General features: G+C 33.1%; 3 protein-coding genes, 1 long non-coding RNA gene and 1 pseudogene across 4 annotated transcripts; 4 read left to right on the forward strand and 1 right to left on the reverse strand.

Moving 5' to 3' along the window:
* The first annotated feature begins 17525 nt into the window (after positions 1-17525).
* LOC140003982 (probable aldo-keto reductase 2) lies at positions 17526-21713 on the forward strand. Its single transcript, XM_027261286.2, has 5 exons — positions 17526-17916; positions 18747-18947; positions 19905-20077; positions 20160-20262; positions 21084-21713. Exons 1-5 carry the CDS (start codon positions 17695-17697, stop codon positions 21414-21416), a joined length of 1032 nt encoding a protein of 343 aa, XP_027117087.1. The 5' UTR covers positions 17526-17694; the 3' UTR covers positions 21417-21713.
* Positions 21714-22754: 1041 nt separating this feature from the next.
* Positions 22755-25808, forward strand: LOC113734658 (uncharacterized). Its single transcript, XR_003459337.2, has 2 exons — positions 22755-22969; positions 25567-25808. It is a non-coding gene; the product is annotated as an uncharacterized lncRNA (long non-coding RNA).
* A 675-nt stretch (positions 25809-26483) lies between these two features.
* On the reverse strand, positions 26484-30050 carry LOC140037810 (glutamate dehydrogenase B-like; annotated as a pseudogene).
* On the forward strand, positions 29988-41331 carry LOC113736486 (auxin-induced protein PCNT115-like). Its single transcript, XM_027263502.2, has 5 exons — positions 29988-30360; positions 38242-38442; positions 39450-39622; positions 39707-39809; positions 40690-41331. Exons 1-5 carry the CDS (start codon positions 30133-30135, stop codon positions 41023-41025), a joined length of 1041 nt encoding a protein of 346 aa, XP_027119303.1. The 5' UTR covers positions 29988-30132; the 3' UTR covers positions 41026-41331.
* A 4455-nt stretch (positions 41332-45786) lies between these two features.
* Positions 45787-51241, forward strand: LOC113737362 (auxin-induced protein PCNT115-like). The gene is made up of 5 exons (XM_027264606.2): positions 45787-46135; positions 48012-48212; positions 49195-49367; positions 49452-49554; positions 50651-51241. The coding sequence occupies exons 1-5, from the start codon at positions 45908-45910 to the stop codon at positions 50987-50989; spliced, it is 1044 nt and encodes a 347-aa protein (XP_027120407.2). The 5' UTR covers positions 45787-45907; the 3' UTR covers positions 50990-51241.
* The last annotated feature ends 20848 nt before the right edge of the window (positions 51242-72089 follow it).

The raw sequence follows: 72089 nt of genomic DNA on the forward strand, positions 1-72089 counted from the left end.
CATCATTATGGCCTTTTGAGCAATGAGAGACAGATATTATTGGACGCTTCTCGAGCCGTTGACAATTATGCTTATGTGGTGGCGGCTGTTGATTATTTCACGAAATGGGTTATGGCCTGACCATCCAGAAATTCTTTTGGAAGTGTGTAGTTTGTCGCTTTGGTTTGCCTCGGATAATCATCTCTGACAACGGGAAGCAGTTTGCGGATAACCCTTTCAAGGCATGGTACGAAAATCTTGGGATCAAACAACACTTTACCTCGGTGGGCCACCCCCAAGCCAACGGTTGGGTCGAGAATTTTAATCGAACACTTCTCCACAACCTCAAAACTAGGCTACATCAGCTCGGATCTTTCTGGGTTGACGAACTCCTGAGCATGCTGTGGTCTTATCGAACCACGCCAAGATCCGCTATTTAGGAAACTCCATTTTCCTTAACTTATGGGTCCAAGGCAGTGGTTCCTGCCGAATTTCTCACTCCAAGTTCTCGAATGGCGGCTTTCACTGTCGTGGCTAATGGAGAAGAGCGAAAAATGAATCTCGACCTCGCTAAGGAGAAGCGAGATGCCGCAGCAGCTCGAGTTGCCTTGTACAAGAATATACTGACTAGCTACTATAATGTCCGTGTTAGATATCTTCGGTTCAGCCCAAGAGACCTTGTCCTGCGAAAGAACTTAGTCAGCCAATCTGAATCCCAAGGCAAGTTGTCTCCGAGGTGAGAGGAGCCGTATCGCATAATTGAGGTTAGTCAGAATGGGTATTGTAAGTTGACTTACCGAGATGGTACTTTAGTATTCAGAACTTGGCATGCTGAGAATTTCAAATTGTATTATCCATAAATCATTTACATTCCACTCAAGATTACTTGTAGTATGTCTTTTATTTATTTAATTACTTTTCTAGCATCACTATCTCGTGTTGTTAAAGAAAATAAGGGGACAAGACAAGTAGAAATGGAATAAGTGACTGACAATGAAGTAAAACAAGTCATTGATATTAAATGAGATAGTTACAAAAATTGTGAAGTACAAAATGCCGAGACCAAAGGCTCTTCTAAGAGCCCCTGCCTCGGCTGAGCCCTCACCCTCCCCCGCACTGGCCTCTTCTTCAGCAACCTTGTCGGGCCCATCACCCTCAGGTGTCAGCTCGAACTCTGCCATTTCATAATTGAGCTCCTCTCGGACCTCAGTTAGGTTTTTCTCCGCCTGGATGCCCTCAGCCATGCGATCGCAAAGCTCTTTAGCATCATCATTGTAGCTGGCCTTGTTTTTGAAGGAGTCCATCTATTCTAAGGTGAGAAAGGGGGCTACGTCTTGGATAGCCGATGTATAACCAAACATGAAACTCAGCAGAGTCAACTCGCCGAACTCATGAGTGAAGGCCTTGGAAGAGCAAAAGGCCTCTACTACCGAGCTGCCAGTCTTCTTAATGGCCTCCCTTGAAGACTGCTCCTTTTCAAGTCATCGCTTCTTCTCCTTTTCTAAAGCAGTCTTCAAGGAGTTCATGGTGGTCTCGGACTGCTCCATCTCGGCCACCATGGTATCACGCTGCTTGAGGAATTGGGCGACGCCATACTGGGGGAAACTAGGATTGTTAAGAAGGGACTTGTAGGCTTAAACTTTCGGGCGCGGCTTACAAGCGCTTGGGCCTCTCACCCTTCTCTTCCTCAGCCAACTTCAGTTTCTTCTCCAGGAGGGAGATCTTATCCAGGAGCTCGGCTGAGAGCTGATTTTCGACCATGTTGATGTGTCTTTGCATCAACTCGGAGAGAAAGGCCGAGGTAGAGGCCCACGCCACTGAAGTGCTTTGCATTTCGTCAGTAGTGAGCTTATTGGCGTAGGAGTGGTCTCTTGGCAAGTTGGAGTGGACCAAAAGATGGTGGGCCACTCTAGGGTCCTTGCAGCGGTCGTTGATGCTCACATCCCACTCTGGACATCAGTGCTAGTCGGGGTGCTTCTTGTCCTCTCCGACAGATTGCGACTGCACGTAGTGTCGGTTCTAAAGAGATGACCTCGTGATCGGAGTCTCGGTCGTTTGAAGTTGCTTGCCCCGGCCGAAGGTGGAGCAGTCACGGTCACACCTCGGGTGGCCACTCCTTCTGAAATGGCCGAAACTCGGGAGGTGTTCTCGAGGACGACCGTTAGCAGGGTGCTGGCCGAGGCACTAGGAGTGTCCTTCTTCTTCTTCTGTATTCTTGAGGTCTCACTAAGAGCCTTTCATTTTTATTGCTTCTTGGCTACTACGGCTGTGCCTGAGGTGATCAGATCTGACACTCTCACAACTGTATAAGAAGAAGATATTACTACTTAGAATCAATGGAAAAAAGAACAAAACAAGACAATGAATTGAAAAATATAATATTTTTCAAGCCGAGTAAAGAAGTAAGGAGGGCGATCCGGGCTGATTAAAACTTGACTTATCCCGCCGTTTACAAAGACCACCTCAGGATAATTCTAACTGTTGATCTTGAGACCCGACCCGAGGAGTTTACAAAAGTTCTCCTCTTTATGTTGACCCAGGAAAGGATCTTTAGCCGAAGTAGAGGCCTTCACCAAAATCCCCGGGGGAACTTCTCGGCAGGGACGAAAATGAAATTGCGCTTCCACTCTTTTATTGATGAAGGAGCGTCCACCATTAATTTTCAGACGTTCTTGTTTCGGTTCTCGAAATAGAACCATCCTTTCTCGTTTCCATTATTCTTGATGGTGTAGTAACGGCGAAAAAGGTTCACTATGGGATTCAGGCCTTGCTCTCGGTAGAGCATCTCGAATCCGATGAGTATCCGAACTACGTTCGGGACCAATTGAGCGTTCTTGATGCCCCAGTACCTTAGGCTATTTCAGAAGAATCTTGTTGTGGGCATTCTCAACCCTACTTTCAGTTGGTCAACGTAGATGGCCACCGTATCATCTGGGGGCATCTCGGCTGTTTTGGTCGCCCGGGGTGGATAGATGTTATAGTGTTGACGGAAAGGCTACTTTTGAATCACCTCGTTCGCTGCGGTCTGACCAATGACGCTGCTGAAGAAGGGAGTTGGCCAAAATCTACGATCAAGAGATCTGGAGGGGTGGCTGGCTCCTGCACTCCCTCGTCTTGGGGCATCTCGGATCCGAGTTTATTGTTGTACAACACCTCAGATCCTTCTTGGCTCTGGTCTTGTGATGCTTCATTCCCAACGGATGCCTCGGCTGCTTCTTTCCCCGGGGTCGATGAAGCATTTTCTTCTTCTTCAATCAGGTCGGGCCTTTCCGTTGTATCATAGTTCGGCCTGACCATCTCCTTGTGTGTACGGGCTATCCGAATCATATTGCAGAAAGTAAAAGGGGTGGTGAACTTACTGTTTATAGAAGAAAAGGGCTGGGGTGAGCAGTTGAAACACTTCGAGTATTCTCCCTGACCTCGGATATTCAGACGTTCACGCAGGGGATTGCTGTAAATTTTTGAGGTAAAAGGTTAATAGCGAGGAAGGACCCCCTATTTATACTGGTATTGCGGGAGATGAAAGGTCCGCGTCTGTTGAGTTCCCCCAAGACGCACCCTCTCTTCTCATTTATGACCAGCCGTCGTTCTGACTGCCTGTCACGTGTCCTTTCACGCCCTGTCATAATGACTGACGGCCGTCTCATCGCCCCTTGCTTTATCCCATTTGCTGATGATTGATGTGTTATCACCCAGACACGTTGATGACCTGTTGTACCCTCACGAAAGCCCCAGAAGGCAACAAATAACCTGTTCCTTCTCGAGGCTAGGGAGGCCTATTGAGGGTGGTCATTTCATCCCAATTTCGCTGAGTCGAGCTCCCTCTTCCCTGAATAAAGATCTGTTAATCCTCACCTCGGCCTCCTTGTACCGAGGTGAGGATTACACACCTGAGGTTCAACCACCCGTCCCGATTACTCCGGCTGTCGCGGTCACTACCCTGAAGTTTCACTGTGCCTGATGGGACGGGGCGAAGTTAGGTCACAGACTGACACCTGCAGGGACAGGATGTCTGATAAGACCTGTCCCCGACACCGACCTGTCAAGATAGACTGACATGCTCAGTCTGTCAGGTCCTAGGAAGTTGAATCCTACCATCATTTTCTCCCAATTGTCCCCTATAAATACAGAGATCTCACTCAAAAGGGGACCCGAGAAAAAAATACACTCTGTAAGAACTACTCTCTAAAGAAAACTTCACTACTTTCCATTCCAAAAAGAAGACTAACTAGATCATCGAAGGAAAATCGGGGGATTCAACCCCACCTTTGATAATTTGAGCAGGTGACTTCCGCAAGGCAGTACCCACTTCAGGAGATCACTCCCGCACTTTGGTACAGCCTGTCAACTCCGAAAATCACCTCTTGATTGCTCAAGTTGGCAATTCTTTGACTACATGACTAACGCTTATGGTAAATCCAAGTTTTTGTAGCTTCTTGTCATGCTTCTCTGTCGAGGCTGGAACAGTGGCTTTGTTATATTGTAATCTGTTAAGAAAAAAACAAAATAAAATAGCGTGTGTGCTTTTTATGAGAAGAGGGTGTGGGGCGGGGGAATCCTCTTCAGTGGCAAAATTGTTTCATTGCCATCTCTATTTTTGTTTGAGCCCTCACGTCCTTAGATTAAGATATGGTTTTGAATCTTGGAACTAGTTCAAATAACTTCTTACATAAGTTATTTAATGACTCGTAGGGCAAAACTTGTAAACCTTTCTTGTCCTTTCTTTCATCTAATGTGGGATTTTTTTTTTGTCGGGATTTAGGTCTCTCATTTATCAACATAATAATCAAATCAAACGCGGGCAATATTTTAAACTCAATGTGGAGTCAAATCAAAATTAAATAATATAACGTTCGACTCTTTTGAACTCATGTACAACTATATTTTTCAAAATTTTGTACTATTCAGGGTTTGTTTTAGTTTCTTTAGGAAAATTAGACATCCAATAAATGAGTGCTTGAAAAATGAAACCAAAGGACAAAGAAAATTGCTTACTTTGCACTTGCATTATCCAAGTTCGTGTCTCATGATAGAGACTTAGCTGTCAATTATCATCCACAATTACATGGTTGCTTGTAATGGAGTTATTTTTGATTGATGGATCGTTGTCAATCATGATACCTCAGCAGGTATTGGATGGGTGCTCCAAGATCCACTTCATAATATAATCCATAAACTAAGCAAGAAGGTCTATTCTCTCTCTCTTTTTTTTTTTTGGGCCTGACGTAATAGATCTACACTACTCTCTACTAAGAGAAGGGGGATCTGAAGAATTTTAAGGACAATTTGGAGAGGACTGAACCATCACCAGTCCAAACGGGTGCCTACACACCCACTGACAACATTTCTAGAAAACCTAGATTTTTAGAATATAGGTCAAGGGATTTAATCTCTTGATTTACATTCAAGTAAAGTTTTAAAACTCTCTTGATGGCCGATTAGCAAGAAGGTCTATTCGTCATCTCCAATTTGCATCGAAGCTCTAGCTTGTTTGGATGCTTTAATATGGGTTAAACAACTAAATAATGCCACTATTCTGGTCAAGACAGATTCCCTTCTGCCCCTAAAATACATTATGGATCCATGAATTTCGGAAGTGTATGTTAGGTCCATTTCCGAGATATAATTTGTATGTCTCAATCGTTTGATAGAATTATATTTATCAAGGTTTGCAGGTCATCTGTCAATTTAGCCCATAACTTTACTATTAAAGCTAGACCTCTGTAATTATGTGTAAATATTATTAAATGCTTTCATTTTCAAGAAAAAAAAAAGATGCCAATTACTTCTCTTTATTGAATTTGTCCACTTGTTTCCATTAATAAATATATGTTTGGATAGAGTATTATTTAAAATAATTACTGTAGCACTTTTGTGATAAATGTGAGATAAAAAGATGGTCGGGAATATAAAACATGAATTAAAAAATATATTTATAATGCAAGCGAAATATTATTTGCAATAATATGGTATCAAAACAAACTTCTAGTTCGAAAATCGGTAGCATGTTGAATCAATCAAAGACATTTGTATCTTGTTTATGAATTGGATTGGTATACTTGGTACTCTAAGGTTATTAAATAACAAGTGGGCTTGGTATTATTATTCTTTTCACAAGAAGCTAATTTCATCGTGAAAGTGTTGTAACTCAGGACTTGGATAGTAATTTTAAAACTTTAATAGTGCACCTAACTTTCAACTTTTCATGTGCTTTCAGGGTACCAAATGGAAAAAAAAAAACCCATGTAACTTCAAGTCTAAGATGGTATGCAATTCATTAAGTTAATAAGTATTCATAATTTCATATGTAGATGTTAATATACATTAATATATAAAAAGTGCATGATTGATCACAAACATATTTATCCTAATATTAGAGTCTTTTTTTTTTTTTTTGAGAATTCAACTTTTCGTGCAAACATGTAATCAACATGCATAAATGAGATAACATTAGATGAGTTAAACAAGTAGCCTTCAAATATAAAATTTTGATTTCATAAATGTGCATTGGCAATTTAGAAGAGATACTTTTCAAATGACAAATCTAGAGAGCAACAACTACTCCTACTTTATTTTGATTTCTAATCTTCTTTTGACGTATCAAAAAGGTGAAAACATGAAATTAATAATGGATCAGATAGAGAAGAGTACACTGTGAGTAAAAATAAAATGAATAATTTATTTTCAATTTCTTCGTGTATAAATTTTTCCTTAACATTAATCGTTGACGTATCATTTATTATAGACTCTTTCAAGGCACCAATCAAAAGTTCTAAGTGCTCGAAACAATATAAAACCTAACACTGAATATGAACAATAGAACATGTAATTACCCAAATGCAAAATCATATTATACATGCACTATTCACCCACGACGTAAAGCACAATTTTAAAGTTTATTCAAATTTCGAGCTTTGTTTGGTTAGGTGTTTTAGAGATATTATATTATAGGTTTTTTTCTTTTGTCTTTTCAAAAAAAAAATATACTTGTAAGATAAAAAAATAGTTGAAAAACTAGTTTAGAGTTTTATTAGAAATTTATCAGGAGAGCAGTAATCCCTCATCAGCCATCCCCTCATTCTTCCATGTATCTTTTTCATGAATTGGGTTGATCTATTTGGCGTTCAAAGATCACATTTAAAAAGTTTTTTTTTTTTTTTTGCGAAAGTATTATAATTCAGAATATGGATGTAATTTTAAAACTTTAGTAATGCACCTACCTTCCATATTTTCGTATGACTATTGAGTGCTCTTAGAGTATTAATGGGAAAAAAAAAACCTTGTAAATTTTACATTCGAGCATATCCACTTTCTGAAGAGCAGGAAAAAAAAACACCACATAATTTCAATTCCAAAATTTTATTTTTTTTTTGAACAAACTTCAAGCCCAAAATTGTTTTCTTTTTTTGCTAATTAAAAGTTTGAATAAATTCGATTCCAATCATCATTAAAAATTAAAAAATACCCTCTAAACCATAAGTTACTTACAGAGGTTCTTACATATTACATACTAGCACAAAGTTAAACAAAGAGTATAACGATCTTTTCCTTGTAGCTCTTTTCTTCTTTTTCTATTCTTGATAGGATAATATACGTAGGAGAGTCTATTTTGTCTTATTTCTATGCTCTTTATAGCCTTCCTTTGGTCGTATATTCCCAGTGCCTCGTGGCTGCATGGTAATATAGGGCTCCTGCTCACTAAGTATACTTCCAATTCCAGCTTTCAAGGGACGAGGGCCAAATCTCTATTTTGTCTCACCACTAAACATGTCCATGAATCGAGTTTTATCTAGATTCAACCCAGATCCAATGTACTTAAATTAGATTTGAATTTAATTCTCAAATTCGGACCTTATCCAGACCAAAACCCTATAAAAGAGTTGTGGGTTTAGAGAGGGTTTGATTTTCTATAATCCATATTGAAATCCAAATTTATACAAAACCCTACTCAAACCCATATATATATATATTAGTAAATTTATAAAATATTCAAATATTCTATGGTCATTGGATCGAACATAGTAAGACTTCGTGATTGTTTTCTTTTTTCAATCTAATCCTAATTATCATTGTAATTAGTACAAACTTTTTCAGAAAAAAGTAAAGGCAAATAAATAAAAGATTAGACGTAAATATAGTTGAAATTTTAAAAATAAATCAAAGTAGTCAATAATAGTTTTTTTTGAGTTTATAATATTGCATTCAACTTCTTGAATATTAATTTTATTATTTGAAAATAAAAATTGGATGGTGTTTATACTTTTTGAAATTTACATATTTTTAATAGATTTTTACTTTAGGGTATTTAGAAAAATACAGCGGGTACCCATTGGGTATCCCAAATTCGAGAGTGTCTAGGTTTGAACTTATTTTTTAAAAATCATAAAGATCTGAGTTTGGGTCCAACCGAATTTAATGGATCTAGATCAAAGGGACATACCTACAAAGATATACTTATTTGTCTCACTATTATAACCTTTTTTTTAATATAATCCAATATTTCATGAAGTACGTAATCAATGACATAACATTAGACAAATTTAGTCCTCCCTGACAAATCTTTTCAAGAAAAAAAAGACATATCTTTTTATGAGTAATCTTTGACAAACCTTTCCACGAGTCTTCTTTTCAAAACTTCAATTACGGCATACACTTTTGACCAGAGGCGGAGCCGACAATAATTATCAGTAGGGACAAAAATAATATTAAAAATTCTTCATTGTCTTTCTTAATAGTAGTACATAATAACAACGGCCCACTTGATAAATGAGTTTTTCATGTGTTTGTTCAAAATTTTACTGTAACTTATCGTAGAATTTGTAAAATTTTTTTTTGAGATTGTATCTATTTATTGGAGGTTCTTGTATATTCACTTCGAACTTTTTCATTGGTCTTGGAGCAACTACTAAGCTTCTCAAGTAGTTGTTCCAAAACCAATATAAAATTTTCTTTGAATGAGCGATATAACACAAAATCACATAATAACACAATAATTTTCTTTGAAAAAAATATAAGAAACATTTTAAAATAACCATAGACCTATAGTTTTGTAAGGCACAAGGACATAATATTTATTGTTTTATTAAAAAAAATGACGTTCACCATAGTAGAAGAAAATTATGTTTAACTAAGCCAACATAATTACTCTATATTTTTACTTTTGTTGCAAAAATTCACAAAATTCATTTTACTGATGTAGAAGGCTATTGTTTTGAATTTTGTAAAATTTCATTTCCATTAAGTTACAAAACTAATGATATTTACATTTACTTCTAAACAACAAAATGGGAGCACAATCGAAAATTTCTCAGAATTGCAGGAGTCACAATAGGGGCATAATTGAAAAATTCACAAAATTACTTGAGTAACAACAGAATTCTGTGCGGGGCAGTAGGGGCCCGTGCCTACAGTTCCCCCATTGTCGACCCACTTCTGCTTTTGACAATATGCCCCCTTTCTGATCCCCTTGCGAAGCTATGGATCAATTATTCCCATTTGTGAATGTCAATATCATGAAATGGAGCTTGGAAGGATGTATTTCTGTATTAAAAAACTTCTTCAATCTCCTGTTTCTTTCAAGCCAGAACTATTAATGATTTTGAAGCTATAATTGCTCTTGCATGATGATGAGGAAGCTATGATTGAGAACACTAGCGGATTTAAGGTGGGGTCACTGGGGGCACGGCCCCACTGCTTCCCTTAAATTCCTACAATATGCATAGAATTTTGATATTATTTTAAGTGTGCCTTCAAAGTTTTTTTTATGAAATAAGTGAAATAATTACGTGATCTTTTAAATTGATCCATGAACTAATATTCTAAAAGGATATGTGGGTCACAAAATTTCATTTGAAATAAGTTCAAAAAATCTTTTTCATTTTAACTTGTTGGTGAATATTTTTTTACTTAAAAAACTAACAAAATAGTAGGAAAAAAATTTTAATGCTGCTTTTGCCCCCACTGAAAATTTTTTCAAGCTCCGCCACTGATTGAGAATATCTGACTGTCCATGATAGAAGCAAATATTGTTGATGTAAAATACATTACTAAATGTGCCAATAATGTAGCACATGAATTAGGTTTTCATACTAACACTTCTAACATTATGGAATTCCTATGAAATTCTCCACCTAACTTTGTTAAAAAATTCATGCTGGACCAATTCCAACGATTTAGTTAATAATATTTTCTCTTTTTATCAAAAAAAAAAAAAAAAAAAAAAAGCTCATAGGCATCAATTGCTTTTTCAATACAGCTTGCTTTTACAGTCCTACGACCACAATCTTTTGTCAGAGGAAATAAGGCTGAAAATATATATATATATATATATAATTTTTTGCATCATCATTGTGATACAATGAAGTACAGAAACTGCTTATGAGAAAATTTAAGATATTTTTACACTCAACTTTTTTTTTTTTTTTGTTTCTTTCTCCTTTGTATACAGGTTAAGTATATGGGATAAAAAAGATAAGTATGTACCACATAATTACTAGCTGCTCTCATTGAAACCTGTTGCTGCGTGAATACTTCACTAGATTATGTCAAATTATCACTTCAAAATAAAAATAAAAGGAATTCAAAAGAAAAATTACTAACAATTAAGAGCTAATTCCTCAAAATATTTCCCCAAAAAAATCCAGCTAATGTGGTTCTGATAGAGTCCATTTCAAAAACTATGGTTTTTTTTTTTATTCTTGGTAGCCGCTTTTAAAGGAAAAAAAAATTCAAGGGCTGCCATCTCTTTTTAAAGGCAACAATGTTTTTTTTTTTTTAATTCCTGGCGGCCACTTTGAAATAAAAAAAAAATTGAAGGGATGCTGTATTGAATCAGCATGACAGCCCTCTTCTTTTTTTTTTCTTTTGAAAAAGATGCTGAGCCTGCATGTTATCTTACAAATAGGCAGTTGCTTTATTTTTTGTGTTTCACGGCAGCCCGGTGACTTCTACAATTGTTTATGTTTCACACAAAACATATTGAATACTTGATGGGGTATTATTCATAGAACCTAAAAAATCCTGTGAATGATACTCCATCAAATATTCAATGTTTTGTGTGAAAGATAAACAAATATAGAAGTCAATGGGCTGCCGTGAAACACAAAAAACAAAGCAACTGGCTATTTGTAAGACAACATGCAGGCTCAGGCATCCTTTTTAAAAAAAAACATGGCAGCCCTTGAATTTTTATTTTAAAAAAAAATTGGCTGCTAGGATTTTTAAAAAAAGAAAATTGTTTCCTGCCATGCTAACACAGCGAATTTTTATTTAAAAAAAAAAGTGGCTGCCAGGAATATTTTTTTTTAAAAAAAAAATCTCATGGCTGGCATAATTTTGGAAATGGACTCTATCAAAGTCACATTTGCCAGTTTTTTTTTTTTTTTGGGCAATATTCTGAGAAATTAGCCACAATTAGCGGTATATTCTTTCTCTTTTTTTTGACTACTTTTATAAGAACAAAATGTATAACAGGAAAGTCTCAATAGACTCCCTTATTTGACAAGTGACAAATAGGACTCAAGTACTACGAACACTAAATTTTAGGGGGTTTAATATAATTACATTTTAGAATTGATTAAACATGAGAAAAACTGGAATGTGCTCTTTGTCTGTCACATTAGTGGCCGTTTTGGAGATGTAATGATTTATTAAAAAATATTTCACCCATTAGAGCTTTTGATGATAACACTTGAAAGTGTGTTATTTCGACGCATACATTGATGAGTGATTGTTATGTATGGATTGTTAACCCACGGATTTTATCAAAATTTTAAAGATTATTCGATTTTTAGGCTATGTTTGGTTAGGTGTTTTCCAAGGTGATTTAGGGGTAAATTGACTATAAAGATGCGACGAAAATATACTTTGAACCTAAAGTTCAAGTTGTGATTAGTAAGTTAATTTCCTATTTTCTATTCTTTTTATGATGCTATATTCAGGTTAGAAAATCTTTGATTAAATGACTGAAGCTTGTGGTGAATCGAGTTTTTGCAACTTCTTGTCATGCTTCTTTATCGAGGTTGGAACATTAGCTTAGTTATGTTGTAATGTGTTAAAGAAAAATAATTACAGGTGCCCCTGTGGTGGTAGCATGCAGGGCAGGAAAGTTATATGACAACGGCGTTGAGATTGGAGTTGCTCACTCTATCTTTGCATCCTCCCTCGCACTTGTAGATGGAAGTAAGGATATTTAGCCTGAAGTTTTGAGTTTTAGAACTGATCCAAATGACTTTTAAGTGAAATCACAGATTCAAATTGATTTATTTTTTATTATATATATTCCGAGAATGGAAAAATTTTACAAGTATACGAGAAATGAAAACCAAAATAAAAATGGAAAATGCTTACCTTTGTGCTTTTACCTCATCCAAGTCAGAGTCGAATGTTGCATCCCTCTATAAGTGGCAAATAAATTTATTTAACTAAATTTATCCATACCCGTCCATGAATAGATGAATATAAATATCTTAAATTTTTGCATATGGGTATAAATGGTTATCCAATAATGCTCATTTATTAAATGAGCATTATTGGATAATCTATCAAACTCAATTAACCCATTTAAAATTATCTTCATCCAAGCCTCCTCTCTTCCCCCACTCATTTTTTTTTCAGATTCTTTATTTTGTCATGATGTTAACTACTTTTGATTCATTATTATTATTATTATTTGTTGGTTTTAGCTTATCATTTTATTTTCCCTTAATTTGTTAACTTGTTCATTTTTCAGCATTATTAATTTATAACAAGTTTTAGTCTCTTTTCCTACTTTCTCAAAATGAAATTTTAAATTTACATATGAAAAAAATGCTAGGGGTTCAAAATTTTTGGATTAAGTTTTTATGTTAACTTTTATAGTACTTAATTCAAAATTTTATATTCTTGTTGTTTAATTATTAAATAATATGTAATTTTGCGACATAAAGTATTGATAGGAAAAAAATTGGTAATTAGATTTATGAGCATTATAAGTAAATATTTAAAATTAATGATGGATGCAAATTATGGTATAAATTGATAATTTAGTTTGTAAAAATGAATTTAAATGAGTTCACAAAAAATTAAAATAAATGGGTTATAGATAGGTAATTAGGTTATTCAATTCATTTTTTAACTTACTCATTAGATGAATATAAATGAGTTGACTCACCTATTCCCATTATCCATTTTAACTGATTCAAACCCGTCCAAATCACTGATTTTGGACACATCTACATCCCTCCAAAGTCTACCTCAGACTTTAAGGTTCCCATTTTGTCCTGCCTTGGGAAGCGGGATGGAAGAAGGACATGTGTGAGTGTGATAGTCATAGATGGATGCATGGCACACGCTCGTTAATTCGGAGAGGGAAGGCCGACGCGCATGTACATGGAAGCAAAATGCTACGCGTCGGGTTAGAAGGAAACATGAATAAAAAAGAAAATGTGTTAAGTGAGGGACCAGAGGGGCAAATACCAACGAATACCGTATGTGATCGGTTAGATATATGTATATAAAGGGATAATTGCATATTCCCACCCTGAGGTATGTACCATTAAAAATAAAGACTAAAGCCAGAGAGCGTCGATGTAAGTCTCGCAAATTGTAACATTAGCATGAGCGTATTAGAATTTAGTAACATCAGCAACCATCCATAAAACTGCAGAAAATGCAAAAATCAATAAAGTGGAGAGAAAATTTTTTTTAATTTGGAATCGATATTTACATGTAAAGTTGTTATAGTGTTGGTAATGGAATTTCAAAAACTTTGAACAGGAATTGGACAAGAGGTGAAAAAAAACACATATACACAATACATTCCCAAGGTGAAAAAAAAAATAAAATACACTGCAAAAGTTAATACGTTTGGAATCGTTTTGTTCACTCATGGAGTCCATCCTTTTACATGATTAACAAGAGATGTTCATCTTTGTAAAGAAAAAGTAACAATTTTGAGGTGATGTTGTAATTAAATTTTAAAGAAAAAACAAGTAAAGCAAAGTAGAGAAAATCTTTCTAACCATCTTGTTCAGATTACGTATACAAAAAAAAAAAAAAAAAAAAAAACACTAAACATCATTGAAAAGAGCGAAAATAATAGATTATTTGCAATTACATTTTATCTACCTAATGAAATCTAACTGTATTAAGTCCCTCACAAGTACATTAACTTACTAAGACCATGTAAAAGATTTGATTGTTCTATATTAATAGTAAAACTTATATTAATTTGATCGTGCTGAGTGTGCAATAATAGTTGGACTCACAGAAAAGACCAAAAATAAAATACGAAATTGAAACATCCGCTCACATGAATGATTTGGTAAAACATCATACTTGCAAATATAGGTAAACATAACGCCTTCTTCAGAGGACTAAGAGTGGAGTGACGAAAAAAAGGGTATGATACTCCTCTACATTTTGGTGATCAAAATGTATAATACCAAAATGTATAATACCAAAATGTATAATGAACAGTATAAACTAGAATAGTAACAAATAAAAATGGTTGCGAAAGTGTAAAAAATTAAATCCTTCTTCAATATATTGCCATATTCCCCTCCATTTATTTCTTTTCTTATGCGTCCCACATTCGCTTTGCCAGGCGCGTTTTGAGTGCTTGCTCGGCCAATTCATTTCGGACCACAAACAAGTGGCACTTTGGATCGCGTAAGACGTGTCCATTTATTGCTTCGTTCCTCCCATAAAGCCATAAAGGGGTCCCGTCATTTTTTTTTGTCTACTTTTTTTTTCTTTTTTTTTTTTTACACACGAGATATCCGGACCTTCGATCCAACTAATCTCATTTGTCTATATGTATATATATTTTTTGTCTACTTGTTTCTATTTTTTTTTCTTCCAACTTCTAGGGAAATCCCAAGAATTCGCTAACTAAACTGAGCCCAAGAGCAATCGTAAAAAACCGGCAACTTTTGACGACGCCCCAGGAGCTTAACTACCCAACCCTTAACACCCCCATAGCCGATGTGGGATAGAAACCCCAACAGGGGCCAAGCCTGCGCTGGAAACTGCTACCAGGCCTTAACTAAGAACCCATCCCCAACCGCCGACCCCTTGCTGTTGTTTTTTTTCTTCCAACTTCTAGGGAAATCCCAAGAATTCGCTAACTAAACTGAGCCCAAGAGCAATCGTCAAAAGCCGGCAACTTTTGACGACGCCCCAGGAGCTTAACTACCCAACCCTTAACACCCCCAACCGATGTGGGATAGAAACCCCAACAAGGGTCATCTACTTGTTTCTATTGATAACATCTTTTGACCGATATGCAGCACAAAAAGTAACTCGCCCATGAGTACAAAATAGGCGTTACAAAAAAATCGTTCCTACCAAACTCGTGGAGTTATTTGCCTAAATAACTCACTTCACAACAAATATATTCCTAAAATGATTCAATTTCATACTTTATTCTCGTAAGAGACTTTTCTCTCATAACAGAGTTTTCTGTTATCCGTCCGATCAAATTAAAACGAAAATGAAAAATATCTTCCCATTTCTAGCTATACCTTTGTTTGTTACTTTATTATACAAAAAGTCTTGAATACTTAACATGAATTTAACAATATTTTTAAATATGAGAGCAAAAGTCTCGAATACTTAACATAAATTTGACGAGATTTCTAAACATGAGAGCAAAATCTACAATTTGACTATTTATTTTTGTTTCAGTTACGACAATTTTCTCTTTAAGATACTTGTAATAAAATTTGAAATCGAATCATTGTAGGAATATTTTTTGAAAAAAAATGTTATTTTGGTAGAAGACTCTGAGTGTGTTTGACAGTATTTTATTTGGAAAATTTTTTAAAAAAAATTATGAAATTTTTTTAATATAATAAATATAAAAAAATATATTAATGATACAAATAAATTTTGATAAATAATCCACCATCCAAACACACTCAACAGGCAATGCCAGAAACAAAGGTTCGCGACTCAATGTGTTAACCACCCAAAACCTTCTAGGCAGTGCCATAAAGAATGGTCATTGCTCTACGTGTTAACCACCTAGAAGCTTCTAGGCAGTGCCAGAAAGAAAGATCCACAACTCTACGTGTCAACCGCTTAAAACCCTGGAAGAACGGTAAAGATGCTTTTAATAAAATTAAAGTTTAAAAATTAATATCTGAACTCTGAATCCGTCAAATTATTAAATCTTATATATCATACATTTGAATGTATGTCACGTTATATTAAGTGACAAGTAAATAGTTTATTATTTATTTATTAAAATAAATTTTATTTAAAAAATTTAATATTATTTAATTAATTTATATATTTTATTTTTTATTATCAAACGCGTCTGAATATATTAAAATATGAATCTATATAATTACAAAGTTAATTGTGATATTAGGGACAAATATAAATAATTAAGGTGTGCTGTGCTGTGCTGTGTGACAAAGTCCCGTGAGTCTGGTCCATCAATTAAATTACTTGATCCATCCAATTGAGATGAATTTTTTTTTTTTTTTGTCGGAACAATAAGTCCAATCGAGATCAGCTTGAGTGTGAATTACTATTCCTTGTTTTATTTGTCCACTTGTTTCAATTGACAACTCTTTAAGATACCAAAAAATCAACTGAAATCAGTGGGATCTCCGCAATTAATTGCGGAATATAATCCTGTTTTTATATATTCTTTGTACGTCTAATTAGTTTCGTCTCAGGAAAGGAAAAATATACGCACAAAACACAAGTCTAGCTCAGAATTTAGCGGTGACCGATTCTACCTTCCTTTTTGGTATCATACCTTGATCCTGAATTCACGGTTGAATGGTCAAATATTACTATTTTTGACATTTAGATGGTTACAGTTTCAATCGTTTAAATTATGGGTTACTATCATCGTTGAAAGATACGCATTGAGGGAACGGTATCCTAAGAAGACTATAGAATTTTCCTAATGGATTATACAACATATTAATATTTGGAAAAAAAAAAATACTTCTCACACAGTTGTGTTTGATCTCAACGAATCTTCACTATTTTAAATTGGTGTGGATCACAATCAATGTCATGACTTTACATGAATATCAAATAAGGGTGCACGAATATTATAATATGAAAAGTACATGATATGAAAAAAAAAATAATTGTGTTTGGTTAGAAAATTATTTGAAATAATTATTGTAACATTTTTTATGATTTGAGATATATAAGATAAAAAAAATTTAAAAATATATTTATGATGTAATTAAATAAATTTTTTTGACAAATAATGCCCATCCAACCGCACTTGTATGTACTCCTTTTCAATTTCTTTATGTAGAATATTTTTTTTGATTAATCGTCAATTATATCTATATAATACTTTATTCTAATTTAATTAAGAGAGGATCAACTGGACCTACAAAAAGTTGATGGGAACAGAATCACCATCAGATCGGACAGGTGCATCAAGCATCCATTTGAATTTTTTTGAAGAAATAATTAATGTGGCAATTAGTGGATGGTAAAATTTGCTACTTTAATAGAATATTTTCTTGAATATTGATTTTTGACATGTCTTTTGTCAAGGCCATAAATCAACCCGGGCCTACTCCACAGTTCACACCGATTCCCGCCGACGATGGATATCTTATCCACAAAAGCATGTTCCTACCGCACTATTATATATTATTCCGTCATCCCCACCTCCTTCCTCCTCACTCCTCCCTCGCAAAACAGTAAACTCTGATCCATTCCACTCTTTCCTCTGTGCTTTTTTGTCTGAAAATGGCAGCACCAGTGACAGTGCCAAGAATCAAGCTGGGCTCGCAAGGTCTTGAAGTTTCAGCTCAAGGGCTGGGCTGCATGGGCATGTCAGCCTTCTACGGGCCACCAAAGCCCGAGCCCGACATGATCAAACTTATTCACCATGCTATTAGCAGAGGCATCACCCTGCTTGATACCTCTGATGCTTATGGACCCCATACCAACGAAATCCTCATCGGCAAGGTGACTTTAATCATATTTATTTGCATTTTTCTGCAGTTGTGCGGTATGCATGAGCTCTTGTACTTTTAGTTTTGACTTTGTTCTTGGTTGCTTTAGATTTTGCAAAATTTGATTATGGGAAGTGTTTATAAAAAATAATTAGAATCAGCAAAAATTGTGCTTTGGCCAATTATGAATTTCAGATTTTTTGGTTATTAAAAAAATTGTAATCTGAAGCGTCATAAAAATTGATTATTCAAAATTAGAATATATAATCAATTAAAATAACAAACCTGTAGTTAGTGAATGCGTAGGAACTCTCACTATCTGGGAAGTCTTTCTGAAAACTACCAGTATTAGATAATTTACTTTCCAAACAGGGCAATAGGAAAACTGTACTCCTCTAGTCTCCTATTCTTTCTTTTTCACTTGGATGTTTTCATTTGGATCCTAATAGGGCACTATTTACTGCACCTTAATAATTTGATTTGAGTTTCCTTTTTTTTTTTTCTTTTTTATTCAGGTTCATGTGTACGACTCTCTGTCTATGTTCATGTTTTGCATCAAATCTTATCAATGGTAAAGATAGACTGAAAGAAACAGAAAGAAGAACAGAAAAAAGAAAAGGGATTGGCTCCTTTAACTGAATCAAACTTCTAAAGTCCATGGTTTACATAATCTTCATTCTGCATGCTACCATATTCAATGGGAAGAAGTAGAATAGTCTTAAAAATGAAAAGGATGGAAAATCTCTGACAGTTTGTGCCATGCATGGATCACAAATCAACTTGCTATAACATGCAATAATATGTATGTCCTCGGTGATTGATGTTATGAAAGCATGGTTGTAGGCCTTGAAGGGAGGAAACAGAGAGAAAGTGGAGCTAGCAACAAAATTTGCATTCACTTATGAGGGTGGGCAGTTTGGTATACGTGGTGATCCAGACTATGTGAGAGCTGCATGTGAAGGCAGCTTGAAGCGGCTTGGTTTGGATTGCATTGATCTCTATTATCAGCATCGCATTGATACAAATGTGCCCATTGAAGTCACGGTTTGCTCTATTTTTCCTTTCTTGTTTTTAAGTTCCACATTCTTAATTAAATAAAAGTTTGATCAACTTCAAATATAGGCATACAACTGAGTTTCGTGTCCTTTGCAATTGCTTCAAAAATACAAAAATAAAAAAAAAATTCTTAAAAAATGCAATTGGTGTACTATGCATGTTAGTCTGCATTAATGTAAAGCTCATTTAGCACCAGCATCTCAAAATTAAAAAGAACCATAGTGTTAGTCTTGTAGGCACAAAAATTGTAGCTTGACGGCCCTGCTGAGGGAGTTACCAATGGATATGACATGCTATAGATTCTATGGCTTTCCTTTAGGACGAGAAGGCCTGTGTATTCTCTTTCATTTGAAATATGTAATCTGGTTGAGTATTCATATGCTAATTTATCCACCTTGTCAGTTCTCAGTTGCCACTTCTTTTAATTCAGTGCATAAAGCAGCAGATTGGTACTCAGTTTTTATCAAATTGAAGTTTTTATGGAACGATTTATGTAAGTTCTTTTCCTGGTGTAGCCAGCAAAATATATTTTGCTTTTCCTGAGTAGTAGGAAGAAATTTTCATATCGTACAATCACTCAAAATACAGGTAAGTTTGAATGAGATCAAGCAAAATTGATGACTGACAATTGATGTGTGCAGCCATTAGTCTGTTTAAAAGAAGTCAAGAAAGTTGTATAATGTTGTATAATGTGGTATAATGATATCAGAGCTAAGTCAACCTGTGAGTTAACATCATCATCATCTAGAGAAGTATATTGGCTGCTTGTTGCCATTTTTGTCAAGTAGTGCTTTCAGTTTGATGTATACTTTGTCAAAGTTGTGCCACTGCACTGAACTAGTTCTTCTTTTCGTTTATGCATGTATAATTTCAATTATCTACCTTAGTATGGAAAAAATCAGCTGGGAAATTTCTCGTCCATTACAAAAATTCTATTTTGCCCAGGTAGGAGAACTTAAGAAATTGGTTGAAGAGGGTAAAATAAAGTATATAGGTCTATCCGAGGCCTCAGCTTCAACAATTAGAAGAGCACATGCTGTTCATCCAATAACAGCTGTACAGTTGGAGTGGTCATTGTGGACCAGAGATATCGAGGAAGAGATTATTCCCACTTGCAGGTAGTGCATTTATCCTGCTTCATTTTCTACATGGTCTGGAAGAAATATGAAGTTCTAAGTTCATTTTGGTGTAATCTTGTAGAGAGCTTGGAATAGGGATTGTTGCATACAGTCCACTTGGAAGAGGATTCTTCTCTTCAGGTCCAAAGCTGGTTGAGAATTTGACTGATGATGACTACCGAAAGGTTTGTGAATATCCAAAAAGATTAGTAGTTTCTAGTGTAGCATAGTCAGTAGCAATCTTGCTCAATATCCCTTTGATGTCCAATAATTTGGTGGAGCTTTTCTGAAACTATCTAATTTAATTAACTTCTGTCCAACAAAGCGGCACAACAAGCTTTTTTCTATCCACCAAGTCTTCTAGCGTTGGATTCCAATAAATGCAGTTTTTGGCATTGTTAGAAACTGAACCTTTTGTACAGACAGGATTGAAAGTGTGTGCTCTGTATTTAGTTTGAATTTGAAGATAGCAATAGCATTGTCAAATATCACAAGCAGTGGGAGTGTTCTATTTTATGGTGGAAGAACATCCTAGACATGAGAAAAGGAAGAAACTATGGCATTTTTTAGTAATATTCTCTTCACAATTTTGAGGGGAAATGGACTTACATTGCAATGGCATCATCTGGTGTTAGGCACAAAAGTTATACATTGTCCTCTGAAATTGTTTTTTTTCCCTTTTCATATACATCCTCTACAGTTTGGTTGGTCACAAGTTCACTTGATAATACTGTCCAGATGGTATGAAACTGTATTGGATTTCTATTTCGAGTTTCCTCTCTGATGGGATATGTTTCTCAGGATCTACCTTCTACAATTGATGTTTCTTAGCGTACTCAGTCCACCTTACTGGATTGTTCTTTCCCCTGAACTTTGTACGCCTCAAGCAATAGTATCGATCATCTTGAAGTTATTCGTAATGTTTTCATTTGTAGACAACACGTGTTGCTCCCTTTTGAATTTCTGGCATTACAGTTGCTTAAATTTCGAAATTCGTACAATGCAGTATATGCCAAGGTTTCAAGCAGAGAATTTGGAGCACAACAAGAACTTGTACGAGCAGGTCAATGCCATTGCTTCAAGGAAGGGTTGTACCCCATCACAGCTAGCTTTGGCCTGGGTCCATCACCAAGGCAAAGATGTTTGCCCCATACCTGGCACTACCAAGATTGAGAACCTCGATCAGAATATAGGAGCTTTGTCTGTGAAACTGTCGGCAGAGGAAATGGCGGAACTTGAATCTATTGCTTCGGCTATCAAGGGTGAGAGATACGAGTCTGACGCTGGCACTTGGAAAACTTCTGAAACTCCACCTTTGTCAACCTGGAAGAGGACATGAAGGCGTACCTTTGTGATGGCAATAATCCCTTCTAGCTGTGTGCCTGTTGGTGGATTTCACTATATTGGGAGTTGAGTAGCATGTATTTGTTCCAAGAAATTTCGTCATATTATTGTCTCGGGGGTTAAGGCATGTAAAGTTATAATAAGAAGAATGGAGTTTTAAGAGTGATTGTAATGAATGAAGATTTGGTCATGTAAAAGCATATAGTAATTTTCCTTGCAGTATGCATTAAAAATTATCTATTGTACTTCTGAATATTATAGTTTGGAAAAAAAAAAGGAATACTTGTTATCATTTGGGGGAAAAAAAATAGTGTAGCTGTCACGCCTCATTGCTCTGTTATATTTCTCGCACGTGCTAGTAACGAGACATCTGTTATATTTCTCAAGGACAAGACAATATTAAACTAGAAATACTTACTTAAAAAGTAATAGCATTAATGGAACTAATTATAGTGCGGTATAACTTTGTATTCGAAATAACCTATAAATATTTGAGGATTTCATATGCTAAACATCAAGTAGAGATAACATGTGCGAGTATCAACTATTATAGTATAGCGAAGTACAACTATACTACTAATTCCTATCTCCTAAAGATTTAGTAGAAATCATTTTTTGGGTTTTGGACATAGACTAACTCATAATATCCAAAATCTACAAAAGTAATAAAAATGGGTTGAGCGATGATTGCTCGGTAGGTAGCAGCTACTGTGATGTCTCGCAAAAATTTATTATTTTTAAAATCCATTCCGAGCATATTTAAATATTTAATTGTCCATTTACTCTGATTATTATTTTCTAACCTCTTTAAATCTAATTACATGGATTTATAGTTTCGTTATATTTTTTTTAAAGTGTCTCGTTTCAAAATTTAATTTTTGGAAGCTCATTAAGTGAATATGGTGAATACGCGATTAGGGATTTTAGCTGATTTGGAAATACCATAAGTTGGGAAAATTGGAGACTTGTACAATGGTTCTAAAATAAGTATTTCTATGTTTAAATATTCAAGTGATAGTTATTAGTACTATCGTTATAAGAATTTCTTGGAAGTTTCGTTTTATCGCGCTTAAGTTGGAGATACGCGTTTTTACACGCGCGATTTAATTGGGGGACTTTAGACCCTTATTCTGGGACAATTAAGAGTAAATAATATTAATATGATTATAAGTATATTGGAGGTTTAGGGCACTAGTGAAATGAACGCGAGAGAAATCGAGCACAAAACGCACGCGTACGCGCACTATTGAAGAGTTGACTTTTGCACCAATTCTAGCCACACAAATAAAGCTTTCTTAGGAAGCTAAATCAGATCAAAACACTCTCTCTCTTCCTCACAAAGTGGCCGGCCATCAGCTGCAAAAATAACCCAAGGAGTTCATCATTTTTCATCTCAAAATCTTGCACAAATCATCTCCAATTCCTTCCAAATTTCACACACACTTAGCTTAATACTTGGAGATCATATTAAGCTGCAAAAAGGGGGAGCTTTTCACGGTTTTCTTGAGCTAAGAGAGGGCCAAAATTCTGCCTTGTTTACCAACACAAGTAAGTGACGATCAATTCTCAAATTCTTGGTCTATGGAAGTTGATTTACACTTATGAGCTTAGATATTCATGTGGGTGGCTTGTTATTGTTGGAAAATTTTGAATGTGGGCTCTATGAACTCCCACTCTTGGGTTGATGGCTGATATGATGCTTGATGATGGATTTAATGTTGGTTTAGTGCTCAAATTGGTAGATTAATGGTGCATAGCTAGTATAAACTTCAAGGAGTGCATGGATGTAAAGCTTCCAATTCTGCCCCTGTTATGATTGTGCCTCTTTTTGCAGAATTTTGAGGTTTTAATGGTTTGTATATGATGTTTATCTGTTGTATAGATGTTGTATAAAGTTTCATCGAAAAATATTGAGGTTTGGTTGGTCAAATGGATTAATCTCGCACAGCTAGCAAACCTGGAAAAATTTTCCCGTAATGCTCAGACAGCTTTCTTGTTTCGTCCATAACTCTGTGCTTCGATGTCAAAATCAAGTGCCGTCAGTGGCATTTGAAACTAGACATTCCCAGATTTCCAATGGTATAAAATATAACTCCTAATTCCACCCGAGTATTCCGTACCAACCGTTTAAAGATGACTGTCATGTTTCTCTATTTTCCTGGAACGAAGTTCAGAAGCTACAACTTGAGGCTTGAATTTGAGCTAGTTGTGTGCTGAATTTCAGAACGATTTCTTCTGTGAAATTATAGTTTCATGAATGCATTTTCCAACGCCACCACCCATGCTCAATTCCGAGTTGAATTGAGTGATTTGTGATCAAAATACGAAACCTGCCTTGTTCTTGAAAACCCTAAATTTTGGGCAGAATTGATGCTAGACTTGGTGTAGACTTGCCAATTGAATTTCTTGGAATTGAAACACTTACCAAATGTACCATGAATGTTCCTTAGGTTTTTCCCACACAAATGAACCATGTTTGAAGGATTTTCCTTGGTCAAATGTTTTGGAATGGAAAACAAAAAAAAAAGCTCAAGGCAGTTTTGCCTTAGGATTTTTCGAAACTTTGGATGTTTGGTTGACTACTTTCCCGAAGGTATTTTTCCATGAAATTTGATAGAGGGATACCCTTTATATAGGAGTATTATATTGCCAAACTTGGTGTTAATCCGAGTCCATTTCACTGCTCGACTAAATTACCAAGATTCATGACTCGAGTTTGGAAAACCCTTGTTTCACAAGGGAATTTTGGTAACTTTGAATTGCCATATCTTAGTGCTCAAAACTCCGTTTCTCGTTCCGCTTATTTTGTTGTAAACTTAGATTGCGACTCTAATAGAGTTCCTAATTTCAAAGGCTAGTTCCAATTAAGTGAATTTTGCCGAATTTTCAAAGTTGGCCAAAAACCAACTTAAATCTGCCTTATGAAACAAAACAGCGACTTTGAGCTTATTTTTGAATATTTTTCATTTGGAATCTTAGAAAAATGTATTTTAGGAACTTTTAGTACCTTGGAAGAGGTTTCCAACGGTACCAAGTTTTCCAATTTTTGACTTGTAAAGCGTGAGATACGATTTTTCTAATGTATCGTATCAAAACTGAAATTTTCCGAATTCCAAGGAAATGGAGTTTTTTCAAGTACTCCTTATTCCTTCGATATTACTTGAACATTTTATACTTGATTTCCAAGATGAAAACTAAATTTCTCCTGTACTTTGAAACCCCACTTGAGAGCCTTGATTTAGAATAATTTGGGCTCGTTTCACGAGACTTTCTAAGATTGTACTGTGGTATGATCTTCTTTAATAGTAGGGGGTTTGTGAATGATAGTCTATTATTATTTGCTCAGGCGCACACGAGAACCTTCAAGAGGATCCCACAGTGAACGCCTAAAGCTCTGAGGGACATTTCTTCCTCATTACTTATATTGATGAGTGTCAAGTGTATGAATACTTGATACATGCTTAATTGTTATGATTGTTTGGAGATTTTGAAAATAGAGGCGAGTGTGTATTTTACCGCACTCATTCTTATTTGAAATAAATGACTCATGATTCAAATGTACTAAATGAATTATGAATGGCTTAATTGAATGAAATGAGATGATTGAATGATTGAATGAAATGAAATGGTATGCTATGGCTGCATACGTCGTTGGAGTGAATCTCCTTGACTCTCAAATAAAAATGGGGGACGCCCAAACTCATAGGCCGAACTTGGACTCGAGCCGGCATGGGATTGGTCGGGAACCTTGGCAAGCCATGAGATAAATAAGCTCGACCTAATGAGAGGTCTTGCTTGGCATACTCGTGGAGTATCGCCTTATAAATGTCTTGCGGGCCCGGGAGGTGCACGGTGGACGGAGGGAAGTAAGTGGTGATCTACGGAATGGAAATACCGACCCGGTTGACGGAGTGTCATCGCGGGAAGGTATACGAATGATATTGGCAAAGTAAGTGGAAATTAGCTTCTGAGAGCTCCGATATCCTTGAATTGTTTCTGTTTACTTTTCCACTCGAATTGTTATTTATTGCAATATTGTCGCTTTACTTGTTAAATTGGGGTTGTTACTTGAACAATGTGCTTACATGTGTGTTCTTGGCCTCACGAGCGTTTTGCTCACCCTGTAGATTTGTTTTCCTTAACAGGATTTGGGCTTGGAGTGAGATTCGGAGGAATTTCTCTTTTGTGTACTCTTGTAATAGGGTTCCAACTCTTTTGTCTAGACTTTTGGGATATTATATATTTTGGGTTGTATTATGGAAACCCGCTATAAGAATTTGATGATTGTTATATCTCATTAAGCTTGAACGCTTCCGCGTTAATTGTATTTATCTTTTCTGGTTGTTGATTTCTAGCACCGCTATAAGCTTGAATGGTGATTGCTTGAGTCCTGACGAGAGTTGGGCAGGCGTTCCGCGGATACCCTTTGGTTCGCCTTAGGGAGAAGTGGGGGCGTCACAGCTACTCTACTGTTGTACCATGTAATTGTAGTATTACATATATCAAAGCATTTTCACACACTTTACATGCACTAGGAGGATTCGCACGGTGTAATTTTCAACCTTGCCCAAAAATGACCAATTATTCAAATTTAGATATTAAGTATGAAAAATTATATAAAAATGAACTTAAATCTTTGTGGTTATATTTTTGTAGTTTTATTAAACAATGAAAATAAGTAATTTGTTAAGGTAATGCATGATAATATAATCAATAGATTACTGAGATTATTAAGATGTCCCTTGTTTTGGATACAATGAAAAGAAAATAAAAAAAAGAAAGATATATTTGAGGAGAAACTGATAGTTTTGTTCGTAAACTTTTGCATGATTGAGTTGGATAATCATTTACTTGTCCTAGAAATAAAAGAAATTAGAGGAGAAAAAATGAAGATAGATGATCATGCACTTTAGCTTGACAAAGTCCTCATATTGGCTCCTATAACATGGAATAGCAAATTTATAACATAATTGAAGGGAAAAAAAAAAAAGAAAAGAAAAGTCGAGAAATTTTCATTGTTTGCTCCGACCTCAACAAAAAGCAACCAGTACTCAAGTTTCGCTTAATCTGCAAAACAAATAAGATGGAACATGTAAACTTAAACATTTATTTAATTTTAATTTTATTTTATTGTGTAAGGTAAGCTAAATTTATAATAAAAAGGAAACAAAAATTACATTTCTTTGTACATGCGGAAAGAAATAGGATAAGTGTAAGGAAGAATCATTCTCAATCTAGAAAAATTGGTGACTTTTGAGCAAATAAAAAAAATCATGGCCAAAGTTTCTTACCAATATGAGAGTAACTATCACAAATTCGGTGAGTTCAAAGCAAAAGCCCAAATAAGAAAATGAAAAGAAAAGAAAGTCAATGTCAAAAACCAGAATTTGAGGGGAGATCTCTTCGTGATGGCAATAGTTTCTTTTGTTCCTTTTTAATAAGAGGAAAAGAGCAAATTAGCAATGCAAACAAAGCAAATATTAAAATAACTAATCTCTAAAGCAGAAAATGGAGAGAAAAACGTCAAAATTATGGAAACTTAGTAAATACTAAAACTTCTGGGCACTTAAGCGCTATGGAGATAAACAAACATTTAGATTTTTTAGATTCCTAAATTTCTATCACATAAAACATTAGACATCAAAGAAGTAAACAAAATTTAGCCCAGGCAATCATCAACAAACAAAAACCTCTACATTATATCTGTAAATCAGAATTCGACCATATTAAACTGTATCAAAAAAAAAAAGAGAAATTCCACCCGGCATGATATGAAAACAACATATTTAAAAAACTCTTATTATTGCACATTAAATTTTTTCCCAAAAATAATTTAAAAAATGCCTACAAATGTCCTACATCATGCAACAAAGCACAAACCACATATATATGTATGTGTGTATGGAAAAAGCTAAAAAATTAAAGGTCAGTAATATAAAAAAGAATAGTCGAAGCAACTCATGACAGGATCCAAACAGAACAAACAGCTACGAACAAATACAAAAAAGGTATAGTGATGCAAATTTGGTATAAATTTATCTTTAATATCTGCATTATCCCTTTAATCAATTCAAATGTCCATTTGTATTGTAAGTAAGAAAATCACATAAAAGCAAGATACCAAGTGTCGGACAAAATCTATGTTAAGGCTAGAAGAACCACCTATTGATAACACCTTCGAGGGCTGCTGGAATAAGAATATCACAGTCTTCAAGCAAAATAGAATTGGGATCAACACTGTCAGCACCCCTCCATGGTTTTCCCTGACATGCTTCCATAGGTTTGGTACGTCAATTCCCTTACCGTGCTGCTTTATGGCTCCTGTTATATCACTTGCGCGAATTACCTTTTCCCCTTGTTCACTGATAAGTTGAGCAGCCCAGGATCCGACATTACCAAATCCCTGAAATCAAGAAGAAAATTCTATGATCATATGACATTCGATAATTTTTGACTTTTTAACTCGCTCTCTCTTCTCACGAGTCATGAGACATTTTGTGATGTAACTTCTAAGTCCTCAAGGAAGGCTCTTTGAATGAGCTTGTAGTTTCAACAAAATGCATCCCACAGTATTTGAGCATATCAGAAACTAAAGGTACACTTGAAACTACAAATGCATCCCACAGTATTCGAACATATTATAAACTGAAGGTACACTTCCCAGTAGTGCTACTTGTACAACAAATCATTGCCTAGCGATACTCTTTCCATATTCATTAAGCAGCGCTTTAGTTGCAAAGAGTACTCCCCTCCCTGTTGGTGCATCTCTGCCGAGGGATCCACCAAGATCATGTCACCCAAGAATTTGAATATCTTGCGATAAATAAAAGTTGAAATTTTTTGAGGTTCAAAATCTTAGAAATCAAAGAAGCACATTGATCCTTATACATTTGGAATTGGATAATTTACTACAGGTTTTCCAGTTACTATTGCAGGTGAATAGCCATGAAATTTATAGTACTCATCCAAGCCATTGTCCGCTCAAATGCGAGACATTTCCAATCCAGTTAATTGGATGAGCTTCATAGACAATGTTGTGTTTATCACTATATTTTTCTCCAAAAACAAAAATGTCACCTAGATATGTACTCCAATCATATCATACTGTTGAAAACCAGTTTTGCACTGACCTGTGCATTTGTTCCCATATCAGGCGCAGGAACATCAGTGTGAACTCTAATCAAATTATTCTTAGTGCTGCTAGTGTAACTCAAAATTTTGGTCAATGACTAACTTGGCATGGAAGTTCTAGATTCCCAGAGGAGAAATGTATTAATTCATCAAGTGCTGAAAACCAATGAAGAAAAGGGAACTGGAAGAACTAAAGCAAATAGAAAGACATTTTAAAGATGAAAAAATCTATTTTAAACAACTGATCTTTTTAGTTAGCATATGGATTGCTTTTTCTGAGCAGGAGATCAACAAAACACCTGCATGAAAGACACCAAAAAAATGACTAAAACGAAAACTCGAAAAGAGAAAATGCCAAAGAAAATGGCTAAAAAGAAAAGCATAACATAATAAAGATAACATAATAATAATTAATACAGCTAGAGCATAGCATAAGCAATTATTACAATAAATAAAAAATAATAATTAATAATTGTGATTTATTTGGCAACCAAAAAAAGCATTGATAATTGTGAATAATTGGGATACCAATTTTTTGTTAACACAATTTATTGTTGGGAAAGGGAAAAAAAAGGCTAAATTTTAGCACAATCCTACATGCAATTAGAAAACTACCACCTCCCATCCAATCAAAACTCGCCACATCACCATCTTCATAAACAATTGGGAGGACTACCACCAATGAACGAATCAGAGGGCAACAACTCATCAAATTAGAATCAATTGGAGGACTACCACCAATCAGCCAATGAGAGAATGCCAAGTCAGCAATTGAGTTCAATTAGAGACAATTGCATTCACACATAGACTATGTATGTTAATAACTATTCAATATAACATTTAACCGGTAACATATAATATTAATGTGTGGCAATGGCAACTTGTAGTTCATGACATTTATTATCATACATAAGGAGTTGCAAGAATATAAATCATTTCATAGATATTCATAATTCATAATTTCATATACAATCACAATCCAATTATATTGATCTGTTCAAACCCGTTTACTAATAACCCGTTCAAATTCACCCATTAAAATTTAAACGGGTCTAAGTGAGTACGTAATTAAATTCATTTGATTGGTGGATAGTTGATTGATTGGACTGACCCATTTATACTCATTTAAAAATAAATATACATTTAAACTCCATTTTTACTAAATGTTAAAAAGATAAATTTGAATTTTCTATTAATCTAATAATAATAATAAAATATTATTTTTTTCTTGTTAAACGACATGCGAAAAATTAAAAAAATAAGTAGAATTTCAAATCAATGATAAATGGGAATATTAACTATTCCCGAAATCATTTCCTCCCTACGCTTAATTCATGCGCGTGTGGCCTCCAGTGTCCATTTTCCCTTACGGTTCACTACATTAATCATCAGTGTACGTGCACGTGCCTATTTCTGAGCACGTTCCTATGGTAGGCACGGTCAAACCGTGCCTGCCATAGAATGATCCCCACACGCATCCCTCATCAGTCCCGTCCATACTTCTTCTTCAGGTCTCAGCTACTAAACAATAAACTCTGCTCCACTCAACTCTTTCCTCTGTCTTGTGTTTTTGTCGGAAAATGGCGGCGTCAGATGAAGTGAAAGTGCCAAGAATCAAGCTGGGCTCGCAAGGTCTTGAAGTTTCAGCTCAAGGGCTGGGCTGCATGGGCATGTCAGGCTCCTACGGGCCGTCAAAGCCCGAGCCTGATATGATCAAACTCATCCACCATGCTATTAGCAGAGGTATCACCCATCTTGACACCTCCGATATCTATGGACCTCACACCAACGAAATACTCATTGGCAAGGTACCATATTTGCAAATTTTCTGCTGTTGTGCGCTATGCATAAACTCTTGTACTTTTAATTTCTTAAAGAGCATATTTGTAAATATTTTATTTATACTTAACCCCCTGCACTTCAAAACTTGTCTCCCTTTGTGCCCCCTTAATTTTGCTTGTCAGCACTTAAACTCCATTTGTTTAAATTGTAAGTATTATTAGTCAAATAGGACATTGTTCTTCTTTTCTGCTTCTTCATTTTTTCATGTTACTGCTTTTTCAGTTTGTCCTCCTTTATAAACATGGAATGAATTACTTTGACTTTGATTTTGGTGCAATTTTGTATCAAATGATTTTTGCTATGAAGTTATTGATTTATTATGAACTATGCGTTGTATATTTACACAAATTCTGCTAGTTAAACATTCATTTGAGCAGGCAACATGAGTAATATAATTCTCTATGGGTGCATTTGGTAAATTTGAAGTTTGAAAACTGAAATTTAATCTAAAGTTTGAATCCATAAAGTTATTAAATTGTTAAATACTAAATCTGATACGTTTGAGTGCATGTCACACTAAATGATAAGTGAACAACTCTATCACTTATTTTTGGAGTAAGTGTTGCTTAAGAAATTCAGTGTCATTTAATTAATTCAAATATTCAAATTTGATTTTAAATGCTTCTGAACATATTAAGATCTGAATTCATTAACTTTAAGTGCTAAATTAGTTGTCAAGCAGGGCCTATAATTATTAGGTAACCAAGCAAACGTGTTTAGGGTATAATAGTAATTAACTTTCAATTCGTCTCGTTGTTCTTTGGTAAGGAATTCTTTGATTCATTTAATAATATTTTTCTCGTACACAGGAATCAAAATAATTGAAGTTTTATCTCTACCATTGAGATATGTTACCTTCTAAAAGAAAGGAAAGGGAAGCAAACAAGGGCGGAAAATAGGAAAGGGCAAAGTGATGATAAATAAAATTGGAAGTAGCAAAATGAGACAAGTGAATTATTACAAGGGGTTAAGTGTAAATTATATTTATTTTATTAGACTATTTAACCAAAAAGACTAGACTCTTTTAAGGCACCAATCAAAAGTCCCAACTGCTGGAAATAACATAAAAACGACTTTGTTTGGTTTGGCGTTTTTGGAGGTGGTTCATGAAAATTTTATTGTAGTTTTTTTTTCTTTCTTGAAAAAATATACTTGTAAGAGAAAAAAAAAGTGGTTGAAAAATATTGAGAGTTTTTTTTTATAAATAGTTTTCTATATAGCTCAGTCACCCAAATTTTTCAATATTCCGACAATGGCATCCATGTGGTGTCAATTGTCAAACGTGCAACAAAGTTGAGAAGAGAAGGATTTCAAAATCTTGTAGCTACACGCGTATATGTTGAATAGCTCTATCCCATTAGAAGTAGCCACGTGACATGAAGGATTTAGAACTTTTCTACCATCTCTTTATTTTCTCTTTTTTTTCCCTTCAAAATTCGACGTCATAATGAAATTGGTATTTTTGTCCTTGAAGTTAAAACTTTCATCAATTAATGGAAAGTTTACTATTTCTCTGATAAGAGAGAGTAAGTTTTAAAGATTATGAAAAGAGAATTGTATGAAGGAATAGAAGGGAAAAGAAAGGTAAGAAAATGGACGGATTGTGTTTGGATTGATTTTGAGAGGGGAAAGGAGATGAAACGGAAAGAAAAGGAAATGGATGGATTTTGTTTTGCTCAGACATCATTTCCATACAAAAGTAGACGGAAACAGAGGGAAAGAAAATCTATTGACAGGTGCCGAACCTGTACAATAATAAATACCTACTCGAGAAAAATACAGATTTTGTATATAGCGGTGAGTAGGGTCGAATCCACGGGGACTGGGGATAATTCGTTTCTTCTAGAGTCCAAAGTATGGGGGGTTTTGGATTGAATGCTAACTAAATAAATTAACTGCAGAAAATAATTGATTAAGAGAAATAATTAAGGGAAAACTCTAGCCAAGGGTACACTTCAGACATGGTTCAGACACTGATCATTGATTCACACATAATTCCACATTTATTAATAGACCAGTTATAGTTGTCATGCACGCGATAAACAACCAACCTTTCCTTAATTTCTCGATAGTTAAGGTACGACCGTTAACTATTTCTCTAACCCAAAAACAACCCTAGGTACGACCGTAGGATTTAATTTCTAGATTGCATTAATAATTAGAAAGGCCCAATCCTAACTAACAAACACGCTACGGGGGTTTGTTTAAGTTAGATCGTATGCTCCCCTGACATAAACCCAATTACGCCAGTTGCTACTGAGATAAAGATAACGAACAATTACGGATTCAATTATCCCTATTTAGCAAAATAGCCTATGTGAATAATTAAATATTGCGCATCTATTCAATCACTCACACGAGCTATAGCAATTAAAAGCAGGAAACATATAAATATAAATAAATTAAGGAAGCAATTAAAATAAATTAGATCTCACAGTAATTGTTGAACCAAATCTTCAGTTGTCCCCTTGACTTGAATTAAGAGGTTAGTTCTCCATTAATGGAGAACAACCATGCGAAAGAGCTAAGAAAAGAAAACTCAAAACTCAACTAAAAACCTCAAACTAGTGATTCATTCCTCCCCGTTCTCTTGTACGTTTCTCCCTTTTTAAAGCCAAAAGGAAGTCTAATGCTATCTCTAGTGGTCCCCACACCAAATTCAAAGTCTTGTACGTTTCTTTTCCTAGAGTCCAAATGATTCATGCTTCTTATCCGTGGTCCCCGCACATGTGGACAAAGCCTTCCAAGTACTTCTTGTTCCAAGTCTCTTTCCGTAGCTTTCTTTGAAGAGCCCAAATGACTTATTAGCTTTTCACTAGCTTGTGGTCCCCACCACTCCAAGGGCCCAAGAATTGAAGTCCTTAGAAGTCTCCCTATTTTCCATAAAGTCCTTCCTTTTTGGTAGTTTCCTGCATCATTCCTGAAATTAAGTCCAGATACCAAATATGAGTAAATATTAGCAATTAACACAATATTTATCAGGGATGAAAGGGGAAATTAATAATAAAATTACTAACAAATTATACCCTATCAATTCCCCCCACACCTGAATCATGCTTGCCCTCAAGCATGGGAAAAATTCAACTCAACAATGGCTAGCTTTCACATTATCATAGCCAGCTGTGCTTATACCCAAAATCAAGATCTAGTAACAAAGTGTCAAGACATGTCTCTCCCGGTTAGCTCCTAAGTTCATAGACTTGTCCAATTCATGGCTAATTCGCTTAGGAAATCCAAATACTAACTAGCAACAGTCAATAACTAAGTCAACTGGCAACCAAAATCTCAACAATACGAACCAAGGATCGGCAGGCTAACATGATCATAAACTCACATATTCTCCACATCTGATTTTCTCTTCTTTTTTTTTTCTTCTTTTTTGTTTGATTTCCCTTTTTTTTCTTTTCTCTTTTTTTTTTTTTCCTTTTTCTTCCCTTTTTTTTTTTTGGATTGCTTAGTCCCGAGCTGTTTAAATCTTTTGACGTGAACTCTAACATTTTTAGATGAAAGAGCCCAGTTACTTAACTTTTCACTGCTCCAGGACCACTTACTCATAGATATCGCCACTTTTTGACGCGAGAGCCGACACTTGTGGTGAAGACTCCCGGTTACTGGGTGGCGACACTAGCGGAGTATAGCCATACGTTATTCACCAATAAACACCAAAATATCAAGTAATTAAAGATCATAGCCTGCGTCATGTCCTAAATATGGAGAACTAAGGTAGACAGGAGACCAATCCACACAACAATGCCAGCCAAATATTTACATTGCCTAAACAAGTTAGCCATAAATTGCACCAAGTCGTTAAACTCAAAAAAAAATTCACCAAGACAGCATGCTCTTACTTGCCATCGAAACTCAATTCATAGTGTAAACTACAACTAGCAATAAATAAATGAGCTGCCAAAATATTCACCAAGATAACAGCAAGGGAAAAATACCCAAAAGGGATAAAGGAACAACACCTAAACAGAAAACAAGAGGAAAACAATAATAAAAAAATGAAAAACTGAAAATATCCAGCACCCAAACTGACCCCCCCACACCTAAAATGACGCATTGACCTCAATGCGAAAAGATAATAGCAGAAAAAGGGAAGGGGCAACGGTACTTCCCTGAAGTCGTCCAGACAAGGGAGGGTTAGGCGGAAACGGCGGAGGGAAACCGGCTTGCTGCATAAATGCCGCTATACTCTGTGCCATGCCGGCGACATTAGTGTCAACAGTGACCATCCGAGCCTTCAAAGCCTACGTTTCTGAAGCCTTTATTGGGCCACATAAAACGCGATTGAAAACGCGCCTTCAACTCGCGTTTTCTAAGTCGCGTTTCCTTCACAAAACTTGCAGGACTTAAAACGCGATTGAAAACGCGCCTCTAACTCGCGTTTTCTGAGTCGCGTTTCCTGCACAAAACTTGCAGAAATGAAAACGTGACTGCAAAAAGCGCCTCCCACTCGCGTTTTCTGAGTCGCGTTTCCTGCACAAAACTTGCAGAAATGGAAACGCGACTGTGCAGGTAAACGCGACTTCAAGTCGCGTTTTTGAATCTTGACCCCTTCCTGCACTTTATCACGCGGGCGCGTCAAGAGGAAATGCCACCTACATATTAGCAACAACGAAAACTGAAACCCAAAATCAGTCGAATTCAAGGGAAATATATTTAAACTATCACACGAAATCAAACAAACAATTAAAAGAAACAATTGGGTTGCCTCCCAAGTAGCGCCTTTCTTTAATGTCTTTGGCTAGACATGCTATGCTTGTTCACGGGGGATAAAATCTTGTGGCTCGTTTCAATGCTTCATCTTCAATATGATCCTGGTAACCCTCATAGATGGAGTAATCTTTGAGCACACGAGTTACGGGCTTCCATGGACTAGTAAATGGCGTTAAACAAGTCAACAATGATCTGCATTCTCCACTCACTCCTCCACCACACGCATTCATCGGTTCAAGATATTTTTTCATTGCCACTCTTAACTTATTCCTGTCATGAAATTTCAGATTTTCTGGTATAATAAAATCAATTTCAGTAACAGGAATTGAAGAGGAGGAATTAGGAAAATATTGATTAAGGAGTGGAGAAGATGTCACCGCATTTGGAAATTGTTCACTGGATTCATTCACTTGAATAATTTGATGTTGGAGTCTCATGTCTTCCGCTTCAACTTCCTTTTCAACTGTATCTTTGGATCCTCCTTCTTGAGACTCTTGCAGTTCCATATCACTTGTCAGGATAATTGCACTCTCACCTTTCTTAGAGTCATTGATGGTCTGTGAGGGCAAGTCTGACATGAATGACGATTGTTGAGACTCTTGCAGCTGAAAACTCATTGGCCCCTCTTCATAATTAACGTTGGAGTTATCCCACCATCCTTGATCATACCGGTTTGAATAAGGGTCATACCACGTTTGAGATCGAGGTGAAGAATCTCCAAATTTTTTTTTGAGATAGTCACTCAGGTAGTCTTGATATTCGGGGCACATACCGGTTGAATGATCCCTGGCATAACAAATTTCACAGGTTGCAGCAGCCATTCTTTCTCTAACAGAGTTTAGTGCCTCTGCATATGCAGACCTCACAAAAAAACTAGCCTCATTACCTTCCCCGGAAATAAAATCCAGTATATCACCAAAATACGGAGTGTAAGAAACCATAAACTAAATAAAAAAAAAGAATGTAAACAAGATGAATTGAAAAAGAAACAAATAACTAGCGCCAGTCCCCGGCAACGGCGCCAAAAATTGACAGGTGCCGAACCTGTACAATAATAAATACCTACTCGAGAAAAATACAGATTTTGTATATAGCGGTGAGTAGGGTCGAATCCACGGGGACTGGGGATAATTCGTTTCTTCTAGAGTCCAAAGTATGGGGGGTTTTGGATTGAATGCTAACTAAATAAATTAACTGCAGAAAATAATTGATTAAGAGAAATAATTAAGGGAAAACTCTAGCCAAGGGTACACTTCAGACATGGTTCAGACACTGATCATTGATTCACACATAATTCCACATTTATTAATAGACCAGTTATAGTTGTCATGCACGCGATAAACAACCAACCTTTCCTTAATTTCTCGATAGTTAAGGTACGACCGTTAACTATTTCTCTAACCCAAAAACAACCCTAGGTACGACCGTAGGATTTAATTTCTAGATTGCATTAATAATTAGAAAGGCCCAATCCTAACTAACAAACACGCTACGGGGGTTTGTTTAAGTTAGATCGTATGCTCCCCTGACATAAACTCAATTACGCCAGTTGCTACTGAGATAAAGATAACGAACAATTACGGATTCAATTATCCCTATTTAGCAAAATAGCCTATGTGAATAATTAAATATTGCGCATCTATTCAATCACTCACACGAGCTATAGCAATTAAAAGCAGGAAACATATAAATATAAATAAATTAAGGAAGCAATTAAAATAAATTAGATCTCACAGTAATTGTTGAACCAAATCTTCAGTTGTCCCCTTGACTTGAATTAAGAGGTTAGTTCTCCATTAATGGAGAACAACCATGCGAAAGAGCTAAGAAAAGAAAACTCAAAACTCAACTAAAAACCTCAAACTAGTGATTCATTCCTCCCCGTTCTCTTGTACGTTTCTCCCTTTTTAAAGCCAAAAGGAAGTCTAATGCTATCTCTAGTGGTCCCCACACCAAATTCAAAGTCTTGTACGTTTCTTTTCCTAGAGTCCAAATGATTCATGCTTCTTATCCGTGGTCCCCGCACATGTGGACAAAGCTTTCCAAGTACTTCTTGTTCCAAGTCTCTTTCCGTAGCTTTCTTTGAAGAGCCCAAATGACTTATTAGCTTTTCACTAGCTTGTGGTCCCCACCACTCCAAGGGCCCAAGAATTGAAGTCCTTAGAAGTCTCCCTATTTTCCATAAAGTCCTTCCTTTTTGGTAGTTTCCTGCTTCATTCCTGAAATTAAGTCCAGATACCAAATATGAGTAAATATTAGCAATTAACACAATATTTATCAGGGATGAAAGGGGAAATTAATAATAAAATTACTAACAAATTATACCCTATCAATCTAGTTCATGATTTTCTAGTAAAATGCCTCAAGCACCCAAAATTTTACGTAAACTTGAGTAAGCATGTATTTCATATCTGTAGAACTTGCCATTTGTGAAACCTGCTTTAGATATGAATTGTGGTATGCAACAGCACGCTAGGAATGTTTGGCTAAGCAACTTATGTAAATATTTTATCGTTAAGCAAAGTTCCTCCTTTCATGTCTGTCATTCTATGCAAACCTCCTTTTATCGTTAAGCAACTTATGTAAATATTTTATGTAAATATTTTGGTTTTCTTACTTTCCCATCCATATCTAATCCAAATATGACAAATGAGAACTATTTTCCTCTACTCTCCTTTCCTTTCTTTTTTACTAGGATGTTTTATTTATTTATTTATCCTTTCCTTTGATCCAAATGGTTCCTAAAAGGGCACTAATTAATCTACATTGATCAGTTCCCTATATTTGTATTAATGTGCATGTACACGATTCTGTGAATGACAATTAGGCTAGATTGCTTCAAATCTTGTGAATGACAGAGCTAGATTGTAAATTTAAGTTGAAGAAATATAAAACAAAAAGAAAAAGAAAATGGATTGGCTCCTTTAAGAGTATCAGACTTCTAAACCCCAAGGATTACATAATTTTCATATCCTTTGCCACACAAAGAAGTGGCATAGCCTTAACAATGAAGTGTTGGAAAAACTCCAGAAGGACTGTGCAATCCATGAAATCACAAAATCCGCTTGCTATACCATGCATTAATGTGTATGTCCTTGATGATTAACATAATGAAATCATGGTTCTAGGCCTTGAAGGAAGGAATAAGAGCGAAAGTGGAGCTAGCAACAAAATTTGCAATCAGTTATCAGGATGGGAAATTTGATGTATGTGGTGATCCAGCCTATGTGAGGGCTTGTTGTGAAGCGAGTTTGAAGCGGCTTGATGTGGACTGCATTGATCTCTATTATCAACATCGCATCGATACACGTGTGCCCATTGAAGTCACGGTTTGCTCCATTTTGCCTTTCTTGTTTTTTAGCTCCACCTCATTCTTGATGAAACAAAAGTTTGATCAACTCCAAATTTAGAATAATTCAGTTTCATGTCCGTTTCAATTCTTCAAAAATTGCACAGAAAAGTTAGTCAACCTTATGGTCTAGGCTAATCTGCAGTATGGTATTGCTGAATTAGCACAAGGCATCCTGAAAAGTGAAAACAATGAAAATGTCTTATATTAGCTTGACAGTCCTGCTGAGGGATATACAGGTTGATATCATGCTATACATTATACAGCTTTCGTTTAGAACCAAGAGACCTGAGCATTCTTTTTCATTTGAGATAGGCTATCCAGTTGAGATATACTATTTACTTACCTTGTCAATCGTTTTCAGTCGGTGCCAAAAGCACTGCAGATAGACGTTTTTTAGTCAATATCTAAAAACATGGTACTCATTTTGTTCAGAGTATAGCTTTTTGTCTAATTGTGAAAGCCAACTGCAACTGCCTCATTGACCTCTCCAAGCAATTCAAAGATTTCAGCAGCTTGCTTACATTAAGCTTTTATGAAACGATTTCTCTGTCTTCTTTTTCTCATGTAGTCAGCAAAGAATTGTCTTGTTTTCCCTGAGTATTAGGAAGAAACTTTCTTGCAGTTTAATCACTCAAAATACAGGCAAGTATAAAGGAAATCAAGCAAAATTGGCAACTGATAATTGCTGCGTACAGCCATTATTATATATATAAGTCAACAATGTCATGTAATCATATTGGAGGAGCATTATGTTGGCATGGTCCAGTAGAACTAAGTCATCCGTTGGGCTGTACATAGAGAACTATCACTGGATGCTTATTGCCATTTTCATCAACTAGGGATTTCAGTTTGACGTATACTTTGTCCAAGACTTCGTTGAACTAGTGCAACTTTTACTTGTTCCACGTAATATTTCGATTATCTGCCTAAGTATTGAATGTAATAAATCAGCTTCGCATCTTCTTGTCCATTGAAATTCTCTAGATTGGAGAGCTCAAGAAACTGGTTGAAGAGGGTAAAATAAAGTATATAGGTCTGTCTGAGGCCTCAGCTTCAACAATTCGAAGAGCACATGCTGTTCATCCAATAACAGCTGTACAGTTGGAGTGGTCATTGTGGACCAGAGATGTCGAGGAAGAGATTATTCCCGCTTGCAGGTAGTGCGTATATTCTGCTGCATTTTCTACATGGTCTAGAAGAAATATGAAGTTCTCAATTCAGTTTTTGGTATAATCTTTCAGAGATCTTGGCATAGGGATTGTTGCATATAGTCCACTTGGACGAGGTTTCTTCTCATCAGGTCCAAAGCTGATCGAGAATTTGGCTGAAGGTGACTTCCGAAAGGTTTGTGCATAGCCAAAAAGATTGTTTATAGTTCGAATAAGTTTCTCACTCAGTGGCAATCTTGCTTGATCACATTTAATCAAATTTCTATTAAGCATAGCAATTCAACGGGTTTTTTTTTTGTTTTCTTCTTGAACAAGTCTTGAACTCTTTAGTTTGATTCAATGAATGCAGATTTTGGTGTCCTCGGTACTTAGTTCAAATTAAAAGATATAGCACTAGCTTTGTCAAATTTTAGATCTTATATGAATTGAAGGTTGTTATTGCATGCTGGAAATTTATATAGAGGACAACAATCGCAAGCAATGGATGGTATTGAATTTTAAAGTGCAAAGACGTCCTAAGATGTCAAAACAGGAAGAAACTATGCCAGTTTTTAAGTAAAAGTCTCTTTACTGTTTTGAGGGGAAATGGGCCTTAGACTTCAATTTCATCATTTAGTCTCAGGCACAGAACTTATGTTGTCTTGTGAAACTATCATTTTTCTTTTACCATTAATCCTAAAACTGAGTTTCATTGGTCAGAACTCAGAAGTATACTTCATAGTTGATTTGTATTTTAAGTTTCCTCTTTGATGGGAAATATATCTCAGAACTTAACTCCAACAGTTGATGATTCCTACTTGGGAGTATTCAGTCCACCTTGATGCATTGTTCTTTCCCCTGAACTTGTGCCCTTCAAACAATATTTCTGATCATCTTGAAGTAATTAGTACCGTCTGTTCATTACTCCCTTCTGATTTCTTGCATTATAGTTTCCTCTTTAATGGGAAATGTATCGCAGGATCTACCTTCTACAATTGATGTTTCTTTCCCCTGAAGTTATTCGTAACGTCTTCTGGCATTATAGTTGCTTAAATTTTGAAATTCATACAATGCAGTATATGCCAAGGTTTCAAGCAGAGAATTTGGAGCACAACAAGAACTTGTACGAGCAGGTCAATGCCATTGCTTCAAGGAAGGGTTGTACTCCATCACAGCTAGCACTGGCCTGGGTCCATCACCAAGGCAATGATGTTTGCCCCATACCGGGCACTACCAAGATTGAGAACCTCAATCAGAATATAGGAGCTTTGTCTGTAAAACTGTCTGCAGAGGAAATGGCGGAACTTGAATCCATCGCTTCTGCAGGAGTCAAGGGTGATAGGTATGGGCCTGGCCTTGTTACTTGGCAAACTTCTGAAACTCCACCTTTGTCAACCTGGAAGAGGACATGAAGACATATCTTTGTTATGGCAATAATTCCTTCTAGCTATGTGCCTGAGGGTGGATTTCAGTATATTGACAGTTGAGTGACGTATTTGTTCCAATAAATTTCGTCATACTATTGTCTCGAGGTTTTAGGCAAGTAAAGTTATAAGAAGAATGCGTTAAAGGTTTCTTCAGAGGTTGTACTGAATAAAAATCTGATCATGTAAAAATAGAACATAATTTTCCTTGCAGTTGAATGCGTTAAAGGTTAGCTATTCTAGTTTTGAATGCTATAGCAGTCCATTTCTTATATGCTACACTGTTACAAGAGATATAGACTGTCGAACAGCATTTTATGGTCGGAATGTTTACATCAAAAGCATCTCCAAGGACATGTCATTCTAAAGTGTATAAACTACATCATACCAACAAAAAGCAGAAAAAGGCCTAAGGTATGGGATATTTCTAAAATTTCATGGGAGGCTTGTGATAGCAAAAACTTCTGAAATTGTCCCTTGAACTAAACTGAAAGACAGACAATGGTAAGATTTTAAGCATGTCTTGTTAAGTTAAAAGGTTAAAACTTTACATACAAATAAATGGTCAAATTCACTTTAAAATTGTGGTGTCATCTTCCACCTTAAACTTTTGTACTATCCAAGTTTGTTTTAATTCCTTTGGGAAAATGAAACATCGAATGCATTCAAAAAAATGGAAAGGAAATGGCTTACCTTTGCACTTACGTATCCAATTCCAATTTGAACATTACATCATCCATCCAATTGAAAACAAACTCCTATGGAGATTTTTTTTTTTCCTTTATTTTGTTATTAGATCTGAATTTATTTCACATTTGGTTGTCAGATCTAAAATTTTTTTCAAAGTTTGAATCTATTTCAATATATTTCATTATCATTATTGAAACTTAAAACAGTTTATTAACAAATCTGGCGATTGCCATATGTACGAAAGGGAGACACTTTTAAAATTCTTTATATTTTTTTAGATCTGTTTGTAATTTTCAATTCTACTGTATCTGTTAAATTATGATCTGTAATTTTTAATGCATGTTTGACCTACCATTAGGGGAGTTATGTAAATCAAATCATGTTAGATGATTTCCAAAAAAAACTTAACCGTTAATTTCTCTTCCCCGTTTTATTTGTCCACTCTTCAATTGTCAATAACTCTTTTAAGATACTTTGTAATACAAAATCAACTAAAACCGGTAGAATCTGTAATTAATAGCAGTATTCATATCATGTTTTTGTATATTACTCGTACATCTAATTAGTCACATTTGGAGAAAGAAAAAAAAAAGATGAAAATAAAATTCCCCGAATTTTGTGGTTTTTTTTGGTGCCTTGTTTAATCTCTAATTTTGTTTTTTGGGTTTTTATTTTAATCGATTTTGGTTATAGAGATTAAGTTTCTCAGCCCGATTAATCGGTTAATTAATTAAACATGGTTTGAGTTGGGTTGGTTTAGAGATTTGGTTTATAAAAGAACACTTGGCAAGTTTAGAAGGGGTGGGATAGGGAATGAGACAGGGTGTGATACAGAGATCCGTTGCGCATGGCGAGCCACATTTAAAAATTGGTTCCTACCATAAAGCCTATCATGTCCTGACACAAGATGGACTGTTTTTTTTAAATTTTTTTTGAAAGCAAGTGAAAAGTGTTGCAACTCAGGACTTGGATAGTAATTTTAAAATTTAATAGTGCACCTACCTTTTAACTTTTTTCGTGTGCTTTTAAGGTATCAAATGGGGAAAAAAACCAATACCATATAACTTCAAATGCAAGATGGTACGAAATTTGTTAATATGGAGATGTTAATATACATTGACATGTAAAAAGTGCACTTTTATCAAAAAGATATTTATACTAATATTACAGTCATTTTTTTTTCGAAAATTCAACTTTTCATGCAAATATGTAATCAATATGCATAAATAGATAGCATTAGATGAATTTAAACAAGTAGCCTTCAAATTTAAAAATATTTGATTTCGTAAATGTGCATTCGCGATTTAGAAAAAGTACTTTTCAAATGGCAAATCTAGAGAGCAATAAATACTCCTAGTTTATTTTGATTTTAAATCTTCTTTTGACTTGTCAAAAAAGTGAAAACATGAAACTAATAATGGGTCAGATGCAGATGAGTATTAGAAATTTGTTTTCTAGACTCTTTGGTCTCGCAATTTTTTCAACAATCAACTCCGACCATTATCACGGTCATGTGATTGTAGGTCTACCAGGTTTCGTAGTCCACGACATGGATTGGATATGTTGATTAGCTGCCACCTTTTGGCGGAGGTGAGGTTCAAACCTCACCTGTAGTAAAAAAAAAAAATTTAAGGGTTGTGTCATAGTACTTTCTTGATTTAGTTGAATATGTATATCCACTAACACCTAACACAAGTCTCCTTATGCTCCCCTAGATTAGGATAGAATAGGATATACAATTGTATCGTTGCCGAAAAAAAATATTAGTTGCCACCCTATTGTCATTATTTTTCTTTTGTCAATCAGCAACGTCTATTCTATTCATAGTTATTAAACCCGGCCCGGGAAGGAGTCCGGTGAAAGAGCTGAGTCAACGGGTTACTGGTTTAACCGGTGGGTGAGTGGTCCAACCGTTAGGTCACTACATATATTTAAATATTATGTTTTATAATTTTTTACGCCATAATAAATATTCAGTTAGTTTAATTTATTATAGATTCATTAATTTTTATAAGAATTAACAACCTAAATTTAATTAGTAATCCACCAACTTTCAAGTATAAAATTTTATCTCAGTGTAATTATCTAGTTTATTTATGAATTTTAAGTGCAAAAGTTTATTAAGAATAATATTGGCCTTTAAAATGATTTGTGTAATATGTTATTTTTAAGTCAATTTCATAATTTATAGAGTTCAGGGAATAATAAAAATATTATTAAAAGATTCCAAATAACTAATACTCTAATATATAGTATAAGAACAAAATAATTAATATATGGTTGGCTGGTCTAGTGGTAATGGTAGTCTACTTTTTTGCATGAGATCACGTGTTCGAATCTCCATTCTAGCAATATTTATACATTTTTTTCTTTTTCGTAGAACGGGTTCAATGTTGAAACGATCTTATCAAGAACTCGGCTCGGTTTCATGGCCGGTTTACCGGATTGATCGATTGAACTGCCGGGCCGGGTCGGATTTAATAACTATGATTCTACTTCTATTTTGATTTCTATTTTAGGGGAAGGGGAGGTCCAATTGAAAAATTGATAGCTATTGAACCATCATCGGATAAAATGAGTGCACTATGCACGTATGCGAATCTAGGAGAAGCCGGCGCAATGATGGGAGGCAATGTTTGAATTTTTACCTGCCATTCCACTAAGATTTATAGTCTTTGGTGGTGGCTAATCACCCAAAGAGCTGTTGGTTAGCTCCCACCCTATTAGAAACTAAAGGTTTTCAACCTTCTAAAAAAAATGTTTTTGACTTTAAAAAAAAATATTTTTGTTTTTGTTTTTTCAAAAATTATTTTCATCTATCACCAACGGCAGTCATGGGTTATTTATCCAAACATAGATCCGAACAACACTAATCTCTCAGCAGCCATCCCCTCATTCCTTCTTGTATCCTTTTTATGAATAGGATTCATCTTTTTGGTGTTCTAAAATCACATTTAAAAAGTTTTTTTCCCGAAAGTGTTATTATTTAGGATGTGAATGTTAATTTTAAAATTTTAATAGTGGACCTAAAAAAAACTTGTAAATTTTACATATGAGCACAAAGGGAAAAAAAAAACCACATAACTTCAAGTCCAAGATTGTATGCAGTTTGTCCAATAAATAGATATTCATAATTCATAATTTCATATATACATGTTAACTAAAAGCGTTAATCACAATCCAATTATATTGATCTGTTCAAACCCGTTCACTAATAATCCGTCCAAATTGGTCCATTAACTTTAAATGGGTTAAAGTGAGTATATAAGTAAACCCATTTAATTGGTGGATAGTTGATTGATTCGTCTTACCCATTTATACCTATTTAAAAATAAATATACATTTAAACTCAAATTTTACTAAATGTTAAGAAGATAAATTTGAATTTCCTACGAATCTAATAATAATAAAATATCATTTTTCTTGTCAAACAACATGTGAAATATAAAAAAAAAAGTAGAATTTCAAATTAATCATAAATGAGTAATTGAGTATTCTCATATCTATTTGTTAAATGGATATAAATGAATTGATTCAATTATAACTATTACTCAACTAGAATCCGCTCAAACCCGTCTAAGTTAATCATTTGACACCCCTAATGTTAATATATATTGACAAGTGAAAAGTGCAGCATTTATCACGAAGATATACTTATTTATCTCAATATTAAAGTCATTTTTTCATTACAAAAATATTGATAATTTCATAATTTCATGGAAGTATGTAACCAGTGACATAACATAGTCGCCAGTGGCGAATCTTGTCACGAGTCCTCTTTTCAACACTTTGATTATGGGATACACTTTTAACAATATGCCCCCACGTTGTTTTTCGATCACTTTTTTTTTTTAAACCTCACATTCGTTCGTTATGTATGTATAATTTCTTTTCAAAAAACTCCAAAAAAGTGGCAGCCCAAACGGGGCCAACAATCTACTATGTTCGGCTGTTCTCCCGCCGGACCCACCGCCGGCGGCCAATAGCCGCCGGACCCACCGGCCGGCGGCGGCTGATGGCCGGCGGCGGCCATGGGTCATCTATAAAAGCATAGATCAAGACTACACTAATCCCTCATCAGTCCAGTCCATCCATACTTCTTCTTCAGGCCTCAGCTACTAAACAATAAACTCTGCTCCACTCAATTCTTTCCTCTGTTTCTTGTGGTTTTTGTCTGAAAATGGCGGCATCAGAAGAAGTGAAAGTGCCAAGAATCAAGCTGGGGTCGCAAGGTTTTGAAGTTTCAGCTCAAGGGCTGGGCTGCATGGGCATGTCAGCCTTCTACGGGCCGCCAAAGCCCGAGCCTGATATGATCAAACTCATCCACCATGCTATTAGCAGAGGCATCACCCATCTTGACACCTCCGATATCTATGGACCTCACACCAACGAAATACTCATTGGCAAGGTACCGTATTTGCAAATTTTCTGCTGTTGTGTGCCATGCATAAACTCTTGTACTTCTAATTTCTAAAAGAGCATATTTGTAAGTATTTTAGTTGGGTATATTATATTTAAACCCCTGCACTTGAAATCTTGTCGCCCTTTATATTATATACGACAACTGGTCACATCAAAGTGAAAGAGGAGGGCACTGTAATTTTTTATATTGAAAGGTATTTATGTGTAATTATCAGAAACTTCAGGGGAGGTTTCTGAAATTATCCCTAATATTTATACTATATATAAAGGGAGCCTTAAATTTGGTGTAAACTTTTTTTTGTCATCTTTTAGATTTCCAGCTTCACCCTCTCGATCACTTAATTATACCACCATATTGCTAATCAGCTTAACCACAAATTAACTTTCACCCCAATTATCTAAATATATATTGCCTACATAACTACCTACAAACATTGTAACCAACAAGTTAATTAAAATTCTATTAAAGAACTATTTTTTTGACAAATATTCAAAAAACTAGTAAAAGAACTATATTGTCTCCCTTAATTTTGTTTGTCAGCACTTAAACTCCATCTGTTTAAATTGTAAGTATTATTAGTCAAATAAGACAATAATATTCTTCATTTTTTCAGATGTTTGTCCTCAATTGTAAGAGAAGGTTGTAGGTCTAGCACATACGTTGAATAGCTGTATCCGATTAGAAGGATTTAGAACTCTTCTACCATCTCTTTTTTTTTTCTTTTGTTTTTTCCTTCAAAATTCTACATCATAACGGAGTTGGTAAAATAGTACTATTTTCGTCTTTGAAGTTAAAATTGTCATCAATTTATGGAAAGTTTACTATTACTCTGATAAGAGATGTTAAAATTTACTTTTTACGAGCACTAAAGTTTTAAAGATTATGAAAAGAGAATTGTATGAAGGAATAGAAGGGAAAAGAAAGGTAAGAAAATGGATGGATTGTGTTTGGATTGATTTTGGGTGGGGAAAGGAGAGGAAACGGAAAGAAAAGGAAATGGATGGATTGTGTTTTGCTCAGACATCATTTCCATACAAAAATAGACGGAAACAGAGGGAAAGAAAATCTAGTTGATGATTTTCTTATAAAATGCCTCAAGCACCCAAATTTTACATAAACTTGAGTAACCATGTGTTTCATATCTGTAGAACTTGCCATTTGTGAAACCTGCTTTAGATATGAATTGTGGGATGCAACAGCAGGCTAGGAATGTTTGACTAAGCAACTTATGTAAATATTTTATCGTTAAGTGAAGTTCCTCTTTTGCTGTTCAAAAAAAAAAAAAAAAAAAGAGAGAGAGAAAAACCATTCCTTTAATGTCTGTCATTCTACCAAACAGCAGATTTAGGTTTTCTTTCTTTCCCATCCATATCTAATCCAAATAAGGCAAATGAGAACTATTTTCCACTACTCTCCTTTCCTTTCTTTTTCACTAGGATGTTTTATTTATTTATTTATCCTTTCCTTTGATCCAAATGGTTGCTAAAAGGGCCCTAAATAATTATTCTACATTGATCAGTTCCCTATTTTTGTATTAATTTGCATGTGCACGATTCTGTGTATGTTCATGTTGTGCATCAAATCTTGTGAATGACAAAGCTAGAGTGTAAATTTAAGTTGAAGAAATATAAACCAAAAAAGAAAATGGATTGGCTCCTTTAAGAGTATCAGACTTCTAAACCCCAAGGATTACATAATTTTCATATCCTTTGCTATACAAAGAAGTGGCATAGCCTTAACAATGAAGTGCTGGAAAAACTCCAGAAGGACTGTGCCATCCATGAAATCACAATTCCGCTTGCTATACCATGCATTAATGTGTATGCCCTTGATGATTAATATAATGAAATCATGGTTCTAGGCCTTGAAGGAAGGAATAAGAGCGAAAGTGGAGCTAGCAACAAAATTTGCAATCAGTTATCAGGATGGGAAAGTTGATGTACGTGGTGATCCAGCCTATGTGAGGGCTTGTTGTGAAGCGAGTTTGAAGCGGCTTGATGTGGACTGCATTGATCTCTATTATCAACATCGCATCGATACACGTGTGCCCATTGAAGTCACGGTTTGCTCCATCTTGCCATCCACCTCATTCTTGATGAAACAAAAGTTTGATCAACTCCAAATTTCGAATAATTCAGTTTCATGTGCGTTTCAATTCTTCAAAAATTGCACAGAAAAGTTAGTCAACCTTATGGTCTAGGCTAATCTGCAGTATGGTATTGCTGATTTAGCACAAGGCATCCTGAAAAGTGAAAACAATGAAAATGTCTTATATTAGCTTGACAGTCCTGCTGAGGGATATACAGGTTGATATCATGCTATACATTGTACAGCTTTCCTTTAGAAGCAAGAGACCTGAGCATTCTCTTTCATTTGAGATAGGCTATCCAGTTGAGTAATGATATGCTATTTACTTACCTTGTCATTCGTTTTCAGTCGGTGCCAAAAGCACTGCAGATAGAAGTTTTTTAGTCGATATCTAAAAAACGTGGTACTCATTTTGTTCAGAGTATAGCTTTTTGTCTAATTGTGAAAGCCAGCTGCGACTACCCCATTGACCTCTCTAAGCAATTCAAAGATTGCAGCTGCTTGCTTACATTCAGCTTTTATGAAAACAATTTCTGTCTTCTTTTTCTAATATAGTCAGCAAAGAATTGTCTTGTTTTTCCTGAGTATTAGGAAGAAACTTTCTTGCAGTTTAATCACTTAAAATACAGGCAAGTATAAAGGAAATCAAGGAAATTGACAACTGATAATTGATATGTACAGCCATTATTATATCTAGACGAAGTCAACAATGTCGTGTAATCATATTGGAGGAGCATTATGTTGGCATGGTCCGGTGGGCTGTACATAGAGAAGTATCACTGGATGCTTATTGCCATTTTTGTCAATTATTGATTTCAGTTTGACGTATACTTTGTCCACGACTTCATTGAACTAGTGCAACTTTTACTTTTTTGCACGTAATATTTCGATTATCTGCCTAAGTATTGAATGTAATAAATCAGCTTTGCATTTTCTTGTCCATTGAAATTCTCTAGATAGGAGAGCTCAAGAAACTGGTTGAAGAGGGTAAAATAAAGTATATAGGTCTGTCTGAGTCCTCAGCTTCAACAATTCGAAGAGCACATGCTGTTCACCCAATAACAGCTGTGCAGTTGGAGTGGTCATTGTGGAGCAGAGATGTCGAGGAGGAGATTATTCCCACTTGCAGGTAGTGCATATATTCTGCTGCATTTTCTACGTGGTCTAGAAGAAATATGAAGTTCTTAATTCAGTTTTTGGTATAATCTTTCAGAGAGCTTGGAATAGGGATTGTTGCATACAGTCCACTTGGAAGAGGATTCTTCTCTTCAGGTCCAAAGCTGGTCGAGAATTTTACTGAAGGTGACCGCCGAAAGGTTTGTGCATATCCAAAACTATGGAGTTTTTGAGTATAGATTGTTTATAGTTCGAATAAGTTTCTCACTCATCTAGTTTTACCACATTCAGTGACAATCTTGCTTGATATCCCTATTCTTGTCTATCTGTCATATGTTGCTGCACTTTTTGATGTCCAATAATTTGATTAAGCCTTATAATATGATCACATTTAATCAAATTTCTATTAAGCAGAGCAAATCAACAGGCTTTTTTTTTTTTCCTGTCGAACAAGTCTTGAGGTCTTTAGTTGATTGAATGAATTCAGATTTTGGTGTCCTCTGTATTTAGTTCAAATTAAAAGATATGGCGCTAGCTTTGTCAGATTTTAGATCTTATATTAATTGAAGGTTGTTATTGCATGCTGGACAACAATCACAAGCAATCGATAGTATCGAATTTTAAAGTGCAAAGATGTCCTAAGACGTCAAAACAGGAAGAAACTATGTCACTTTTTATGTAAAAGTCTCTTTTCAGTTTTGAGGGGAAATGGACCTTGGACTTCAATTTCATCATTTAGTCTCAGGCACAGAATTTCATCATTTTGTCCTGTGAAACTATCATTTTTCCTTTACCATTAATCCTAAAACTGAGTTTCATTGGTCAGAAGTGTACTTCTTAGTACAAACAATAGTTGATATGCATTTTAAGGTTCCCCTTTGATGGGAAATGTATCTCAGAACTTAACTCCAACAGTTGATGTTTCCTACTTGGATTATTCAGTCCACCTTGATGCATTGTTCTTTGCCCTGAACTTGTGTCCTTCAAACAATATTGCTGATCATCTTGAAGTAATGTACCGTCTGTTCATTTCTCCCTTCTGATTTCTTGCATTATAGTTTGCTCTTTAATGGGAAATGTATCTCATGATCTACCTTCTACAATTAATGTTTCTTAAGAGTACTCAGTCCAGCTTACTGGATTGTTCTTTCCCCTGAACTTTGTACACCTCAAACAATACTATTGATCATCTTGAAGTTATTCATATTGTCTTCATTTGTAGACGACACATGCTTCACTTCCTTTTGCATTTCTGGCGTTACAGTAGCATAAAATTTTGAAATTCATACAATGTAGGGTATGCCAAGGTTTCAAGCAGAGAATTTGGAGCACAACAAGAACTTGTACGAGCAGGTCAATGCCATTGCTTCAAGGAAGGGTTGTACCCCATCACAGCTAGCTTTGGCCTGGGTCCATCACCAAGGCAAAGATGTTTGCCCCATACCTGGCACTACCAAGATTGAGAACCTCGATCAGAATATAGGAGCTTTGTCTGTGAAACTGTCGGCAGAGGAAATGGCGGAACTTGAATCTATTGCTTCGGCTATCAAGGGTGAGAGATACGAGTCTGACGCTGGGCTTGGTACTTGGAAAACTTCTGAAACTCCGCCTTTGTCAACCTGGAAGCGGACATGAAGACATACCTTTGTTATGGCAATAATTCCTTCTAGCTATGTGCCTGATGGTGGATTTCACTATATTGAGAGTTGAGTGATATGTAATTGTTCCAATAAATTTTGACATACTATTGTCTCTAGGGCTATGTCAAGTAAAGTTATAAGAAGAATGGAGTATCTTCAGAGAGGTTGTAATAAATAAAGATCTGGTCATGTAAAAGCAGAATATAATCTTCCTTGCAGTTGAATGCATTAAGAGTTATATATTGTACTTTTGAATGATAAAGTGGTCCATTTTTTATGTGCTACTGCTACGAGAGTTATAGATTGTTGAACAGCATTCAATTCAGGACTTATTAAACATAAGCATATAAACATTTTATTCTCGGAATATTTACATCAAAAGAAACTCCAAGGTCACATCATTGTAAAGTGTAAACTATATCATATTAATAAAAAGCAAAAAAAATGTCTAAATGAGGAAAAAAATGTACTATAGAAGAAGTCAACAATGTCATGTAATCATTTTATCCTAAAATTGAGATTCAAATTTAGTTGATTTGTATTTTGAGTTTCCTCTTTGATGGGAAATGTATCTCAGAACTTTAACTCCAACAGTTGATGTTTCCTACTTGGAGTACTCAGTCCACCTTGATGCATTGATCTTTCCCCTGAACTTGTGCCCGTCAAACAATATTTCTGATCATCTTGAAGTAATTAGTACCATCTGTTCATTACTCCCTTCTGATTTCTTGCATTATAGTTTCCTCTTTAATAGGAAATGTATGTCAAGATCTACCTTCTACAATTGAGATTTCTTAGAGTACTCAGTCCACCTTACTAGATTGTTCTTTTCCCTGAACTTTGTTCACTTCAAACAATACTATGATCATCTTGAAGTTATTCGTATTGTTGTCTTTTGTAGACGACACATGCTTTACTGCCCTTTGAATTTCTGCATTGCAGTTGCTTAAATTTTGAAATTCCTACAATGTAGAATATGCCAAGGTTACAAGTAGAGAATTTTAGAATTTTAATCCAAATGGCATTACATTCCATTCATAATGACCAAAAGGGGTTGTGAATGTTGTTTTATATCTATCTTTTGGTGTTATTAATATTTGCCAATATCCTGATTTTAGATCAAACTTTGAAAAGATTTTTGCTTTAAATAATCTATTAAGCAAATCTTTTTTATTAGGAATTGAATATCTGATCCATTGTAAAACTTTATTTAATGGTTTGTAATTTATTACTGAAAAAAGAAACCACCAAAGACCTTCAAACAGAAATTAATGATCTTAAAATACAAGTAAAACAACTACAGCGAGAAATTATAGAATTAAAAACAAAAGATTTAGAAATAGAAGCAAAAATAACATTAATAGAAAATCAACCTTCAACTTCCAATTCTAAAACAGAAGAAATAAGTATATCAGAAAGACCAACAGATGAAATTCAATATTTAAATACAATAGAGAAAATGATATTTCAAAAATGGTATGCTTTAGTAACTATTACAGTAGAAGATTTCAAAGAAACATATGTACCTTTAATAGATAGTGGAGCTAATTCAAGTTGTATTAAAGAAGGAATAATTCCTACTAAATATTGTGAAAGAACAAAAGAAACATTAATGGCAGCAAATGGAGAAAATTTACAAGTAAAATATAAATTTACAAAAGGATCAATATGTAACAATGAATATTGTATTAAACATAATTTTATAATTGTAAAAAATATAAATCATGATATAATATTAGGAACACCTTTTTTAATTCAAATTTACCCATTTCAGTAAGTCATGAAGGAATTTCAATAAATATAATGGGAAAAACTGTTATTTTTAAATTTCTAACTCCAATAAAACAAAGAGAATTACAGACATTACAAACATCTTCTATTTACAAAACAATAAATAGTATTACTAGAGTACAACAACAAATAAATTATATTAAGGAAGAAAAATCTTATTTAAAAATTGAAGAACAATTAAAAGAAAGTAAAATATTAAAAATAATCTCAGAATTAGAAGAACTATTAGAAAAAGAAATTTGTGCAGATATTTCTAATGTTTTTTGGGATAGAAAACAACATATGACAGAATTACCTTACGAAACAGGTTTTAATGAAAAAAATATTCCAACTAAAGCAAGACCAATACAAATGAATTCTGATTTATTAGAATTTTGTAAAAAGGAAATAAAGACATTAATAGATAAAGGATTAATAACACCTTCAAAATCACCTTGGAGTTGTGCTGCATTTTATGTAATGAATCAAGCTGAAAAAGAAAGAGGAGTTCCAAGATTAGTAATAAATTACAAACCATTAAATAAAGTTTTACAATGGATCAGATATCCAATTCCTAATAAAAAAGATTTGCTTAATAGATTATTTAAAGCAAAAATCTTTTCAAATTTTGATCTAAAATCAGGATATTGGCAAATATTAATAACACCAAAAGATAGATATAAAACAGCATTCACAACACCTTTTGGTCATTATGAATGGAATGTAATGCCATTTGGATTAAAAAATGCACCATCAGAATTTCAAAATATAATGAATAATATTTTTAATCCTTATAGTTCATTCAGTATAGTTTATATAGATGATGTATTAATATATTCGGACTCATTAGAACAACATTTTAGACATTTAAATATATTTTTAAAAATAGTTAAGAAAAATGGATTAGTCGTGTCAGCACCAAAAATGAAACTATTCCAAACTAAAATAAGATTTTTAGGACATGATATATATCAAGGAACGATAAAACCAATTAATAGAGCTTTAGAATTTGCTACTAAATTTCCAGATGAAATAAAAGACAAAAATCAATTACAAAGGTTTTTAGGATGCTTAAATTATATAGCAGATTTTTTCCCTAAATTAAGACAAGAATGTTCTATATTATTTAATAGACTAAAGAAAAACCCAAAACCTTGGACAGAAGAACATACTCAAAAAATAAAATATTTAAAAGAAAAAATTGACTCATTACCATGTTTATGTTTACCACATCCTAAAGCATTCATGATAGTTGAAACAGATGCATCAGAATTAGGATATGGGGGTATATTAAAACAAAGAATAGAAGAATCAAAAGAAAAATTAGTTAGATATCATTCAGGAACATGGTCTGACTCTCAAAAGAATTATTCAACCATTAAAAAGGAAATTTTATCAATAGTTTTATGCATATCAAAATTTCAAAATGATTTATATAACAAAAAATTTTTAATTAGAATAGATTGTAAATCTGCAAAAGAAATTTTACAAAAAGATGTTCAAAATATAGTTTCAAAACAAATATTTGCTAGATGGCAAGCTATTTTATTTGTTTTTTATTTTGAAATTGAATTTATAAAAGGAGAAAATAATTCATTACCAGATTTTCTTACTAGAGAATTTTTACAAGGACATGGATCGTGAAATGATGGCCCAAAGAACTGATCGAGAATATACCAATTACCTAAGAACTCAAAGAGATTCTCCTAAACTATTAAACAAAGAAGCAGCTTTTCAATTCAGAGGATATCAATATTTTATTCAGACCAGTAATGGAAGACAAAGTATTCCAGCCTATCAAATTTCCAAACATGATACAGTGTATATTCAGAAAAGCCATTTCGCAACCCTTACACCAAAGGAGAGAGCTTTTCTCATTCAAAGAGAAATTCAGAGAAACACTATCAGAATTCAAGTCCTAAGGAGATCAGGAAGAAATGAGGAATTTCTTCAACATTACAAAGATCAAAATAAATAATTATCTAATCAACTTAAAGATGTTGTTTATTGATTTTGCAGGAACATGGATTCAAAAGCAGGAAATTCTAAACCCAAGACTCCTCAAGATTATGAGATGAGTCTTACTCCTGTAAATCAAAATAGATTTCAATTATTGCAAGATTTTCCAGCATTGACTTATAGTCAAGCTGCTCATACTCCAACTTCTTCCCAAATAAGACCTCTTCAACAAATTCTAAAAACCTCAGAAAAATCTAATGAAAACTCTTATTTCACAAAGCCATCTACTCAACATATCACTTTAACCAGATTTCAAGAAATACCGTTATATTCTACACTCAATCAGCTTATTCAAAGAATCTTTCCACAAAAATATTATTGGCAACTTGATGACCCTTCAAAAAATTTGGATTATTATGAATTAATTCTTACAGATACTCAATCTGTAGAAATATTCCCCATTCCAGATAGAAAAAATCTAATTAGTCATTCAAAATGTATAATAAAGAAAGTTTGTTCTCCTAATGAATGGACTTCTCTTTATTCAAAGAAATCTTTTTCAGTCAGATTTATTCCAAATAGATTTACTTATCAAGATTACAAAATGGCACGGTATCGTGCTTTTTTGTATAGACCATTCAATCATTCGTGGTTCTTTACATTCAAAGAAAGTTGCAGTAGAGAATTCCCAATTTGGTTCAATCACTGGTGGAAATGGTTTGGCCATCAACCAGAAATTCTACCTCCAAATGTTCTTATGGGATTCCAAACTTATCTCAAAAAAGCAAAGGGGGAGGAGTATACAAGGCCAATACTATTCCATATGTAATTCAAAGTACCATGGATTTTTTGCTGGAGTTTCAAGATTCATCAAGAATTAGAAAAATCACTCCCAATGTCTCTAGTCAGAGAATTCAAAATCAAATGGTGGATAGGATTTAATCAAGAATTTGGAGATCAGGCAAATGTGATAAGATTTTTAACAACCGGAGACAAACTCAAATGGACAAGTCAGCCAACCACTTCAACCACTTCAACAATTATGCCAACCACTTCAACAACTATGCCAACCACTCCAACCATTCCAAAAAAGAAAGATAAAGAAAAAGTTATGGTATCTGAGGTAATTACAAACGACTTTTTGAAGAAAAAGATGATGCAGAATCCCGAGATGCTTAAAGAATATTTTGACTATTTACAAAAGCAGGATAAGAATGAAGAAACCGACAAAATTGATGAGTCGGCTGGATCATCCGAATCTACTTTTGATCCTTTCGGGGGACCATGCGGACAAGACCCAAATGACTTTTGAAAAAAGATGTCGGCCATATTTCAAAGAAAGGCAAATGAAATTCAAATGAAAATGAAATGCAAGAACAGATGATTCTATAAATAGATTCAAGATCAGAAAACAAAGCATCGGTGAAAAAAGAGAACAAAACCTTCCCGTGTAAAAATCCTTAGAAAAATCTCCCAATCTCTCTTATTCAACTACTCTTGTATTCAACTACTTTTGCTTCCTTCTTCAAATATTTTAATAAGAAGTGCAAGGATTCAACAAATATCAAGCTTCCGTTATCAAAGGCAACTCTAAATTTTCAGTAAGTCTAATCGTTTAATTTCTATGAACATTTCAATAGAAAGGAACCTGGGTAGAAGTGGTATCAGAGCCACATAGACGTGCATATTTAAACTTTGTTATTACAATTACTTCATTTGAATTATTTTCTATTTTGATTTGGCTAATTCATGCATTTATGTTTACGTATTTTATTAAACTTTTACTGAAATCATTGGTAAGACTTTGATGCCTTGTTAGACCGTTGGTAAGTCCAGGGTAGGATGTTCCCAGCATAGTGCTCAATTGTTCCGGATTAGGTAAAAATTTAATTAATATTAAACATGGCTGCATTTCTTAGACAATTAAAAATAGGATCTAATTCAAAGCAAACTAATGTAGTACAAAGTCATGAATATCATATGCCCATAAATAATTCAGATTGGACAATTTCAGAAGAAAAAATAGAACATATTTATCGAATAGGCCCTTTAGATTTCAAAACAACTTTATCAGTAAAAACACATGAAGAAACAATATATATTCAAGAAGAATATCAATCCATTCCATTATTAAATCATAGTACAATTCAAAGATATTTAAGTAAAGGATATCGATATATTCATATAGGTTTGATACAAATTGCAGTAAAACCTTTATTCCATTTAGGAGTAGATGCTCCTATATATTTAGCATTAAGAGATACTAGACTCAAAAGATATAAAACTTCTTTACTTTCTATGATTCAAACTAATGTATGCAATGGACCCATATATTTTAACTGTGCTCCAAATTTCTCAATAGATCTAACAGACCCACACATTCTGAATTCAGTCATATTAGATATTCACCTACAAGAAAATGAATTTGAAAAACATACAAAGAATTTTACAATAATATATAGAATATATTATAGACCCCTATCTTCACATTTAAATCCTAAATTTATAATGACTCCAACTCTTAAAGAAGAAACAACTTTATTACAAGTAGATGCAGATAGACCCACAACTTATATTCCAAAAAGACTAAAATGGAATGAAATAACTATACTTAGTGAATTTGAAATTAAAAATCCACAAAAAACAAGAAATATAGAACAAACCACTGCAGAAGATATTATAGAGAAATTTGATGGTAATACTTTAATAAGATTTTCATCATTAAGAAAAAAATCTGATTCAACTTATTCTTGGCTACCAGCTAGACATTCTAATTATGAATCAACTGAAATTAATTTTTCTTTAGAAAGTACCTCAAATTTTAAGTATAAAACTCCTATTCCAGAAGTTATAAATCAAAATCAATCAGAATATTCTCCAACCCATTCACAAATGAAAGGAGAAATAAATGTTATAAATAAATCATATAAAATAAATCATAAATATTTACAAGAAGATTTTGAAGATAAAGAAAATACTGAAAAAAGAATTTGATTTTTTCAACTAGAATCTGAATATAAAAGAAAATTAATTCTAGAATGGAAAAGTGAATTAGAAAAGCAAAAATTTGATTTCCCTTTCTTCACTTGGTTATCATACTATACTGAAAAAATAAGAATAAATGATATATATAATACACCTCAAATAAATGTTCAAACTAATTTATACAAAAAATGGAAATTAAAAGATGATCAAATAATAACATCTATACATCCTCCGTTACAAGAAGTAAAAATTAATATAGGACAAGGAGATATAATAGTCTCACTTTTTAAAAAGGGTAGAGAAGCTGAATCGAATTCAAATAATACAATAAATTTAGAAGATATTAAAAAGGTTTATCAACAAAATAATTATACCAATCAAATTCTTCATACAATTTCTCAACATATGGAAGTATTAAATGCAAAAATAGATACCATAAAGAAACTAGAATTAAAATTCCCTAATGATATTTCAGCACCTCATTTTCAACCTAGAAGTTTGACAAGAGAAAAAGAACAAGATTTAGTTCAAAATATTAATAATCAAAAAATAAATAATACATACAATATATTAAATAAAATATCTCAGGCATTACAAAACTTAAATATAGAAGTAAAACCTCCAACACCTAGGATAAATGTTTTAGATCAAATAATAGAAGAAAGTTCATCAGAAAAATTAGACAATTCATCTGAAGAATCAATAAATTCAGAAATGGAAGAAAATATAATTTTACCAATAGAAAAATAATTTGAAAAAAAAGAAAATAATCAAATAAATAAAATAAGAAGAAAAAGAATTTACAATAAAAATAATAAAGATTGGAAAATGATAAGTAATAGAAATTATTATCCAAGACCTAGTCCTCCAGACATTCAATATGAAGAAAGATCAAAATTTCGTACCACTAAATATGATGGAGATTCAATATATGAATAGAACATAGATGGCAAAGCAGAATATGAAGTATTAAATAATTTATAAGAAATGGGAATGGCTAGATTAGCTTATAAAATTAAAAATATTCAAGAAAGAAATATTGCAACATTATTAGTTTCAGGATTTACTGGACAATTAAAAAATTGGTGGGATAATGCTTTAACATTACAAGATAAATTATCAATACTAGATCATACACAAGAAATTGAAGGTGATCAAGGAAATATTCAAATACAATCAGATGCTGCAGAATTTCTAATTGTAACAATAGTAATGTATTTTATAGGAAACCCAAAAGAGGAATTAAACTCTAATAAAACATTTCTAACAAATTTAAGATGTCCAACATTATCAGACTTTAGATGGTATAAAGATATGTTTTTAACTAATGTATTAAGAAGACCAGATTGCAATGCTTCATTTTGGAAAGAAAGATTCATAACAGGATTACCAAACTTATTTTCACAAAGAATAATGGATAATTTACAAAAGAAAATGGGAACAAATGTAATTTCATTCGAAAATATTACTTTTGGACAATTATTTGCTTTTGTGAAAAAAGAAGGATTAATGTTATGTTCAGAATTAAAATTACAAATAAAATATGGTTCAAAAACAAAAGAAGTAAGATCATTTTGTGATGCATTTGGAATTAAAAGAATTAAATTACCATCTGCATATAAAAAGAAAGTTAAAAAATATAATAAGAAAATAAGATACAAAAGATCTAAAGAAGATAAACCAGAAAAGAAGAAAAGATTTATTAAGAACAAAATAGTCTGTTACAAATGCGGAAAAATAGGCCATAAAGCAAACAAATGTAAATTAAAAGAAAAAATTAAGGAGATTTGTACACAAGACGAAGAAATTAAAAACAAATTAATAAATTTATTAATAAATGAAAAAGATTAAAGTTCTGAAGATGATTATTATAATGATATATCTAGTTCAGAAAGTGAAGAAAATTGTAATTGTGCTAATACTTCAAAATACATAAATATTATAACTAAAAAAGAGAATAAAGAATTTTTATTAGATATAATAGAAAAAATTGATGACCCAATAGCTAAAAAAGAATATTTAGAAAGATTAAAAAGTCTAATTATACAAGAAGACAAAATGCCAAAGATAATAGAACCTTTTAGTATTTCTAAATTAATAGATAAATATCCAAACATAAATATAATGAAAAAAGAAACCACCAAAGACCTTCAAACAGAAATTAATGATCTTAAAATACAAGCAAAATAACTACAGCGAGAAATTATAGAATTAAAAACAAAAAATTTAGAAATAGAAGCAAAAATAACATTAATAGAAAATCAACCTTCAACTTCCAATTCTAAAACAGAAGAAATAAGTATATCAGAAAAACCAACAGATGAAATTCAATATTTAAATACAATAGAGAAAATGATATTTCAAAAATGGTATGCTTTAGTAACTATTACAGTAGCAGATTTCAAAGAAACATATGTACCTTTAATAGATAGTGGAGCTGATTCAAGTTGTATTAAAGAAGGAATAATTCCTACTAAATATTGTGAAAGAACAAAAGAAACATTAATGGCAGCAAATGGAGAAAATTTACAAGTAAAATATAAATTTACAAAAGGATCAATATGTAACAATGAATATTGTATTAGACATAATTTTATAATTGTAAAAAATATAAATCATGATATAATATTAGGAACACCTTTTTTAATTCAAATTTACCCATTTTCAGTAAGTTATGAAGGAATTTCAATAAATATAATGGGAAAAACTGTTATTTTTAAATTTCTAACTCCAATAAAACAAAGAGAATTACAGACATTACAAACATCTTCTATTTACAAAACAATAAATAGTATTACTAGAGTACAACAACAAATAAATTATATTAAGGAAGTAAAATCTTATTTAAAAATTGAAGAACAATTAAAAGAAAGTAAAATATTAAAAAGAATCTCAGAATTAGAATAACTATTACAAAAAGAAATTTGTGCAGATATTCCTAATGCTTTTTGGGATAGAAAACAACATATGATAGAATTACCTTACGAAACAGGTTTTAATGAAAAAAATAGTCCAACTAAAGCAAGACCAATACAAATGAATTCTGATTTATTAGAATTTTGTAAAAAGGAAATAAAGACATTAATAGATAAAGGATTAATAACACCTTCAAAATCACCTTGGAGTTGTGCTGCATTTTATGTAATGAATCAAGCTGAAAAAGAAAGAGGAGTTCCAAAGGTGCTGCAAGGCGCGCAAATAAGTGCAGAAGAATACGAGATTATGAAGGACCTGATTATTCCACTTGGTAGAGTTCCTCAATTTGCGATGCAGTGTGGCGCTTAAATTGTGACTAAATAGCTTCCCTCAACTCCGTCGCCCATTTTGCTCGTCGGGATTCTCTAATGGGGTTGCTGCTGGAAAATTTACCTGCTGGAAATTTAATGTTCGTACACTTCTTTTTGGTTCTTCCGAGTTGAAATTCCTCTGTCTAGGTAAGATAACCTTACCAGCCCCTCCTTTGCTCCGGATCCCTGAGGCGTCAATTTGAATTGTGAACCTCTTCAATGAGAGACGACACAAGAAATGGGTGGATTTAATCTGTTTGAGTTTCCACTTAAAAATCATCCTGTATGTTGCAGATGGCACAAGCTTAGCCATGGCGATGAAGGAATAATTAGCAAAAAGTAACAGATGAAGGAATAATTAGCAGGAGGGTTCCGAAATTACTCCCTTTGAGAAACACATATTTTGGCTTGTTCTCAGTTCATTTATATATATATATATATATATATATATATATATATATATCTTTGCTGGGCTCTAAACTTTTGGTGTAAAAAATTTAAAATCAATCCAACAGCCCCAAATTGGGTATTTGTTTTTCAATTTATATTCAATTACAGACATTTTTTAGTTTCATGTCCTGGAGTCTTAGCCCAGCAGTTGACAATAATGTAAAGGATATGATATTGAAAAAAAAAAAAGAGGAGTTCCAAGATTAGTAATAAATTACAAACCATTAAATAAAGTTTTACAATGGATCAGATATCCAATTCCTAATAAAAAAGATTTGCTTAATAGATTATTTAAAGCAAAAATCTTTTCAAAGTTTGATCTAAAATCAGGATATTGGCAAATATTAATAATACCAAAAGATAGATATAAAACAGCATTCACAACACCTTTTGGTCATTATGAATGGAATGTAATGCCATTTGGATTAAAAAATGCACCATCAGAATTTCAAAATATAATGAATGATATTTTTAATCCTTATAGTTCATTCAGTATAGTTTATATAGATGATGTATTAATATATTCGGACTCATTAGAACAACATTTTAGACATTTAAATATATTTTTAAAAATAGTTAAGAAAAATGGATTAGTCGTATCAGCACCAAAAATGAAACTATTCCAAACTAAAATAAGATTTTTAGGACATGATATATATCAAGGAACGATAAAACCAATTAATAGAGCTTTAGAATTTGCTACTAAATTTTCAGATGAAATAAAAGACAAAAATCAATTACAAAGGTTTTTAAGATGCTTAAATTATATAGCAGATTTTTTCCCTAAATTAAGACAAGAATGCTCTATATTATTTAATAGACTAAAGAAAAACCCAAAACTTTGGACAAAAGAACATACTCAAAAAATAAAATATTTAAAAGAAAAAATTGACTCATTACCATATTTATGTTTACCACATCCTAAAGCATTCATGATAGTTGAAACAGATGGATCAGAATTAGGATATGGGGGTATATTAAAACAAAGAATAGAAAAATCAAAAGAAGAATTAGTTAGATATCATTCAGGAATATGGTCTGACCCTCAAAAGAATTATTCAACCATTAAAAAGAAAATTTTATCAATAGTTTTATGCATATCAAAATTTCAAGATGATTTATATAACAAAAATTTTTTAATTAGAATAGATTGTAAATCTGCAAAAGAAATTTTACAAAAAGATGTTCAAAATATAGTTTCAAAACAAATATTTGCTTGATGGAAAGCTATTTTATCTGTTTTTGATTTTGAAATAGAATTTATAAAAGGAGAAAATAATTCATTACCAGATTTTCTTACTAGAGAATTTTTACAAGAACATGGATCGTGAAATGATGGCCCAAAGAACTGATCGAGAATATACCAATTACCTAAGAACCCAAAGAGATTCTCCTAAACTATTAAACAAAGAAGCAGTTCTTCAATCCAAAAGATATCAATGGGGGTATATTAAAACAAAAAATAGAAGAATCAAAAGAAGAATTAGTTAGATATCATTCAAGAATATGGTCTGACCCTCAAAAGAATTATTCAACCATTAAAAAGGAAATTTTATCAATAGTTTTATGCATATCAAAATTTCAAGATGATTTATATAACAAAAAAATTTTAATTAGAATAGATTGTAAATCTGCAAAAGAAATTTTACAAAAAGATGTTCAAAATATAGTTTCAAAATAAATATTTGCTAGACGGCAAGCTATTTTATCTGTTTTTTATTTTGAAATAAAATTTATAAAAGGAGAAAATAATTCATTACCAGATTTTCTTACTAGAGAATTTTTACAAGGACATGGATCGTGAAATGATGGCCCAAAGAACTGATCGAGAATATACCAATTACCTAAGAACTCAAAGAGATTCTCCTAAACTATTAAACAAAGAAGCAGCTTTTCAATTCAGAGGATATCAATATTTTATTCAGACCAGTAATGGAAGACAAAGTATTCCAGCCTATCAAATTTTCAACATGATACAGTGTATATTCAGAAAAGCCATTTCGCAACCCTTACACCAAAGGAGAGAGTTTTTCTCATTCAAAGAGAAATTCAGAGAAACACTATCAGAATTCAAGTCCTAAGGAGATCAGGAAGAAATGAGGAATTTCTTCAACATTACAAAGATCAAAATAAACAATTATCTAATCAACTTAAAGATGTTGTTTATTGATTTTGCAGGAATATGGATTCAAAAGCAGGAAATTCTAGACCCAAGACTCCTCAAGATTATGAGATGAGTCTTACTCCTGTAAATCAAAATAGATTCCAATTATTGCAAGATTTTCCAGCATTGACTTATAGTCAAACTGCTCGTACTCCAATTTCTTCCCAAATAAGACCTCTTTAACAAATTCCAAAAACCTCAGAAAAATCTAATGAAAACTCTTATTTCACAAAACCATCTACTCAACATATCACTTTAACCAGATTCCAAGAAATACCGTTATATTCTACACTCAATCAGCTTATTCAAAGAATCTTTCTACAAAAATGTTATTGGCAACCTGATGACCCTTCAAAAAATTTGAATTATTATGAATTAATTCTTACTGATACTCAATCTGTAAAAATATTCCCCACTCCAGATAGAAAAAATCTAATTAGTCATTCAAAATGTATAATAAAGAAAGTTTGTTCTCCTAATGAATGGACTTCTCTTTATTCAAAGAAATTTTTCTCAGTCAGATTTATTCCAGATGGATTTACTTATCAAGATTACAAAATGGCATGGTATCGTGCTTTTTTATATAGACCATTCAATCATTCGTGGTTCTTTACATTCAAAGAAAGTTGCAGCAGAGAATTCCCAATTTGGTTCAATCACTGGTGGAAATGGTTTGGCCCTCAACCAGAAATTCTACCTCTAAATATTCTTATGGGATTCCAAACTTATCTCAAAAAAGCAAAGGGGAAGGAGTATACAAGACCAATACTATTCCATATGGAATTCAAAATACCATGGATTTTTTGCTGGAGTTTCAAGATTCATCAAGAATTAGAAAAATCACTCCCAATGTCTCTAGTCAGAAAATTCAAGATCAAATGGTGGATAGGATTTAATCAAGAATTTGGAGATCAGGCAAATGTGATAAGATTTCTAACAACCGGAGACAAACTCAAGTGGACAAGTCAGCCAACCACTTCAACCACTCCAACAACTATGCCAACCACTTCAACAACTATGCCAACCACTCCAACCATTCCAAAAAAGAAAGATAAAGAAAAAGTTATGGTATCCGAGACAATTACAAACGACTTTTTGATGAAAAAGATGATGCAGAATCCCGAGATGCTTAAAGAATATTTTGACTATTTACAAAAGTATGATAAGAATAAAGAAATCGACAAAATTGATGAGTCAGCTGGATCATCCGAATCTACTTTTGATCCTTTCGGGGGACCATGCGGACAAGACCCAAATGACTTTTGAAAAAAGATGTCGGCCATATTTCAAAGAAAGGCAAATGAAATTCAAATGAAGATGAAATACAAGAACAGATGATTCTATAAATAGATTCAAGATCAGAAAACAAAGCATCGGTGAAAAAAGAGAACAAAACCTTCCCGTGTAAAAATCCTTAGAAAAATCTCCCAATCTCTCTTATTCAACTACTCTTGTATTCAACTACTTTTGCTTCCTTCTTCAAATATTTTAATAAGAAGTGCAAGGATTCAACAAACATCAAGCTTCCGTTATCAAAGGCAACTCTAAATTTTCAGTAAGTCTAATCGTTTAATTTCTATGAACATTTCAATAGAAAGTAACCTGGGTAAAAGTGGTATCAGTGCCACATAGACGTGCATATTTAAACTTTGTTATTACAATTACTTCATTTGAATTATTTTCTATTTTGATTTGGCTAATTCATGCATTTATGTTTACGTATTTTATTAAACTTTTACTGAAATCATTGGTAAGACTTTGATGCCTTGTTAGACCGTTGGTAAGTCCAGAGTAGGATGTTCCCGGCATAGTGCTCAGTTGTTTCTGATCAGGTAAAAATTTAATTAATATTAAACATGGCTGCATTTCTTAGACAATTAAAAATAGGATCTAATTCAAAGCAAGCTAATGTAGTACAAAATCATGAATATCATATGCCCATAAATAATTCAGATTGGACAATTCCAGAAGAAAAAATAGAACATATTTATCGAATAGGCCCTTTAGATTTCAAAACAGCTTTATCAGTAAAAACACATGAAAAAACAATATCTATTCAAGAAGAATATCAATCCATTCCATTATTAAATCATAGTACAATTCAAATATATTTAAGTAAAGGATATCGATATATTCATATAGGTTTGATACAAATTACAGTAAAACCTTTATTCCATTTAGGAGTAGATGCTCCTATATATTTAGCATTAAGAGATACTAGACTCAAAAGATATAAAACTTCTTTACTTTCTATGATTCAAACTAATGTATGCAATGGACCCATATATTTTAACTGTACTCCAAATTTCTCAATAGATCTAACAGACCCACACATTCTGAAGTCAGTCATATTAGATATTCACCTACAAGGAAATCAATTTGAAAAACATACAAAGAATTTTGCAATAATAGATAGAATATATTATAGACCCCTATCTTCACATTTAAATTCTAAATTTATAATGACTCCAACTCTTAAAGAAGAAACAACTTTATTACAAGTAGATGCAGATAGACCCACAACTTATATTCCAAAAAGACTAAAATGGAATGAAATAAATATACCTAGTGAATTTGAAATTAAAAATCCACAAAAAGCAAGAAATATAGAACAAACCACTGCAGAAGATATTATAGAAAAACCTGATGGTAATACTTTAATAAGATTTTCATCATTAAGAGAAAAATCTGATTCAACTTATTCTTGGCTACCAGCTAGACATTCTAATTATGAATCAACTGAAATTAATTTTCCTTTAGAAAGTATCTCAAATTTTAAGTATAAAACTCCTATTCCAGAAGTTATAAATCAAAATCAATCAGAATATTCTCCAATCCATTCACAAATGAAAGGAGAAATAAATGTTATAAATAAACCATATAAAATAAATCATAAATATTTACAAGAAGATTTTGAAGATAAAGAAAATACTGAAAAAAGAATTTGGTTTTTTCAACTAGAATCTGAATATAAAAGAAAATTAATTCTAGAATGGAAAAGTGAATTAGAAAAGCAAAAATTTGATTTCCCTTTCTTCACTTGGTTATCATACTATACTGAAAAAATAGGAATAAATGATATATATAATACACCTCAAATAAATGTTCAAACCATTTATACAAAAAATGAAAATTAAAAGATGATCAAATAATAACATCTATACATCCTCCATTACAAGAAATAAAAATTAATATAGGACAAGGAGATATAATAGCCTCACCTTTTAAAAAGGGTAGAGAAGCTGAATCGAGTTCAAATAATACAATAAATTTAGAAGATATTAAAAAGGTTTATCAACAAAATAATTATACCAATCAAATTCTTCATACAATTTCTCAACATATGGAAGTATTAAATGCAAAAATAGATACCATAAAGAAACCAGAATTAAAATTCTCTAATGATATTTCAGCACCTCATTTTCAACTTAGAAGTTTGACAAGAGAAAAAGAACAAGATTTGGTTCAAAATATTAATAATAAAAAAATAAATAATACAGACAATATATTAAATAAAATATCTCAAGCATTACAAAACTTAAATACAGAAGTAAAACCTCCAAACTAAAATAAGATTTTTAGGACATGATATATATCAAGGAACGATAAAACCAATTAATAGAGCTTTAGAATTTGCTACTAAATTTTCAGATGAAATAAAAGACAAAAATCAATTACAAAGGTTTTTAAGATGCTTAAATTATATAGCAGATTTTTTCCCTAAATTAAGACAAGAATGTTCTATATTATTTAATAGACTAAAGAAAAACCCAAAACCTTGGACAGAAGAACATACTCAAAAAATAAAATATTTAAAAGAAAAAATTGACTCATTACCGTGTTTATGTTTACCACATCCTAAAGCATTCATGATAGTTGAAACAGATGCATCAGAATTAGGATATGGGGGTATATTAAAACAAAGAATAGAAGAATCAAAAGAAGAATTAGTTAGATATCATTCATTATATTTTGAAATTCTGATGGTGCATTTTTTAATCCAAATGGCATTACATTCCATTCATAATGACCAAAAGGTGTTGTGAATGTTGTTTTATATCTATCTTTTAGTGTTATTAATATTTGCCAATATCCTGATTTTAGATCAAACTTTGAAAAGATTTTTGCTTTAAATAATCTATTAAGCAAATATTTTTTATTAGGAATTGGATATCTGATCCATTGTAAAACTTTATTTAATGGTTTGTAATTTATTACTAATCTTGGAACTCCTCTTTCTTTTTCAGCTTGATTCATTACATAAAATGCAGCACAACTCCAAGGTGATTTTGAAGGTGTTATTAATCCTTTATCTATTAATGAATTTATTTCCTTTTTACAAAATTCTAATAAATCAGAATTCATTTGTATTGGTCTTGCTTTAGTTGGAATATTTTTATCATTAAAACCTGTTTCGTAAGGTAATTCTATCATATGTTGTTTTCTATCCCAAAAAACATTAGGAATATCTGCACAAATTTCTTTTTGTTATAGTTATTCTAATTCTGAGATTCTTTTTAATATTTTACTTTCTTTTAATTGTTCTTCAATTTTTAAATAAGATTTTTCTTCCTTAATATAATTTATTTGTTGTTGTACTCTAGTAATACTATTTATTGTTTTGTAAATAGAAGATGTTTGTAATGTCTGTAATTCTCTTTGTTTTATTGGAGTTAGAAATTTAAAAATAACAGTTTTTCCCATTATATTTATTGAAATTCCTTCATGACTTACTGAAATGGGTAAATTTGAATTAAAAAAGGTGTTCCTAATATTATATCATGATTTATATTTTTTACAATTATAAAATTATGTTTAATACAATATTCATTGTTACATATTGATCCTTTTGTAAATTTATATTTTACTTGTAAATTTTCTCCATTTGCTGCCATTAATGTTTCTTTTGTTCTTTCACAATATTTAGTAGGAATTATTCCTTCTTTAATACAACTTGAATTAGCTCCACTATCTATTAAAGGTACATATGTTTCTTTGAAATCTTCTACTGTAATAGTTACTAAAGCATACCATTTTTGAAATATCATTTTCTCTATTGTATTTAAATATTGAATTTCATCTGTTGGTCTTTCTGATATACTTATTTCTTCTGTTTTAGAATTGGAAGTTGAAGGTTGATTTTCTATTAATGTTATTTTTGCTTCTATTTCTAAATCTTTTGTTTTTAATTCTATAATTTCTCGCTGTAGTTGTTTTACTTGTATTTTAAGATAATTAATTTCTGTTTGAAGGTCTTTGGTGGTTTCTTTTTTCATTATATTTATGTTTGGATATTTATCTATTAATTTAGAAATACTAAAAGATTCTATTATCTTTGGCATTTTGTCTTCTTGTATAATTAGACTTTTTAATCTTTCTAAATATTCTTTTTTAGCTATTGGGTCATCAATTTTTTCTATTATATCTAATAAAAATTCTTTATCCTCTTTTTTAGTTATAACATTTATGTATTTTGAAGTATTAGCACAATTATAATTTTCTTCACTTTCTGAACTAGATATATCATTATAATAATCATCTTTAGAACTTTGATCTTTTTCATTTATTAATAAATTTATTAATTTATTTTTAATTTCTTCGTCTTGTGTACAAATCTCCGTAATTTTTTCTTTTAATTTATATTTGTTTGCTTTATGTCCTATTTTTCCGCATTTGTAATAGACTATTTTGTTCTTAATAAATCTTTTCTTCTTTTCTGGTTTATCTTCTTTAGATCTTTTGTATCTTATTTTCTTATTATATTTTTTAACTTTCTTTTTATATGCAGATGGTAATTTAATTCTTTTAATTCCAAATGCATCACAAAATGATCCTACTTCTTTTGTTTTTGAACCATATTTTATTTGTAATTTTAATTCTGAACATAACATTAATCCTTCTTTTTTCACAAAAGCAAATAATTGTCCAAAAGTAATATTTTCGAATGAAATTACATCTGTTCCCATTTCCCTTTGTAAATTATCCATTATTCTTTGTGAAAATAAACTTGGTAATCCTATTATGAATCTTTCTTTCCAAAATGAAGCATTGCAATCTGGTCTTCTTAATACATTAGTTAAAAACATATCTTTATACCATCTAAAGTTTGATAATGTTGGACATCTTAAATTTGTTAGAAATGTTTTATTAGAGTTTAATTCCTCTTTTGGGTTTCCTATAAAATACATTACTATTGTTACAATTAGAAATTCTGCAGCATCTGATTGTATTTGAATATTTCCTTGATCATCTTCAATTTCTTGTGTATGATCTAGTATTGATAATTTATCTTGTAATGTTAAAGCATTATCCCACCAATTTTTTAATTGTCCAGTAAATCCTGAAACTAATAATGTTGCAATATTTCTTTCTTGAATATTTTTAATTTTATAAGCTAATCTAGCCATTCCCATTTCTTGTAAATTATTTAATACTTCATATTCTGCTTTGCCATCTATGTTCCATTCATATATTGAATCTCCATCATATTTAGTGGTACGAAATTTTGATCTTTCTTCATATTGAATGTCTGGAGGACTAGGTTTTGGATAATAATTTCTATTACTTATCATTTTCCAATCTTTATTATTTTTATTATAAATTCTTTTTCTTCTTATTTTATTCATTTGATTGGTATAATTATTTTGTTGATAAACCTTTTTAATATCTTCTAAATTTATTGTATTATTTTAACTCGATTCAAGTCAATGCCATTGCTTCAAGGAAGAGTTGTACTCCATCACAGCAAGCATTGGCCTGGGTCCATCACCAAGGCAATGATGTTTGTCCCATACCTGGCACTACCAAGATTGAGAACCTCTATCAGAATATAGGAGCTTTGTCTGTAAAACTGTCAGCAGAAGATATGGCTGAACTTGAATCTATTGCATCAGCTGGAGTCAAGGGTGATAGATATGATCCTGGCCGTGGTACTTGGCGAACTCCTGAAACTCATGAAGACATACCTTTGTTGAGGCATTAATTCCTTCTAGCATTCTACCTGTTGGTGATTTCACTGTATTGAGAGTTGAGCGAGTTGTATTTGTTCCAAAAACTTCGTCATACTATTGTCTCGAGGGTTAAGACACGTAAAGTTTTAAGAAAATGGTGTTTCTTTAGAGTGCTTGTAATGAATAAAGATCTGGTCATGTAAAAGTAGAAGCCAACATACCAACAATGTCATTGTAAACTACATCATACCAACAAAAAGTAGAAAATGGTCTAAAGTGAATAAGAAATCAACAAAAACTATGTAAGCACCAATGGAAAGCAGAAAAGTTCTTGATACCATAGTAAACACCAATGGAAAGCTAAAAAGTTCTCGACGCCATAGAAATTAGGGATTCGTTGGGCAAAAAAGTTCTTAACGCCATACTCTATAGACGCAAGGGATCTATAGAGCAGGGATCCAGGTTTGGGCATCTAGCTAAGTAGAACAGGTAAAGGAAAGCTACATCACAGATGTAGCAAGTAGTTCCAATGTCCTTGCCAATTGTATAGGCTTTCTTGCTTCCAACATGGTCTCGAAAGTGCAGATTAGAGAAGGATATCAAAGCCGGCCAGCTGCGAATCCTGTGGGGTGAAAACCATACGTTTGAAAAAATAAACAAAACAGAGCTGCCTGATCCTCAATTTAAGCATTATACTAGAGAAGGACAATACAAGCATTCTCAATGTTTGAGAAAATAAACTTTACATGCAGAAAGCAAATAAATGCTTGAAATTACACAATGGATGGATGTTGAAAAGAATCACTAAAGAATATGTCTAGAAGATCGATCTGTTAAGCATGGGAAGTTCAAAGAGTAGCATTTTTTTTGAGTCTCAGAAAAATGAAGAGTCCAACAATTTAGGGAATTCAAACTCTATTTGTGAATAAACTGCTTGTATTTTTCCTTTTTCTAGTGTAAGATTTAAGGAAAAGTTAAAATCACTTGACCCCTGATCAGTTCTTTACCAATTCATTGATTTTGACTTCAATCATGAACAAATAATTCAGATTAAGACTGAATAGTTAATAAATTGAAAAAAAATCCAGTCCTTCTTACTTTTCGTGCCTTTGGCCCAGTGTTGCAAAAGGCCTTGCCTGAGGTAAGGCATTTGTCACTAATCCAGCAGCACCAAAGCCTTGGAGCATGGGTTATAATTCTCATGAATTTTAAAATTTTTGAATATTTTAAAAATATTGTAATATTTATGAAAAATATTATTAAAAAACATATAACTATAATAAAATATGTAAAATTTAAAAATTATAGAAAAATATATTATCATGATATGCGGTAGTAATGACAGTATAGAAAAAAAAAATATGGCAAAAATTCAACGAATACTAGTTGTGGGCATCTGAAAATGGTTATAGATGACAAGGGACGATGATTTTACTTGGAAACTTGGGTTTTTACATTCTTGTGGTATGTATTACTATACAAAAATGGTAAAATTAAAACATAACCAAGTTTTGGGGTTAAATAAGAAAT

Source organism: Coffea arabica, chromosome 3c (assembly GCF_036785885.1).
Source record: "Coffea arabica cultivar ET-39 chromosome 3c, Coffea Arabica ET-39 HiFi, whole genome shotgun sequence".
In the NCBI taxonomy this organism is placed as follows: domain Eukaryota; kingdom Viridiplantae; phylum Streptophyta; class Magnoliopsida; order Gentianales; family Rubiaceae; genus Coffea; species Coffea arabica.

What these genes read in the sequence shown, in the direction of transcription:
- LOC140003982 (XM_027261286.2), top strand. Translation starts at nt 17,695, where the DNA reads ATGGCAGCACCAGTGACAGTGCCAAGAATCAAGCTGGGCTCGCAAGGT. An exon ending in ACGAAATCCTCATCGGCAAG is followed by an intron (nt 17,917 to 18,746) that starts GTGACTTTAATC and finishes GCATGGTTGTAG; the next exon opens with GCCTTGAAGGGAGGAAACAG. An exon ending in CTGATGATGACTACCGAAAG is followed by an intron (nt 20,263 to 21,083) that starts GTTTGTGAATAT and finishes CGTACAATGCAG; the next exon opens with TATATGCCAAGGTTTCAAGC.
- LOC113736486 (XM_027263502.2), top strand. Translation starts at nt 30,133, where the DNA reads ATGGCGGCGTCAGATGAAGTGAAAGTGCCAAGAATCAAGCTGGGCTCG. An exon ending in GAGATTATTCCCGCTTGCAG is followed by an intron (nt 39,623 to 39,706) that starts GTAGTGCGTATA and finishes ATAATCTTTCAG; the next exon opens with AGATCTTGGCATAGGGATTG. An exon ending in CTGAAGGTGACTTCCGAAAG is followed by an intron (nt 39,810 to 40,689) that starts GTTTGTGCATAG and finishes CATACAATGCAG; the next exon opens with TATATGCCAAGGTTTCAAGC.
- LOC113737362 (XM_027264606.2), top strand. Translation starts at nt 45,908, where the DNA reads ATGGCGGCATCAGAAGAAGTGAAAGTGCCAAGAATCAAGCTGGGGTCG. An exon ending in ACGAAATACTCATTGGCAAG is followed by an intron (nt 46,136 to 48,011) that starts GTACCGTATTTG and finishes TCATGGTTCTAG; the next exon opens with GCCTTGAAGGAAGGAATAAG. An exon ending in CTGAAGGTGACCGCCGAAAG is followed by an intron (nt 49,555 to 50,650) that starts GTTTGTGCATAT and finishes CATACAATGTAG; the next exon opens with GGTATGCCAAGGTTTCAAGC.